We start from the raw sequence: 72,089 nt of genomic DNA on the forward strand, positions 1-72,089 counted from the left end.
CGAGAGGTGCACATCCGCAGGTCTGTGATAGGGAGGACGAAGAGCCACTGCCACAGGAAGTTGGGGAACTGTCTCCTCATAGAGGCGACAAAGGTTACCCATGCGTTAAGCCGGCAGGCTCCGGAGCCGGTCTAGGAGAGCGCACCAGACGGCCAGGAACTCTCATGGCAACTCCCGCGTCTGCCAGCGCACCACGCGTTTTCTTCTCTCTGGCCGATTAGGCATTCTCCGATTGGCTGCCTGATGCCCCGTGGTCTTTTCTAATTGGTTTGATTTTCTTCTTTTAGTTGTTTTTCTTGCGCCTCGCGTTCTCGTGCCGGAGGCTCTTCGGCGTCATTGTTTTCCTTCTTCCAGCACGGAATTTGCCTCGGCACGCGCACTCCTTGTCGTCTGCTCCTGACTGTCCCGATCACCGCACCATGTCGCGCACCACAGATCACAATGCTGTCCTTAATATCGGTCTTTGTTGCCTTCTTATGACATAACTTAATAAATTGGGGTCCTAGGTTTCACTTCGTCTCCTAAATCTGCGATGTATTTCAAGACGTTGTTTCCAAAGAGAACTTAAGCGTTTTTTTGTCGTCGTTTTCATATCATTCTTACCTAAGTGGTGTGGTTTGGACTTCAATATAGCCAGCCATGAAGAGGCCTACCTGGGAATTATGTAGCATTTGAAGGAGCGAAGCCTTCGCTAGGTCTTGTTACTTTCTCGCTGCAGTTTGTTCAGTAAGGAGAGTCAGTAAGAATACTGAAGAATATGTAAGGAAGAGGAATAATATTAATAGAATTTTCGATACAACTAGTACGTCAAAGTAACAAAAAGCCTTTGTGTAAAAGAATCGAAAAAAAATGAAAATCGGTGCCTGCAAAATAAAGTAACAATTCCGAAGTGCAAACGTTCTAGTGTATTTATTGTCTTTGAATACCACATAGAAAACGAAACTATCATTAACTGCCCGAGAAACAGCTTCACACAGTAGACACCCCCCACTGTCTCCTGAAAAAAATCACGCAGAAATTTACAAAAAAAAGAGATGACGAAGGAGCAAACTATGATGGGTGAGAAAGCGAAAGCAAAACAATAGAAACTATGATTTTCTGTTGTTAAAAAGAGCCTTTATGCGCAGGCAGCGTGGCAGAAATGGAAAGAGGATAAACAATAATTTGTCACTCAAATATTTATGATGTATACACAAATTATCATAGAAGCATCGGAATTGATATATTTCGAAGGTTGTGTCTTCCGTGCGATACTGTGCAGCAAGTTGGCCTTAATTTAGGTTATAGCGCTGGTCCTTGGCAGGATCGTTTTGAACATCAACGGCTACGAAATTCACATTCCGTAAGCCTAGCTACTGTAGCCAATGCTTGTGTGCTCTAATAATGTAGCAGGGGGAAATTGTAAACATCCAGCAGTATGACCACCATGATCATTGCTAGTGAGAGCAACCCTAAAGATAACTCTAGATGTTAGATAAGCTAGAAACCTGGAAAACTATTATAAGATTATTGTGTTTAAGTGAGCATTTACGAATACCAATCGAGTACGAAGTGTAGATATGAAATATTGTATTGGGTTTTGAATCAAACTCCGACGCATATATTAACAGAAGCAATGTTTATGTGGGTGTATTTAGGTAGCATGCTTGTACTTACAAGCTAAGAAAATGTAGCCAGCTATGACGGGTACCAGGAAAACATTTAAACGCAGCATCACTAATTGTAAATAATGGAAACGCATAAGTAGCCTCTCAATATTTTTACTGCCTAGTTCCAAGCAATCTTTCCAAGAATAAATAGATGTACATTTAAATTGGATACGTGAGATGTTTTATTCTTGAGGCAGAATTTCAAATAGAAAAAGACAGGATAAAGGGTTACTGTATGTATAGCTTGTCCTAAAGCGCTAAATAAATAGATTTTGAAAAGATCTCACAAGTTGAAGAAAAAGAAAAAAAGAACAGCTACTGAAGGACATCTGCAAAATAAACATGTATAAACACCCACTGCAAGGATAACATCGCAAGTCCTAGCGTAAAAATAAAAGAAAAAACGCTGCATCATCGATATTCAAGATACACTAAATTACGGACTACAGGGAAAAATCCGAGATCGCCGTGCAGGCTTTCGCCTCAAAACCGTAAAAAAGCTCGTGTTACTAACTTTGTTTATGCATTGCTTCAAAAACCTTTTGTTGTTGTTTAACTTCTGAGAATTTGGAATACATTACTTAAAGATATTCGGATAGTTTTGACATTCAAAAGTACCAGATGGTTCATTTTCACATACCAATACATGAATTATTCTTTAATATTCGACTTCTATTCGAAAGCTTGGATATTCGCCGAAACCATAGTTCTCACAATTCAATAACAGAGAGATAACAAAACACCTTATCCCGCACAAACGCCTAAATTTAGGTGCCAGTAACCCTCTGCGAAATGGTAAAACTGGAAATTCTATTTGTGCCGACCACAGCATCAGTTACCAAAATCTTTTCAGTATTTTCTTCACATTTGTGAAAAAAGCTACTAGTGGGTTATAGATATTGTGTTACAAGCAGAAAATAAAAATCATACCATTTTCATTTACTGGAATGTATAAGCAACATAGTTGGGCAGGTACGCTACATGATAGCAAGTTCTATTTAGTTGCATAGTACCAAGGCCGGATTGTTATAATTCTTACTCCAAAAGATTATTATGTTTGTATGCGTGATCAAGACAAGATAAAAAGAATCCGCGTGGTTATATGTTGCGTTAACTATGGCAAAATGTAAAAAGAAAAATCTTACGGCTCATCATTGTCTCTTTGAATATTTAGAAAGACTTAATTCAGAAACCCCTGAATAGTGTAAGATTTGCATAATAAAAATATTTGCTTTATTTCTCTCGTATTCCAAGCAGGTTAGGAAAAAGTAATGAGTTGATGGTGCGTTCATGTTCAAAGGTGTTGCATGATCAAGTCTGGTTAAGTTACCGAACGTTTTTACTGTTTGCTCTTTCATATGCGTGGATCGCCAATGTCTTCAGAAACTGTCGTCAGCATGAAAAAGAAAGAATGCTGTGGTGTGCAATGTAAAGCTGAGGAGGAAGATAATATGGCGTAACGGAAGTTCACGAACAACATCAATTTTCTTCAGCAGCGGACGAGAAACCGTCGGCCAAAGCATTAATGCGCTTCGGCTGTTGATTAAGCTTACAGTGCGTGCTAACAGAATTATAGGCTTGCATAGGAAGATATTCTTATGTGCAATTTCGAAGCCAATGTAATGTGGCGACAACTTGCTCTAAAATATTGCTTCTGGACTTCCAAAATGTTCAAGCGACCACATAGATCGCAATCGTTTAAAAAATGTAACTGATGAAACAGGAACATGTTGATTGTTACTTGTCTGTGAAAGGGGTAAGCGTCTCAGAGCTGCGTGTGTGCGAAGCCAGAGCAGTCCTGACGATGGCTTCCGCATATGTTAAAGGTGCGGGCACATATATAGTGTCTGTGAATTGTCACTTCACTGATTTAAATAGGAACACAAGAAAACAGCGCACGGTATGTATCAAAGCATGAGTATTTTGTACACCGCAAGGAGCCTGTGACATACCTTCAAATGTCTTTTAAAGCGAAGCTTGCTTCGCTTTTACCTTTGAGTTTCCCACTACTGTTACCGTTATGGCTGCAGACTGGCACACCACATCGAGGGGTGGTTTGGAGCGTGTATGTACATGAAAGGAGGGAGGCAGATAGGAAAGACGACGTGATAAACTCGTTTTGCCCTTTGCACCGCATCGACCGTGCATAATGACGAGCATGCACAATGCTCGTCATCATATTAGCCTCTTGACAGCTGGAATTATCCTCAACTCTGCACAAAAACATAGCAAAAATGGCAGCGCTTACGATTCTAATAACGTGGAAGTACTAAGGGAAGCTAGGTAGAGTGGTAGAGGAGAGGGAGAGAAGGCAGAGAATAGGTAGAATCGAAATAGTCGCGAAACCAGTGAATAAAGCCTTGGCAGTTTTTGCTCGCAGTTGCCGTAATAGGAGGGAGAGATGGTTGGGAGGCGATGTTGTCAAAAGGCAAGCAAACGATACTACTATACACCAGACAGCGGTTTACGCCAAACGGAATAAACTTAGGTTCAAAGTACGCTAGGTTTCTGGTATTTCTTCAAAAGAAACACCATGCAAATTTGTCAAGTGGATAATATTTACAGGGGGGTGTATAATTAGACCTGCTTTATTACGCCCCGTAGGCTCTAGTCGATACTATGGAAGTGGTCACACGGCAAATCAAAACTTCTGTGTTCGCCGAGGTAGCTTTGCGGTATGGCATTGCTCGAGGTCGCGGGTTCGATCCTGACCGCGGCTGCCTCAGTTTGAAGGCGACGAAAAAAGAAAACGCTTGTGCACTTAGATATTAGAAGACGTTAAAGAACACCACGATGTCAAAATAATTTGGAGTCCGCCTCTGCGGCGTGCATCATAATCCTACTGTGGTTTTGGCACATACAGGCTCATAATTCTACTAAATTGTAATAATTTTGTCATGATGCGATGTGTCATATGAAGGAATGAATATGCACAACGCTCTGAAATGTTATGAAGGGCTGCGCACAATAACACTTAAAGGATACACTTCCCCTGTATATTTTGTATACTACGCAGACAAACAGCAGCGGTACACGCAGGCTAACGTTTAACATCAGCTCAGTTGGCTAAACGTTGATCACCGCTAATTGTCGTTAGTCAAAGCAAACAACAGAAAAGCTTCTCTTACATTCATTCCCACAGTGCATGGGATCTGCATTACTTTTTAATGTACGACTTACTGTATTTACTTGACACTTGCAGCAAATGGTGGAATATTGTGTGATAGTACGAACAAAAAGAAATTGCTGGCGGCCTGTTGCAGAAAATGGCGACAAAGAAATATTGGGTTTCACTGTTCAGAATAAAACGACACCTGCGTTCCCCTCAGCCAGGAGGCCGCCCATGCGGGCTTCGGTCTCTGCCTTCTGAAAGAAAATGCAGAAGTATTGCTCCCGCACTGAGGTGTGGCTGCCTTAATTTTAATGCGATTATCCTTTGCCCACTTCAGGCGTCTTGAGCCTGCCGACGTGCCTGCCTGCCTGCCTGCCTGCCTACATATCTATCTATCTATCTATCTATCTATCTATCTATCTATCTATCTATCTATCTATCTATCTATCTATCTATCTATCTATCTATCTATCTATCTATCTATCTATCTATCTATCTATCTATCTATCCGTCCGTCCGTCCTTCCGTTTGTCCGTCCGTCCGCCCATCCATCCATCCATCCATCCATCCATCCACCCCATCCATCCATCCACCCCATCCATCCTGCCATCCATCCATCCATCCATCCATCCATCCATCCATCCATCCATCCATCCATCCATCCATCCTTCCATCCATCCATCCATCCATCCATCCATCCACCCGCTTACACCGACCCAGTGGCCCAAGTTGTCTTCCAGCACGGCGTGCTAGATATGTTCTCGTTGAATTTGTGCCGTCGTCCTTGTTCTATTGTCATTCTGTCTTATATAGTCGTCATGTATCAGATGTCACACAGTCGTCCTGAGGACGTCGTGTTCGTTCTATTGTTCTCTCTTCTGCTTCGTCATTTGTCTCTGATCATTCGTCGTCGTCACACCATCGTCGTCATACAGCCATCGCCATACACTAGTTTTTGCGCTATCGTCGTAATACACTCGTCGCCATGGTATTTCCCTCACGTCGTTGTCATCTCAGTCTTCATTGCCTCTTCGCCATACGTTTCGTCGTTCATTCGTTGTCATGCTGTTATCGTGATATCATCGTTGTCGGATCCATTGCCCCCAATCTAACTTCGCAATCCGACGGTCGCCTTACGACCATCGTCACGCCATCATTGTTGTCGCGCTTTCATGGTCAGTTTGTTTTTATTCCATTGAGATCACTGTAGAAATGCCCTGAATTTGCCGTCATACTATTTTGTAGTTTTATCACTATCATTGCTTCTTTGGTCTTAGATTGTAATATACTATCATCATTCAATCGTGACTGTACTAGCATTGTAACGCCGTCGTCGTCAGTCCAGCTTCGTCATGCGTTTGTCGTGAAATCATCGCTGTCGCGCCATCTTCGTCTTACACTCGCCGACATCTCGCTGTCCTCATGCCATCATCGTCACACTGTTATCGATCTGCATCGTCATCATTTCAGAATCGTCATCTTGTTATGATCATTCCGTCGTTGTCATACCACATGTTTTGTTGTATCGACGTCATCCGTTCGTCACGCCATTGTCGTCAATACGTCGCCGTCATACATTCGTAGGAATGCCCCCATACTTACGGAGGAGCTTCGCAAGCACGTGCCGTAGCATAGCGGTCCGATAACGGAGGCACATTGTGTGCTCTATGTAGCCCAAGCAAGTCCCTGGCTGCTTATCTGTGTCTGTTGAGCGAAGCGAGGCTGAAGAGCCTTGTGAGATCGGTGGCATTTCGGTCGATGAAGGAACGTCCTAGCACAAGGTGCATCCCGCGAACACAAATAATTATCGGCGATGTGGCGTGTTTGATCTTAAATTTGAATATGGCCTATATTCCCTCATCACAAGGACTTTCAAGAAAGCCTTCATAGAAAATGTTATTTTACCTTTGTTTTTTACCACGGGTGCAACGCATTCTTATGGCTCAGATAGGTTCACCTTCGGCCACCGTGTGTCTGTAGCCCAGTCGGTAAGGCACTGGGCTTCTTAGCGTAAGTCGTAGGTTCTACACTCACGACCAACGAAGTTTTTACTCTGGATGGAGAAGAAGCGCTCGTCCCTAGTCACAGATCGGCTCCGTGATTACTAGTCAATTGCGCAGTGCTAATTACCTCGAACAAAACTTTTGCTTCCTCGCTTGTCGACCACCAGAGGCACACGAAGGTAGCTAAACAATTACACGGTGGTAATGAGTCATTACTTTTGACTGAACACGTTTAACAACGAGGAAACACACCAGGCCAAAACGCGCCACCAGAATTCGTACAAACGGGGACAAGCAAAGCAGCACATGCGAGAGGGGCGTTTTGTGGCACGTTATCTGTACATGCGCGCCTCCAGGAGCTGCATTGCACTGTATTTGATAGCGGCGTGAAGTACGCCTTTATTAACCGGTGATGAAACATAAGCATTTATTTTAAAGATAAATTAGAATTTATTTGTATTTTCTATCCTCGCGACATGTATATAACATTATGAATGAATGTTTGGTGTTTAATGGGGTAAGGGCCATGTATGGCCAAAGAGCGCCACGCCGTTGGTAATTAGTTCGCAGTGTAGTTATGAGTTCTATGAAATTGGTGTGTCGTGTCTGTAAAGGGGCCTTAAATATAGTCGCTGTGAATTGCGTAAAATGTGTATAATAAGATTATGGCCGTGACATGTGGCGTGCACTATGAGGATTAGGATGTATTTGAAAAGAATTAAACGATGTATAGAATATATGTGGTTCTAAAATTTGCTAGAGCACTACTGCCTCCTTAGAGCCCTTGAAACACAAGGGCCTGGAGGCATGTGCTATGCAAAACAGTTATCGCAGCGGCATCCTCTGGAACGAGGATGCTCTACGAATTTAATAGACTTGTGACATGTAAGATAACATCATTTGAGAAACCAAGGACGGCTTTCTTGGTAAATAGCGGTTCCTATCCAAGAAACATTGTCGGGTGAAGGGGGATGTAATACCGGTATGCCAGAGGAAAATATTTCTTTCTTTCAGCTTCGGCCTCCCGAAACTCCAAGAGGACATGAAGCATGGGCAGCCTCTCACCACATCTACCACTGGTTGGAGGTTCATTTCCAGTGAGTAGAAATTGATGGGTCCCAAATGTGTGTCCTATTCTGAGTCGACAGAATAGGGCATCTGTTTGTCGTGATTTTGTTGCGGAGAGCCATGAACCGAACTGTGGCTTTATCACATGCAATTAGTTATTTATTTTTGCGCCCCACATGCGTTGCCAGTGTTGTCGCAGTTTCTTTCTTAAGAAAGGCTTCAGATCTGTTGCAGGGACAGCAGCCGTAGCAAAAGTGGTTAGTGGTGTGAGTGATGTGGCCATTTTGTCAGCTAGTACATTACCCTCGATGCCTCTATGGCCAGGTACCCAACATATTATTACATGTCTATATGATAAAGAAATGCTGTATAAGAATGAGTAAAGTTCAATAAAAAGTGGATTTGTAAACTTTTGTAAAGAGTTCAGCGCTTTTACAAGGCTCAACGAGTCTGTAAATACTATTGTTCTGTCGCGTTTTAATTTATTTATATGTTTTACTGCAAACAGTACAGCATAGGCTTCTCCAGTGAAGATACTCGTTAAGGGGTTCAATACATCAGATTTGGAAAAAGAGTGTCGAATAGCAGCATATGATACACCAAAATGTGATTTTGACGCATCTGTGTAGAATTCGGAACAGCAGTATTTCGATTGAAGTTCACGGAAATGCATAGCAATTTGGAGGTCAGGAGCGTGCTTTGTGACCTCCACAAATGATACATCACAGTCTATCCCCTGCCACTCTTAGGGCGGTACTAGCTTAGCTGGAGGCATTAAGCGATGTTCGAGAACTGGGACATTCATTTCCGTGCTAAGCTCTCTTGCACGCAGTGAGAAAGGAAGTCTATTCCGGAAAAGTGTTTTACATGTCAAGTCGTTAACTGTTGTGAAATACGGATGTTCCTTATTAGAGCAAACATTGAGAAAATACGTTAAGCTGATGTATGTTCTCTGATCATGGAGTGGCCACTCATCTGACTCTACATATAGACTTTCGACAGGGCTTGTCCTAAATGCGCCAGTGGCCAGACGGATACCCAGATGATGAGCGGGGTCTTACATCTTAAGCGTGCTCGGTGCGGCAGAGTGCTATACTACGGCACCATAATCTACCCCGATCGAACTAGGCTCTTTTAACTATTCAATAAACACTGTCTGTCGCTACCCCACGTTGTGTGGGATAGGATTTTAAGTAGGTTCATTGTTCTAAGACATTTTTCTTTAATATATTTTATGTGAGAAATGAAAGTAAGCCTGGAGTCAAATATAACACCAAGAAATGTGTGCTCTTTGTTTACAGGAATTTGTTGTCCGCCCAGTTCTACGCAAGGATCTGGGACCCGGCCTCTCTTTCTTATGAAGAGAACACAAGAACTTTTGAGGGCGTTTAGTTTAAATCCACTTTGGTCGGCCCATTTGGACACCTTGTTTAAGCCCTGCTGTAGCTGTCTTTCGCATACTGGGAGGTTGCAGGATTTGAAGCCTAATTGTATGTCGTCCACGTATACGGAATAAAAAATGGCCAGTGGTAGTGAAGCACGTAGTGTGTTTATCTTAACGATAAAGAGAGTGCAGTAGAGCACGCCTCCCTGGGGTACACCAGTTTCCTGCGTAAGAGGACGTGACAGTGCATTGCCGACTTTTACATGGAAGCCACGATTACACAAATAGCTTTCAATTATTTTCAACATATTTCCACAGATGCCCATTCCCGTCAAGTCTCGCAAGATTCCGTAATGCCATGTTGTATCATATGCCTTTTCCATATCGAGGAATATCGAGAAGAAATACTGTTTGTGTACAAAGGCATCGTGGATATATCCTTCAATGCGCACAAGATGGTCGGTTGTCGACCGCCCTTGTCTGAAGCGACACTGATAGGGATCGAGCATATGATTGAGTTCAAGGAAATGTATGAGTCTGTGATTAATCATTTTTCAAAAAGCTTGCACAGAGAATTTGTAAGAGCTATCGGACGATAACTACTGCCAAGGAGGGGTTTTTCCCTGCTTCAGGACAGGAACCACCATCGCTTCTTTCCATGTAGATGTGAGGTATCCCGCAGCCCAAATAGTGGTGAAAAGTGTGAGTAGTGTAACTTTTGTGTTATTATGTAGCTTTCTGATCATGTCATACATGACTCTGGCGGGGCTCGGTGCAGTGCTTTTGCATGTGTTCAAGGCAGCTCTCAACTCGGCAATACTGAAAGGCCGGTTATAGGGTTCATTCTGTCTGGATTTTATGATGAATGACTTGCTTTTTTCTATTTGTATTTCAGAAATGATTGTGAATAATTTGTTGAACTTGACACACTCTCAAAATGCTCCACAAGTGAGTCTGCCAGGTCTTGCAGCGTATGCATATGCACGCGAAAAACTTCCTTAATAAATTTAGAGACTTGAGAAAAAGTTTCGTTAACAACCGATAACATGGCAATCAGCACTCGAATCCGACAAGAGGAATTATTGAGACATGGAAAATATCCTTGAACTAAGTCTGGTTTGCGAGAGAAATGCTTCTAAGTATTGAACACTTTAAAATATGAGGGAATATAAGATATTCTCCGCGGTCACCGAGAGGATGGCGCCCGCACGAGACTACACCAGGCACCCTACTGAGGCATGGAGCTTTGTGGCCGGAACAAAGCCCCCTTTTTCAGCCAGCCAGGCGCAGATCACGTTCGTTCCGATCGCCCAAGGATGCGCAGACATTGTGTAGCTTGAATCGAGTGGACTCGAACGGCTCTGGAGACTAGGAAAAGGTTAAGCAGGCACGTGGCGAGTGCGGCACGCTTAGCGTGGGAAGCTATCCCGAGTAACTATCTCAAGTATTGCTGCTCACGAGAGCGAAATACCTTTACGTAATCATAATAACCCTAACATGACTTCTTTCGAAAGAGAATGGCGCAGGGGGCTGTGCAACGAGTGCTATGACTGATAATTTCTGTATATATATATATATATATATATATATATATATATATTCGCACAAATCGAACCACAATAAATATTTGCACGTAATCTGCCCTCTGTCTTTAATCAGATTCTTTTGTGTGAGTTATGCAGACATAAAGTGCAATCACAATTATCCCGTCTTCTAGCTTTCCCAGGAGAGCTCTGTCGCAGCAGTGTTGAGCTGGCTCTGGTCACACTTCCTATGCATTCTGTAGACTGCCCTAATCGATTGTACACACATGTCCTTGCCCTAGCCTGCCCCAACCACATTCAGACCCAGCTGTGCTGGCTGTGGCTAACTGCCGCTAACAAATTCCCGAGGACAAAAGGTGACACTGACAGGACTGTGTAAATAGCAGTGACCTGGTAGAGTGAGCACTGTAGTCAGTGCCAGGTGAAGCACCACGTCGGTCTGCATCCACCAGGAGCTTGTCAGCTGGCCCCAGGTGCTGCAGGGGTGTTAGGCTGCGGCCAGGGTGCAAACCCTGGTAAGGTGATGAACTGGCTGCCTCCTTGGTTGATTCCACCTGAGCCGTACTTTGTGCCTCTTTTTTCACGTGTATTCCAACTTATGTTTTGAATATGCCTAATTTTCTCTTTATATTTTGCGCAAGAAATGAGCAGAAGTTCTCTATCAGAGATTGTCTCTAAATGTGTGCAATGGGGCTACTTATCTCCGAGTGCGCGACCTGGAAGGTTCTGTAAAGCATTGACAGGAAAGGGCTATACTCTTATGAAACATTCGGAGGGAAGAAAAGTATGTGCTCCATGCATATCCTTACACATACACTAGCTATAGTATATATATGAGGATGTATGAAACAGCGGTTGGTTTCGTTCGATCGGAAAAACCTATTTTAGGCTTATACTTGTGCAAACAAATTTCGAGGGCGCTTAGGCTTCATCTTTAGGAGTGAAACGGGATAGCACTCAAAGCTCTCTGACTGCTTGTCACACTTTCCGGCAACCGCAGCTTTGTTGCGCATGCGCGGAAGCGAGCACCATCGGCGAGCACCACCATAGTGTGGTTGCAAAGAACCGAGGCGTCTACGCTCCTCTACGAATGGTAGAAATGCTGAATGAGGTTTGCGTTTCTGTTTCTGCGTGGGAAAATTATGTCTTCTGGTATATTCAAATTAGAATCCGACGCTATGCAGTCAGTGGGTTGTGCTTAGGTTTTGCTTTGCGATTTTCTTGAAGCATTTTACTTAGAAAATTCAGTAAGTTCAGCAACGCCTTTGCGCAACGCGGAGGGCCTGCGTTGTTGTGGTTCGGAATGATTTTTCGCGTAACATAGTCCTACGCCAAAACCAGATTTTAGGGCGCATGGGACCTTAGCGCGGTCGCGTTAACAACACACTCATCCCCTGTGTGTGTGCTGGTTACCTCTCCACTCTGACTCCAAACACTTCTTTACTAAAACCAAAAAAAAATGTTACAGTCGCTTCAGTGTCCTCACGTGATTCTAAAACATTACGAGTTCTTTCATGTGATTGGTTACGTACATGATACCTGACTTCATACATTGTCACGTGTCCTTTACAACTCTACCGTAGCCCACTTTAACCCCTCTTAATCCACCTTGCTCTAATTCTTACCAACCTTAATCCACCTTAATTCAATTTAGTGCACCATAATTCACCTCCATTAACCTTCATTTGCGTTACTACACCTCAATTGACTTTAGTCTACCCTAAGACACCTTGCTCTAACTTTTCCTAAATTCATTTCACTTTACTTCAGACTAATTCACCAGAATTCACTTCAATTACGGTAATTCATAGTATTTGCCCATGATTACCATGAATTCAGGTTATAACATTTACCTTGTTCTGTATTACTACTGATGTCAAACAAGACGCATACCATTTACTATCTTCTGTATTACTACTCACGCCATACAAGACGTTGATGACGTCACTGATGCTGATGATCTTTCATACCATCGGGTGATCACCCCAGATATTCTGCCTCATTGGACATAAAATTGTTTCAGCGAACGCTTTTAAAGTTATTTAAAGCTTGCCTGTGGCTGATAGCGGAAGTCTAGCACTTACTTGCAGAAAAATATTAAATACGTAATCGACTAATTAACACATATCCACTCAGTAACTTCCTAACTAATTACCGTATGACCGATATTGCAATTTACAAATACTAGCCGTGGAGTTCACAAGGCGGATTCATTTAGAACGAATAATCAATATCGCACCATTTTCGAGATAATAATTCCCAAAGTTTGCAGAGAATTGCAGTGTTGTTTCAGTTACTTTCTTAACAGAAATTCGTTACATACACTCTAGCGCAAAAGTAAATGGAACGCCAATGCATTTATCCACAAAATCCTGGAATTAATACCTCGAAACTAGTGTCTTCCTGATAAGTAGTTCCAAGTGGATCCACCTCGCGAACTCCACGGCTACAATTAGTAACTTACAATATGCGCGATGTGGAAATTAGTTAAACAGTTAATTAGTGAAAGTCTGTTAGTTATTCGATTATGCATTTCAATGTTTCACACAAGTAGTGTCCGTCGCTCTGTGTAGACAACCTCATTAACTAGAATTGTGCTATCTGCTAGAGACAAACTTTAAGAACTTTTGAAAGTGTTGGCATAAGCACCCTGTACAATACTTTCGCATGGAAGAAAGCGCTGATCCCCAAAGTACACTCAAATTTAATCTCCTAAATGGCAATTTTATGTAGCTAAGGCCGTGCAATACTTCTGTTTGTATATTTTTCAATAGTTCGCACAAGTTACTTCACTATTGCTTAACGTTGGATCAGAATAATTAATCTTTGATTACAGCGTAGCCTAACCACAGTAACTCACCCAATAAATACATTATTCCCCTTCAATATTTATTCCCTTTTGACCTTCAAATATGCGTTACTTACACCTCATTTCCTTTTTTGTCGAAACAAAAAGACATATTATTGACAGTAAATCTTGAATTCACAAAATGCCTGGAGAATGTATCACTAGAACTCTTGATCACAACAACGTGCAACAACGCGCACGAAACCTAAATTCTGCGCCCTGTTGCACTTTAGCTGCACTCGCTCCTCTTCCCCTTTCAGTGCTGAATACTCTTTTTTATTTTAATGCGTGCACACATTAGGGCGACTTCCGTCGGAAATCAGTCCTTGTGTCCTCAACGCGGTAGACGACTCACAAGATAAGCATACATGGGGTCTTGTGGCGGTATATATGAGAGTGCTTTATAGGTGCGTACGACAAGTGAGATTTATAGTTATGACTGTATATAGTCAGCACTGAGGATCTATTAAGAATAATGCCCGCTGAAAAAAGGCTAATAAGATGAATTATGCCTTCGTACAAAATTAAGAGTAACGAAGGATAAGGCCAATGGAAATAATTCTGCAAGTAATAATTTGTGGAAATACAATTTTTTAGTAAATCGTTAATTAGCCCAATCAAGCCTAACTAAGGTGACGTAAAAAAAATTTGAACCTAACGTGCGATTAACAATAAAGTGGTTAAGGCTGTTTATGATTAATGAAGTGTAACTAAGATGATTTAGGCATCACTTCCGCTGAATAACAATAAATAATTGATTAAGGTTCATCAAGAATAATTATCGGGAATTAGGATGGTCTACGCATAATTATGGTTATGAGGATTACACTATTAAGCCTTATGAGAATAAGAAGGGTGATAAAAATAATTCATATGACGTCACCTGGCCCAATTCACATTATTTACGTTTAGAGTAACTTAGCCTAATGAGACTAATTTCGCCTAGTCAGGTTTACCAATTAGGTAACTGCAACAAGTCATTGCAATACCTGCAGTACGTTGCGTCATCTTTGACACAAATGAGCCGCGGTGCGCGTACTTCAGCCACTGAATGAGCCATTCGTTGCAAGTGCACAATGAGCGACATTACATAATGCTAACGCATTATTTGACACGCCCTACTAGGCAGCTTCTGCAGTAATATTCCTCTCTGTGCGCTGCAGCGCCAGTGGAAAATACGGGAACAGGGGATGATAGCGGTGGCGACTTGACGGCCACCACGGCAGTGGCTACGATTGTGGTAAAAAGGGGGAGAAGAGGCGCTGGTGGTGGTGACGACAGTGCCCGTGAATGTAGCAGAAGAGGGGAAGAGAGAATCATGTCATGCGGTGACGAGCGTTATTGGCGCCATTTCAGACAGTGGTGCATGCATGCGGTTTCTTTGGCAGGAAGCTTTCCGTCAGCCAAGCGGGCCACTTAATGTTCGGTCGCGCTTACCGCCGCTTTGGAGGGCCGCCTATAAAGTTGCTACTCCGTTAAAGTTAGGAAGTGCACGTTATATGCAGGATTTTATACACGATTTGACTGAGGGTGTAGGGGCTGGTAATTCAGTTGTTTCGGCGTAGCCTGTGAGATGGTTAACAGCAACTATTATCCATTGATTTCCGTTCGGTGACATGGCAAGCGGGTCTTAGAAGATAACGCGGACACGGTCAAATGGTTTCGCAGTGCAGGGAAGCGGTTGTAAGCTACCCAGTGCGCTTAGAGGTGGTGATTTGCGGCGGTAGCAGTCAGACTAGCAGAAAACAATCTTCTGAATAAGTTTGCACGTATTGTACGAATGTAGTAGCAATGGCCAATTCGTTCGTTTGTCTCAGAAACTCTGGCCTGGACACATAGCGGATCGTTGTGAAAAGAGGCACAGATATGTGATAGTAAGGTGCTTGTAATCGCTAGCAACCATCAGCAATGTCGGAATTTAGAGGTCGTTGAGAGAGGCCTGCGGCCCGCAGTGGACATAAAAATACGCTGATGACATTCGACAATATGCAAAAACTTTTCCCGGAATTTCAACTCTCGCTTACGTTCGAGCAGCACTTGGTTCGTACTGCCAGGCCGCATTCGCATGTACGCAAAACGGCAACTTCTGCCGTTTAAAAGCCACTGACCCGCCTAACTTGGCCAAGTGCTATATGCGCAGTGACGGTTTCTAGCAAAGTGCGTCAGTGTAGCAAGATCAACGACTTGAACCGACTTGATCCGAAAGCAGGTGGGATGTTGACCTTTCGGGGCTTCGTGTGCATTGCCGCCGAGTATATTTTGCATGGCATACCTCCGATTCTCATGCACCTGGTAAATCTACGGCAACGCTTGCACTGACATATATAGTGATGTTAACTGATTACCCTTGATTTGCATGAGGTTCGGTAGGGGCTATGAGAGACAGTGTGGAGAGGGGCTCCAAGCATCGACGTCACAGTCCTACGATATATTCCTGGGACCCAAAAATGCTATGGGTTACCCTTCGGGCCCGCGACGAAGAAGAGAGGCTCAGAGAGGTTCAGGTTTCTGTACCGATGTGGGAGCGGCCAGCTACGTGCTGACGGGCGTTTCGAAAGACCGGAATAAAGTTTTACCATACCATACCGAAACTGAACGGTACGTGCCTTTGTCCAATTTTAGTAGGAGGGGATGCAGCCACTTGCACCCGCAAAAAACGAACTCTTGACTTGGTGCGAAGCACCATGGGGTTTCAATAGCTGAGGAGAAGCCAAGACAAAGTAATGAACGCTGATAGCAGATCAGTCTCAGATACAGCGAAATTTGCACGTGCGGACGTTACGTTACGAAATTTTTTTCGTCATTTTGGGAATGTCGGGACCCCGACTTCATTCTGCATTTGTCTTTCAGGACTCTTTTCATAGTTCTCTGTGCCCAAGAGAGGAATCCTATGGGAAGGGAGCCTACGTTTCTCCATCGGTTGGCGCTGAAAATGTCGTCGACAGCACCTTAGACAGTACCGTTTACCGAGGGATCTGCTATTGAGCCTGTTTGCGGCATTGGAATCTCACTTCGAGCAACCTGAAGCACTATCACATACCATCCCGGTGAACCTGAGAGTGATGCTGGCCTGGCCTTGAGGTCCTATGGGCTACGTATTATGCATTTATTTTTCTTTCACTAATAGATCAGCAAAGTCTGGTGGACCGGGCCCGGGCTGCAGCATTAGCCAACGGCTTTCTGGACTGAGAGAGCCGCCCACCTAGGGCGAAGAAAGGACACTTTCTCGCTGTTTCTTACAATAAACGTTCATTCCTCCTCCTCCTCCTAATTAAAATCGAAATATAGATATTTGGTAAGCTTGCAATATCGTCAACTGTTGCGGTGGTGGTGTGGGGGGTATGTTGCTTCAGGCGAGGCTTTAAAAGAGGCCACACACTTTAAGACTTTAACTGAAGACGTAAGAGTTCCTAAAGGACAACAGCGCGACGCGTTAGCAAGTTGTGCCGCAAATGCATCGACAATGTCCCGGTTTTAAATAACAACAGCGCGTTTTACTGGACCTGGCGATTTATTATTATATATTTGAAGGTTGATGATATTTATATCGGCGATATCATTAGAAACCAAGAAGCAGATATATAAAAGGCAGTATAAAGGAAATTTTCCTTATGCTGTCCTTGGTATCTTTATTTGTTGCCTTCTGATGACATAACCTAATAAATTGGGGTCCCAGGTTTCATTTCATCGCCTTCAATCTGCGATGTATTTCAAGACGTTGTTTCCAAAGTGAACTTAAGCGTTTTTTTTTTGTCGTTGTTTTCATATCATTTTTGCCTAAGTGGTGTGGTTTGGACTTCGAAATAGCCATCCATGAAGAGGCCTACCTGGGCATTATGTAGCATTTGAAGGAGCGAAGCCTTCGCTAGCTTTCGTTACTTTCTCGCTGCAGTTTGTTCAGTAAGGAGAGTCAGTAAGAATACTGAAGAATATGTAAGGAAGAGGAATAATAATAATAGAATTTTTGATACAACTAGTATGTCAAACAAACAAAAAGCCTTTATGTGAAAGAATCAGAAACAAATGAACATCAGAAAGAAATGAAAATTCCGAAGTGCAAACATTCTAGAGTATTTAATGTCCTTGAATACCACACAGAAAACGAAAATATCATTGACTGGCCGAGAAACAGCTTCACAAAGTAGACACACCCCACTGCCTGCTGAAAAAAATTTTTCTAGAATAAACTGAATAGGTTCCGTTGAGTGAAGCGCCATCAGAAAACACAAAGTAAAATGAAGTAGAACTTCATCTGAAGAGAGCGAAAAGGCAATAAAACAGAAAGAAAGATGCTCGGGTTGTCATGCACATTGAGTCACGTTATACCGCAGAATATCAGTAGGTAACAAGCAAAACTTGTGCAGGTGTTATGAACTGCGTAATTTATGCGGAGAGGAAAATCAACAAGGAAATTTACGAAAAGAAGAGATGACGAATGAGCAAACTATGATGGGTGAAAAAGCGAAAGCGAAAGAATCGACACTATGATTTTCTGTTGTTAAAAAAGAGCCTTTATGCGTAGGCAGCGTGGCAGAAATGGAAAGAGGATAAACAATAATTTGTCAGTCAAATATTTATGATGTATACACAAATTATCATAGAAGCATCGGAACTGATATATTTCGAAGGTTGTGTCTTCCGTGCGATACTGTGCAGCAAGTTGGCCTTAATTTAGGTTATAGCGCTGGTCCTTTGCAGGATCCTTTTGAACATCAACGGCTACGAAATTCACATTCCGCAAGTCTACCTACTGTAGCCAATGCTTGTGTGCTCTAATAATGTAGCAAGGGGAAATTGTAAACATCAGCCGGTATGACCACCATGATCATTGCTAGTGAGAGCAAACCTAAAGATAACTCTAGATGTTAGATAAGGTAGAAACCTGGAAAGTTATTATAAGATTATTGTGTTTAAGTGGGCATTTACGAATACCAATCGAGAACGAAGTGTAGATATGAAATATTGTATCGGGTTTTGAATCAAACTCCGACACATATATTAACAGAAGCAATGTTTATGTTGGTGTATTTAGGTAGCATGCTTGTACTTACAAGGTTAGAAAATCTAGCCAGCTATGACGGGAACCAGGAAAACATTTAAACGCAGCATCACTAATTGTAAATAATAGAAACGCATAAGTAGCCTCTCAATATTTTTACTGCCTAGTTCCAAGCAATCTTTCCAAGAATGAATAGATGTACATTTAAATTGGATACGTGAGATGTTTTATTCTTGAGGCAGAATTTCGAATAAAAAAAGACAGGACAAAGGGTTACTGTATGTCTAGCTTGTCCTAAAGCGCTAAATAAATGGTTTTTGAAAAGATCTCACAAGTTGGGGAAAAAGAAAAAAAATACAGCTACTGAATGACATCTGCAAAATAAACATGTACAAACACCCACTGCAAGGATAACATCGCAAGTCTTAGCGTAAAAATAAAAGAACGCTACATCATTGATATTGAAGATACACTAAATTACGCACGACAGGGAAAAATCTGAGACCGCCGTGCAGGCTTTCGCTTCAAAACCTTAAAGAAGCTCGTGTTAGTAAGTTTATTCATGCATTGCTTCAAAAACCTCTTGTTGTTTAACTTCTGGGAACTTGGAATAGAATGCTTAAAGATGAACCACAGTAACCCGAATTTACCAGTCGGTTGTTGGACAATATTCGGTTAGTTTTGACATTCAAAAGTACCGGATAGTTCATTTTCACATACCAATACATTAGTTATTCTTTAATATTCGATTTGTATTCGAAAGCTTGCATATTTGCCGAAACCATAGTTATCACAATTCAATAAAAAGAGATAACAAAGCACCTAATCCCGCACAAACGCCTAAATTTAGGTGCCAGTTAACCCCCTGCGACATGGTAAAACTGGAAATTATATTTGTGCCTATCACAGCATCAGTCAACAAAATCTTTTCAGTATTATTTTCAGATTTGTGAAAAAAGCTACTAGTGGGTTATAGATATTGTGTTACTAGCAGAAAATGAAAATAATACCATTTTCACTTACTGGAACGCATAAGTAACATATTTGGGCAGGTATGCTACATGAGAGTGAGTTCTATTTAGTTGCATAGTACCAAGGCCGGATTGTTATAATTGTTACTGCAAAAGATAATTATGTTTGTATGCCTGATCAAGACAAGAAAAAAAAAGAATCCGCGGGGTTATATGTTGCGTTAACTATGGCAAAATGTAAAAAGAAAAACCTTACCGCTCATCATTGTCTCTTTGAATGTTTAGGAGACCTAATCCAGAAACTCCTGAATAGCGTAAAATCCGCATAATAAAAATATTTGCTTTATTTCTCTCGTATTCCTAGCAGGTTAGCAAAAAGTAATGAGTTGATGGTGCGCTCATGTTTAAAGATGTTGCTTGATGAAGTCTAGTTAGGGAACCGAACGTATGTACTGTTTGCTCTTTCATAGGCGTGGATCTCCAATGTCTTCAGAAACTGTCGTCTGCAAGAAAAAGAAAGAATGCGGTGCTGCGCAATGTAAAGCTGAGGAGGAAGATAATATGGCGCAACGGAAGCTCACGAGCAACATCAATTTTCTTCAGGAGTGGACGAAAAACCGTCGGCCAAAGCATTAATGGGTTTCGGCTGTTCATTAAGCTTACAGTGCGTGCAAACAAAATTATAGGCTTGCATAGGAAGATATTCTTGTGTGAAATTTAGAAACCAAGGTAATGTGGCGACTACTTTCGCTACAATATCGCTTCTGGACTTGCAAAATGTTGAAGCGACCACATATATACCGGAGTGGTATCTTCTGCTGTCGTTTAATAAATGTAACAGATGAAACCGAAACATGTTGATTGTTACTTGCCTGTGAAAGGGGTAAGTGTCTTAGAGCTTCGTGTGTGCGAAGCCAGAGCAGTCCTGACGATGGCTTCCGCATATGTGAAAGGTGCAGGCACATATATAGTGTCTCTGAGTTGTCACTTGACTGATTTAAATAGCAACACAAGAAAACCACGCACGGTATGTATCAAAGCATGAGCATATTGTACATTACAAGGAGCCTGTGACCTACCTTGAAATGTCTTTTAAATGAAGCTCGCTTCGCTTTTACCTTTGACTTTCCGACTGCTGATACCGTTGTGGCTGCCGTCTGGCACACGACGTCCAGGAGTGGTTTGGAGCGTGTGTGTACATGACAGGAGGGAGGCAGATAGGAAAGACGACGTGATAAACTCGTTTTGACCTTTTCACCGCATTGACCGTGCATAATGACGAGCATGCACAATGCTCGTCATCATATTAGCCTCTTGACAGCTGCAATTATCTTCGACTCCGCACAAAAACATAGCAGAAATGCCAGCGCGCACCATTCTAATAACGTGCAAGTACTAAGGGAAGCTAGGTAGAGTGGTAGAGAGGAGAGGGAGAGAAGGCAGAGAATAGGTAGAACCGAAGCAGTCGCAAAACAAGTGAATAAAAGCCTTGGCAGTTTTTGCTCGAAGTGCCCGTAAAAGGAGGGAGAGATGGTTGGGAGGCGATGTCGTCAGAAGGCAAGGAAACGGTACAACTACAAACAGGACAGCGGTTTACGCCAAACGGGATAAAGTTAGGTTCAAAGTACGGTAGGTTTCTGGTATTTCTTTAAAACAAACACCATGCAAATTTGTCAAGTAGATAATATTTACAGGGGGGCGTGTAATTAGACCTGCTTGAAAACGCCCGTAGGCTCTAGGCGACACTATGGAAGTCGTCACACGTCTTCTGTGTTCGCCGCGGTAGCCTGCCTACGTGCCTGCCTGCCTGCCTGCCTGCCTGCCTGCCTGCCTGCCTATCTATCTATCTATCTATCTATCTATCTATCTATCTATCTATCTATCTATCTATCTATCTATCTATCTATCTATCTATCTATCTATCTATCTATCTATCTATCTATCTATCTATCTATCTATCTATCTATCTATCTATCTATTGATCCGTCCGTCCGTGCGTCCGTCCATCCATCCATCCATCCATCCATCCATCCATCCATCCATCCATCCATCCATCCGTCCATCCGCTTACACCGACCCAGTGGCCCAAGTTGTCTTCCAGCACGGCGCGCTTGATATGTTCTTGCTGTATTTGTGCCGTAGCCCTTGTTCTATTGTCATCCTTCCACCTTTGTCATCTGACTCTTGACATGATGCCGCTGTGGTTGTGCCATTTTGTCATTCGAGGTTTGTCATCCGACTTTGATCACTCCGCCATCGTCACGAAATCGTCTTATATAGTCATCATGTATCAGATGTCACACAGTCGTCGTGAGGCCGTCTTGTTCGTTCTATTGTTCTCTCTTCGGCTTCGTCATTTGTCTATGATCATTCGTCGTCGTCACACCATCGTCGTCATACAGTCGTCGTCATACACTCGTTTTTGCGCTATCGTCGTAATACACTCGTCGCCATGCTATTTACCTCACGTCGTTGTAATCTCAGTCTTCAATCCCTCGTCGTCATACGTTTGTCGTCGTTCATTCGTTGTCATGCCGTTATCGTGATGGCATCGTTGTCGGATCCATTGCCGCCAATCTAACTTCCCAATCCGACGGTCGCCATACCACCATCGTCACGCCATCATTGTTGTCACGCTTTCATGGTCAGTTTCTTTTTATTCCATTGAGATCACTGTAGAAACGCCCTCAATTTCTCGTCATACTATTTTGTAGTTTTATCACCATCATTGCTTCTTTGGTAGTAGATTGTAATATACTATCATCATTCAATCGTGACTGTACCAGCATTGTAACTCCATCGTCGTCAATCCAGCTTCTTCATGCGTTTGTCGTGAAATCATCGCTGTCGCGCCATCTTCGTCATACACTCGCCGACATCTCGCTGTCCTCATGCCATCATCGTCACGCTGTTTATGATCTGCATCGTCATCATTTCAGAATCGTCATCTTATTATTATCATTCCTTCGTTGTCATACCACATTTTTTGTTCTATCGACGTCATCCCTTCGTCATGCCATTGTCAATACGTCACCGTCATACATTCGTCAGCATGCCCCCATACTTACGGATGAGCTTCCCAAGCACGTGCCGTAGCATAGCGGTCCGATAACGGAGACACATTGTGTGCTCTATGTAGCCCAAGCAACTCCCTGGCTGCTTATCTGTGTCTGTTGAGCGAAGCGAGGCTCAAGAGCCTGTGAGATCGGTGGCATTTCGGTCGATGAAGGAACGTCCTAGCACAAGGTGCATCCCGCGAACACAAAGACTTATCGGCGATGTGGCGTGTTTGACCTTAAATTTGGATATGTCCTATATTCCCTCATCACAAGGACTTTCAAGAAAGCCTTCATAGAAAATGTTCTTTTACCTTTGTTTTGTACCACCGGTGCAACGCATTGCTATGGCTCAGATAGATTCACCTTCGGCCACCGTGTGTCTGTAGCCCAGTCGGTAAGACACTGGGTTCGTGAGCGTAAGTCGTAGGTTTTACACTCACGACCACCGAAGGTTTTACTGTGGACGAAGAAGAAGCGCTCGTCCCTAGTCACAGATGGACTCCGTGATTGCTAGCCAATTGCGCAGTGCTAATTACCTCGAACCAAAGTTTTGCTTGCACCAATGTGTCCGTGAAGGTGAGCGGTATCGACCGATACCAGCTGACCCCAGAGGTGCGTTTTTCTTTGCCACATTTCGTGACTACTTCTACTGCCGCCGCGCGAAGAATTGCTAGGCTTAGGCGTGTTCCGCGGACACTAGGCCCAACACCGTCGCACCGACAGCGGCCTGCCGTACATCCCGGCGGCTGCCGCTCGTCAGCTCCGAGATGGAGGCGCCCTTTCAAACAACAATGATCGTGGACAATCACATGTGCGCTCAAGTTCACTGAAAATATATGTCACCCGAGGAATACCACAGCGACGCTGGATGGACGCTCGCGGCGGAACGCATGTCGAGGCTGCGCCAGCGGACCCCCGCCAGCGGCAAGCCCGACGGACCCGGCAGGAGTCAAACAAGCACGAGGTTGAACTTCTACAAGAACGTCAGAGCCTCGGCCATCAAGGGAGCACGCATGCCAGCCATGTCACTAGAAGAAAGCAAGATAGTTGTCAGACCGCGAGGGGGACTGGACATCGTCAAGATCGTCACCACCACCGTCGCTGTGGCCATACTCGCTGCGGCGAAGATCAAGAGCGAGGAAAGCGCCGCGGACACCATATGCCCCAACATCATGGTCGTCAGTACACCCAACGAATACAACGCGGCAAGGTACGCTAAAATCCAGGAAATATCTATTCAAGGCAAACCCTACGAGGTCAGCGCATATCGCACGGCACCTCACGACATCTAGCTCGTCGACGCGAGCGCCGACGAGCTAGATAGAAACATCGTCAACGAGAGGAACCCGCTAGCAGTGGCCGCAAAAAAGATTGGAAGCACGACCACTGCGATTGTTGTGTTACAGGGACCCAAGGTACCGAACTTCGTCAGATACGGAGTCACCCTTTTACCGTGCCGCCTCTACAAGAAACAGATCGACGTCTGCCAGCAGTGCGGCCGAGTGGGACACCGCAAGGACGTGTGCCCGACCCCTACAATCAAGACGTGCCCGGCCTGCGGACTCGCGAACCCTACAGAAGACCATCGCTATTACCCCAAAATGTAAGTTGTGCGGAGATGAACACCCAACCGGAGACCGAACGTGCAAGGCGAAATACAAGATCCCCTACGTAGTGCGCAAGCGACAATGGGAGCGCCGACAGGCCGAACGCCAGCTGCTGTCGGAGAGCGATTTCCCGCCACTCGACAAGCCGCCAGATGCGCGAAAGTCAAGGACCCCATCGGAAAACCGCGCGCCCAAATCCAGAGACAGCAGCTGCTGCAAGAGAAGCCTCAGCAGGAAAACGTCACCATCACGTGAGCGAGTGAGCTGGGTCGACGCAGCGAAAGGAAACAATAAATAAAACGCGCAGAAAATCACCGAAGCCAAGAAAAAAGAAGATATGAACAAGGTGTGGGAGGCAAATGAGATCCTAAGACAAGAAAACGCGGCGTTGCGAGCGACCATCAACTACCTCACGAAAGAGATCGCCGAGACCCGTGAGTTGCTGCTATGGAACAATGAGCCTCTACAGAGACCCACGCCAAGCACAAGCAAGACCGAGGAAACGACAACGAACATCCAGGAGAAAGCCATAGAGGAACCGGCACCGACGAAGCGAGCTATCGAGGCCACGCGCACGCAAACAGAAAACGATCGCATCAACAGCCTCGAAGCGAAATTCGAAGCGACATTCACCAAACTTGAACAACTAATCACGACGAACATCGCATCAGTGACAGCATTGAAAACAACAATGGAGACCTACCAAGCCGCGAACACGAACAGATTCGCCTGCAACGGGTAACCTCCGGCCCATCTCGCTCACGTCCTGCGTGGGCAGGGTGCTGGAGCACGTCCTGCTCAACAGGTGGCAAGACTACCTGGAACGAGAAGGGCTGTACCCGGCCACTTTGATCGGCTTCAGAAAGCTCCTCAGCACGCAGGATGCGATGCTGCAGCTCAAATACCAAATCATCGATGATGGCGGCAGCGCCCGCGACAACAAAGCAATCCTAGGGCTGGACCTGCAGAGCGCCTTCGATAAGGTGAAACACTCGGTGATTCTGTCCCAAGTCTCCAAGCTCAACATGGGCGAAAGATCCTACAACTACATCAAGGACTTCCTCACAGACAGGACCGTCGAGCAACGAGCAGGCGACCTACAGACGCAAGAGAAGAAGCTCGGGAGCACCGGCACACCGCAGGGATCGGTCATTTCGCCGATGCTGTTCAACCTGGTAATGGTCGGAGTGGCCGAAAAGCTCGGGCACATCGAAGACGTCAGGCACACCATCTACGCGGACGATATCACGCTATGCGTGACCGGTGGCAACGGCGCCCTCATCGAGGGTGCGCTGCAAGCCGCCGTCGACGCAAGAGAAGACCAGCTGGAAGGCACCGGACTGAGATGTTCGCCGAGTGAATCGGAGCTTCTCATACTCCCACCTACCAAAAACAGCAGAGGCAAGACCAGACAACGCGAAAACGAAAAAATCAGAATCGTTACCAAATCCGGCAACGTGATCCCCGAGGTCGGCAAAATTAGGATCCTAGGCATGGTCATCGAAAAGCACGGAAGAAACGGCGAAACCATCACCCGTCTCAAGGCAAAAGCAGCCAACGCGATTCGACTCCTCAAACTAGTCACTTCCCGGAAGGCTGGCATGAGAGAGTAGAGCTTAATTAGGCTCGTCCAATCCTTCGCCATCAGCTGCGTCGCGTACGTTGCAGCCTACCACAGATGGCTGCAACACGAACAAAACAAAATCAACGGACTCATCAGAAGAGCGTACAACACGGCGCTGGGCCTGTTCGAGTCCACGAGCACGACCCACTTGTTAGAATTCGGGATACACAATACGCTCGAAGAAATAGCCGAAGCGCAACGGACCTCTCAACTGGAGCGGCTGTCCATGACCAAAGTCGGGAGGAAGATACTGGACCATCTGGGAATTAGATGCTCGAACGAGGTGGAGATGAAGCTCCCCGTTCCCGAAGAGGTCCCACGCCAGACCAGAATCGACCGCATACCGAAGAACGTGAATCCCGAGTTCAACAAGGGAAGAAGAGCGGCGAGGGCCAAGGCTCTCATCGACCAGCATGCCAACGACGAACACGCGCGGTACGTGGACGCGGCCGAATACCAACGGAACGCCTTCGCAGTGGTCTTCATAGAGGCGTCAACTGACGCCACGAGGACGGCAGCGAGCGTGAGAAGCGCTGGAGCGGAACAAGCGGAGGAGGTAGCCATCGCCCTGGCCATCGCCGACGCAGACTGTCACACGGTGCTGAGTGACTCAAGACAGGAGGTGCGAAACTTCGCCAAAGGCCAAATCTGCGGGGAGGTTAAGCGCGTACTGCGAGCGGTCAAACTAGAAGAACGAAAAGTACGACTCAAGTGGTTCCCGGCGCACGCGGGTGACGCGTCGGAACGCAATGAGAACCATAATAAGACGGCACACGCAGCGGTGCGAGCGCTAACCAACCGCGCCCCGGCGACAGACCGTCCGACGTGGTTCAGAACCAAGGACCGCATGACGGATTACAATGAAATCATGAAGGCCTACCGCCTGGCTCGTAGAATTCTCCAACCCCCGCACCCGAGGCTGAGTCTAGTGGAGGCGGTAGTACTGAGACAGTTCCAGACCAGATCGCTACCGAGCCCGAGACTGATAAATCGCATGCACCCCGAGACATATCTGACAGATATGTGCAGAGTCTTCCGGAGGGAGACCGCGGACTACACGCACATCTTGTGGGACTGCATTAAATGTCCAGAAGACACTGAATCAAGAACACTCCCACCGCGGCTCGAGGCAGCCGCGAAGAGCTACGACCAAGACGATCAGCTCTGGGCCGTCCAGCAGGTCCTCGAGGCGCTCGAAAGGCACGGACCCAGCGAGCCGGCAACGGCGAACGGAGACCCACACCGAGTAACGGCGACTTGGAGGATGAAGGCCCTCGTCGGGGCGCGCGAGCGCCCAACTGTAGGCATAAATAAAGTTGGCTGCAATCCAATCCAATTACTCTGGAATTGATTTTGTTGAAAATCTCAGAGCCCTTCCACTCTGTGAAGAAGGATGACTAGCGAAGCTGTGTATGTGGGCCCCTAATGGCGAACTGCACCTCCGCCTCCGCCACGGCGGTATGAAGTGGCGTCCATCTGAGCATTCGCTACTCCGGCTGTACCGGGCTCTCTATGTCGGACACATTCAGTATAGCCTGCCAGTTTTATCAAGTATGAGCGCGTCATGTTGGCATACGCTGGAAAGTGCCCAGGTACAGATGCTGAAAACATGTCTCGGTGTTCCACGTTGCACCTCAACCCACGGAACAATTGAAGAGGCGCGCGTCACCCCTTTACCTGTCTATCTACGATGCAATCCTCTTCGAGTATTCCTGCGGCTGCTGTGCCGTCATGGACGCCATCCCTTATCGACATTTCCCGATATATGGCCGGACTCCACTTTTTCAAGAGCCGTTAAATGCCAAGAATCTGCCATACCAGCATACTTTGACCCGGCTGGCCTTCCACGTATACCCCCATGGGTAATGTCCAAAATACCGGTACGTCTATCTATTCCCGGAATTTCTAAAAAATCGCGAATACCTACCGTCGGCGTCAGACATTTAACACTTGAATATATGTTGAAAGAATATGACTCCTCGGTGAGCGTGTATACAGACGGATCGGTCTTGTCGTATGCGTCTGGTGCGGCATTCGTTGTGCCTGCGCATTCGTTGTGCCTGCGCATCAAGTCATTCGACGGTTTCGTCTGTATAACAAGACGACTACAACATCTGCGGAACTAGTGGCAATCAGAGAGGCCGTTCAATATATTTCGCGACAGCCTCCTCAAATATGGACAGCCGTCAGTGACGCAAAATCGGCTCTGCAACTACTTAGAGTGGTGTTGAAAGAAATCGCTTACGGAGTGTTGGCTCTTCAAACTGCCGAGCTCTACACTTTAGCGCAAGAAAACGGCCACCACATCACATTTCAGTGGATTCCCAATCACTGTGGTATACAGGGCAACGAGCTGGCCGACGCCGAAGCGAAGAAAGCACTCGAAGAACGAGAGGCACTGCTTTCTATTCCTTTTTCAAGACCGGACGCCAACTGTCTCCTCTCCAGTGTCATCCGAAAATTGACAGCAAAATACTGGGACAATCCGGATAATCACCACAGCCGATCCTAAAGATTGAACCGTACCATGAATTTTAGGCTACCACCGAAAATTCAACGCAGCTGTGCCAGTCTTCTCCACAGACTAAGGCTGGGAGTAGCGTTTACGCGCGGATACGTGCACCTCATGCGACGCACCGAGTCTCCACACTATGAGGTGTGCAATGTGACTGAGACTATAGGTTATGTGCTTTGTGACTGCCCTAAGTACGTGGAAGAGCTTGAAAAGTTGGACAACGGCCTTACGCGTCTCGACAGCGCATCGTTGTCGGAGGACGTTACTTTAGGCCCTTAGCCAGACGTTCAATCGAGTTTCAAGGCCATCCAGGCATTACTCAACTTTTCAAAAATAACGGGCCTGGATTGCACGCTTTAAGCATGCCAAATTGCTTGCCATATGTTCTACATCTTCCTTCTATCGTCGTCGTCACCCATCATGCGCCTCTTACTTCCCTCTTTCTTTCCCTCTTTCCCTTCCCCCAACGCCGACTGGCTGGCTAGAGGAATATACCTCAGGCCGACCTCTCTGCATTTCGTATCAGTCAACTTCTCTCTCTCTCTCCGCCGCGTGTCGGCCCAGCATTACACTATCTTCGGTATCGGCCCACGTATGGGAAGTGCTTAACGCCTGATTCACCTCCGCCGCGGGTTGGGCCTGTATTGCAGCATCTTCGGGATCGGCCCACGTATGGGAAGTACTTAACGCCTGCTTCACCTCCCCCTCGAGTGGGCCCGGCATTTCGCTACCTCCACGATCAGCCCACGTATGCGGAGTATTTTGCTTACCACAACAACACGTAAATTTCTTTGGACGATTGAGGTGTACAGCTTCGCTGTAAAAAATATTCCTTTATAGCGATTCGGCTTATGTTGCAGACGGAAAGTCTTTCTCGTAGGGCTAAACATGCCTAAGCATTTAAAAAAAATTAAACCCCGAATAAGATCACGCATTACCATTGATACGAAAATCATGTGGACTTCTTGAACAAACCCGATGCGGTGAAGTAACATAGATGCCATGAACGGAGCAAACTGTTTTCGCATGACTCCTGTTTTAGCGAAGGAAAACACACGAATATATTTCTGTGTGGGTAACATTTGGGTCCGGTTGGCACACGCCTCCATGGAGCGTCGTGTAATAGTTTAGCAGGGAGTCGTCCGTACGTTACCTGCGATCCAACTTAACGAATGTTACGAGTCACCACTATTTCAATTCTTAGGTGAGTTTATAACAAAATGAAAAAAAAGAACCATAGAGAGCAGCACCTCATATCGCGGCCCTTACGCTACGTGTTGGTCGGAGTCCTATAAGATTTTCCTATTTCTCAATTAGTGTTTATTTAAGACTCTGAAGATGAACGTTTACACTGTTCACGAATATGGAGATAAGTCCTATGAATTTAGTGAGGTTTCGATTACGGCCAGTCCAGGGGCTCAAGCTAAACGTGCACACAAACACACACACACACGTTTATGTATGTATAACCACACTGACGCAAAACATGCAAGACACGTAGTTTAAAAGGGTGCACCATTTAGCTCTGCTGCACACGCCACTACGTTCCTGGTTTGCTTGCGCAAAGCGAGAAACAGGCAACAGATAATTGCAAAACCAGACGACATAGAAAATCGATCGTAGACGTCAGCAATCATCGTCTTATGATTGGTTTGAGAGGCTTCTTCTGAACTCCAGACTTCGATCAGTCCAGGGCGAAATGACGCGTCACCTCTTTCACTCGGTTCGTTCGACGTTCTATTTATCTTTTCCTCCTTGCACTTAAGAAAATCTTCATAAGCGTTTGTGAATTAAGCTCAAGAATTTTCTTCAAGCCCGCAAAGGCCTTACGGTGCTCCGCGCCTGCTGCGAAGTAGTCAAGTGAACATGACGGCTCACAACAGCCGGCCACAGTGGTTTGGTATCGCGAAGTGAACAATGTGAAGCGTGCAAAATGCGAAGTGCGGTGACTGAAACGCGTTGTATCCTCAGTTCAGCATTCGCCTAAATTATTCCCACCATTTGTGCTTCTTACAGAATAATAAAGATGGGCCGGAATGCAAACCGCCAGTATTACCAAGTCATGACCGGGAGCTCACCGCCGTAGTTGAAAAGAAATGGGTGCAATTATTTCATTCTATCTGTACTAACATATGGGGCATAAACTTGTAGGTCAGGAAAGGAGCTTGACAATAAATTGAGACCACGCAAAAACGATGGTACAGGAAATACCATGGGCGTAACTTTGGGAGGCAGATAGGGAGGGATGTAGATCAGAGAAGAAACGGGGGAAGCGGTAGTTTACATTGAGAGGAAGAATTATAGCTGCTGAGACTACATAGTTCGTGGAGCAGATAATCAGCTGTTCATTAGTATTACAGAGTGGTTGATAGCGAAAGGAAGCGCTTTCGAGGACGGGAGAAAATTAGGTGGGACTAGCCAGCGCAAGCCAGGGGTAATTAGAGGTCGTTAAGAGTCGCCTCCGACGCGCGGAGATAAAGAAACGCCGATGACGTTAGACAATGTGCAAATTTTTTCCGGAATTTGAACTCTAGCTTACTCTCAAGCAACAGTTGGCTTCGTACTGCCAGGCCGCATTCGCATGTATGCAAAACGGCCACTCTTGCCGTTTAAATGCCGCCAACCCTGCTAGCTTGGCCAAGTGCTATATGTGCAGTGACGTTTCCGAATAAAGTGCGTCAGTCTAGCAAGATTAATGACTTGAACCAACTTGGTCCGAAACCAGCTGGAATGTTGAACTTTTCTGCACTTCGTTTGCATTGCCACCACGGAGTATTCTGCATGACGTACATCTGATTCTGATGTAGCCGGTAAAAACATGGCAACGTTCGCGCTTATAAATATAGTGATGTTGGTTGATTACCCTTGATTTGTCACAAGGTTTCACGCGGGCTATGAGAGACACTGTAATTAGCAGCTCCAAGCATTGACGTCCCCAACCTATGATTTTTTACTGGGCTCCAAACAGCTTTGGGCTGTCCATCGGGCCCGCGACGCAGCGGAGAGCTCGGCATCTCTCTACCGACGTGGGAGCGTGCCCTCTACGTGCTGACGCGCGTTCTCAAGGACCACAATAATGTTTTACCACGCCATACCGAAACTGAAGTGTACGCATTCTTGTGCACTTTGACTCTGCACTGATGCGGCCACCTTACCTGAAAAAAAAAACGAACTCTTGACTTGGTGTGAGCCGCCATCGGGTTTTCCCAGCTGAGGAGAAGCCAGAAAAAAGTTATAAACGCTGATACGACGTCAGAGTTTCATAATGAGCGAAACTTGCACGTGCGAATGTTATGCTGAGTGCGTTTTGTCGATACCACGGGTTCATTCTGCATTTGTCTTTCAGGACTGTTCATTGGTCTCAGTGGCCAAGAGAGGAATCCTACGCGAGGGAGCGAACGTTTCTTCGTCAGTTGGTGCTCACGACATCGTCGACAAGACTTTATACCGCTGCTGGCTAGGCCTTGACGTCGTATGAGCTGTTTATTATGCATTGCATTTTTATTGTCCTAATTAGAATCTAAATGAGGACATTCGGCCACATTGTAATACCCTTCACAGTGGGGGTGGTGGTCGTGATGGGAATGTTGCTACAGGCGGGGTTAGCCTGGCAGACCTGGCTGGCAGTTGCCCCGCCTGAGCGTCTTAGTACGCCAAATATGTCACTGCGTGTCCATCAGTCTTGTCTTTCACCGACATTTGAGTAGAATGCGTCACAATTGCACTGCCATTCTCGGCGCTCTATTATGCGTCCGGAAACGGAAGCTATCAAAAAAGAGGTGTGCTATAATTTGCCTCGAGAATATAGCCTCAAATACAGATTCATGATGTGCCATCATGCTTTCAGGTAATAGCGCTTCTTTCACCCCTTGTCGTTTACTCGAAGCTTAGCTTCCTCCTCGTTCTCATACGATGCCGAAAGATAAATGTGCAGCCACTTCGGTTGCGTTCCTATCCTAGCGTGTGAAATTCTTGGCCAAAGAGTTGCGCGTGAAGGGCACTGCTTAGTGAATTCTTTGCTTGATTACCACTGTGCTTATGATCGACAGATTTCTTCTCACAATTGCTGTTCTTGTTATGTGGACTATGAGGAATACTACAATGTTCAAGATGGATAGCCTGTGTCCGAGATACACAACCTCTTGCTGAATGAAATTAGGACAAAAACATATCCGCTGCCCCTAAAGATGTGCCGGTGACCGCCGGCGTTCTCTACAGAAATTAAACATCGATGCAGCGAATGGTACCTAATTGTCATTAGTGCAAGAAATGTTCAGATTATAATAGATATGGTTTTACTTGGCAAATCCATGTACGGGCAGCTGCTTCTTCACAATGCAAGGCTCAAGGCCGTTCTTCCATACCAACTCCCTCGGATCGCTGCCGGCATGGAACCCGTGACCTCGAGCTTAGCAGCCCTCTTCCGTAGCTGCTTAGGCACTGCAGCGTTGTAAACATGTGACTTCAAGCTTATAAATGCTTTATGAAAGCTAAGGTTTCTTTTGCAAACGTAATTGGGTTCAGGCACATCTGCTCGGCCAGTTTCTCGCCGGTAGAAGTGGGACCCCACCAAGCCAAGCACGTAGTAGCAGACTGGGTAAATCCAACTGTTGGTGTAATAAAACCTGGGTCGGATGCCAGGTAGACGAATGAGAGGGAGTAAAGTGAGGGGGAAGTGGCGAAGAGGCCAAATGGCATGCTGTAGATAAAATTTGACAAAACTTCAATTTTTATGAAGCTAACACTCGATTCGGCAATTCATTCCATCATATATATATATATATATCGATACGTAAAGTGCGCTCGAATTTTGTCGAATGGCAAGAAGGGCAAAAGGAAGCAAGAAAGGATGGCGGCGAGCGACAAGCTTAGACGGCGTGAAAAGAACTGTGGATTCGGAAAACCCAATGCAGGCAACGGGTACAAGTGCGGCAGAGTATGGAGGAATCTCGGTGTCGGCGGTGACGAACACACGGCCGGAAGTGTCATCAGTATCTTCAAAAACGTTGGTGCCGAATGGCGACAGCGCGAGTTCAGCACGGGCACAATCTATAACGGCATGGTGAGAGGACAGAAAGTCCCATCCTAAAATCATGGCATGGGAGCAGCGAGGCAGAACAACGAACTCAATATGGTATAAAGCGCCGCTTATAACAACACGCACGGTACACTTCCCTAAGGGTTCGATCGGCGCAGCGCTTGCTGTACGTAATGAAATGGCTGAGTATGCCGTCGCGACTTTTCTAAGGGTAAGATGAAGCTGGTCCGAAATCACTGATATTACTGCTCCCGTGTCTACAAGCGAATGAACGGCAATGTCTTCTGCATAAACTTCAAGGACGTTCGCAGGAAATAAATGAGGTCTTGAGGAGTTCGCTGAGATCGCAGTTCTTGCCTCCGGAACTGCGGTCCTTAGTTTTCCTCTCGGATAGCTTCAGGACGACGGATAAGCGGCGACAGAGAACGCCGACGGGCAGACGGAGACCGACGGGTATTGAAGGGTCGGGAAAGAGGAGACGAGGCTTCGAAGGGCTGAGCGGCAGTAGCAGAACGGGACGGAGAGTCGAAACCGTTACTTTGTGCCCTCGGAGAATCCGAAGGATACCATCCACGCCGGCGGCAAAGCCGTCCTACGTGCCCAGGTAGGCCGCACGAATAACAGATAGGCCGATTGTCATGGGTGCGCCATGGATTGAGAACAGCGGGCGGAGACTGTTGGAAATATTGGCGAGGTGGGCGCACGGGCTGCTGTGGCGGCCAGTAGCTGCTTGGGGGGCCAGGAGAATATGTTGCAGCTGCTTGCGAAGGTGAGGGAAAGGCGCTGGTAAGTCTGGATTGATTACCTACAGAAGGAGGCCTTGGATTAGCGACAACGGCAGCGTACGTAAGTGGAACAGGTGTAGGAGGTGGTTGATGAGCAAGTGGTACTGCGTTAGCGACTTGTTCTTGTATCATGTGACGGAGATCTGGAGACAAGCGCGGCTCCGAGGCTGGAGCGACTGGCAGAAGAGAGAGTTGGCGCGCCACTTCTCGTACAAATTGCTTGATTCTGTCGAAAATTTCTGAACTGCAAGGAGTAGAAGTGACACCATCACTCAGAGCTGAAAGCGCGACGTCCGGAGCGAGCGCTTGGCGCGTAGAAAACCGTTGTTTGCGCAGTTCCTCATAGCTCTGGCAAAGCGATATGATGTCGTTGACCATCTGAGGATTCCTTGCCAAGAGCATTTGGAAGGCGTCATCTTCTATGCCTTTCAAGATGTTCCTGACCTTGTCATCTTCGGTCATATCTGGGTCTATACGCCGGCAGATGTCAACTACATCTTCAATGTAGCTCGTAAATGTTTCGCCCTTTTGTTGGGCACGACAGCGAAGCTGTTGTTCAGCCCGAAGTTTGCGCACAGCAGGGTGACCGAATACTTCTTGAAGTGCCGTTCGGAATGCTGGCCAGGTGGAAAGGTCAGCCTCATGGTTGCGGAACCAAAGATGGGCGACCCCGGAAAGGTAGAATGGTACGTAGCCAAGCTTGTCAGCTTCAGACCATTTGTTGTGGGCACTCACTCGGTTGTATGATGACAGCCAGTCCTCTACGTCATGATCGTCAGTGCCATTGAATATGGGAGGATCCCGTTGGCGTGGCGCACCAGGACAGACGACTGGAGGCGGTGCCATGGGTGGCGCGGGAGGACTAGTCCCCTCAGGCATGGGAGATGTGACAGGGATAGTCCGGCTTCGGAGTTCCAGGTTTGCAATAAGTCCAGCACCTTCCACCAAATGTCGCGAAGCACTTTGGGCAGTAAGCGTGCGCGACTAGAACGTTGGAGCAGCGAGAGGTAGTGTAGCCGACCGAGCACCGAGACAAGGTTGTTCTTTCTCGTCGTCGTTGTCTCTCTCCTAGCCACAGCCCCACTGCTCCCTATTTTACAGTACAATATATATATAGTGTGTGTGAAGCGAAGCAGGTGCATTTGGACACGGGCGCTCTAACGGCGAGCGCGAGACAAGAGGAAGAGGCAGACGTAAACAGGCGTTCTGGCGGACGCTTGTTGGGACATGGACGCTTGTTGCGTCCATGTCGGACGCGACATGGACGCTCTTCCATGTCGGACTTGAAGGAAGAGAGAGAGAGAAACTTTTATTGACAAACGATTTACGTGCAGTGGTCGGAGACCCTTTAGTACAAGGCCCCGCTGGCCTCGGCCGCCAGCTTGACCTGTCTTATGAAGGACTGTTGTCCCGCCAGGTCTGAGCTGGTTAGCTCTGCCTCCCATTGCTCCATTGTGTGGTGTGTTTTATCAAACGGGTGTGATTCACAATCCCAAGTAATGTGTTGTAGTGTTGGTATGCCTCCGCACCACGGGCAGTCGGGCCCGTAGCGAGTGGGGAACATGGCATTCTGTAATTTAAGGTGGGGGAATACCCCAGTCTGAATTTTGCGCCAGCTGGCGGCTTCCTCTCCACTGAGTTGTGGGTGAGGAGGAGGGTACTTTTTTCTGGTTGCACGCTGATGAGCAAGAATCTCCCGGGCATTCATTGGATTGGGGTCATTACAGTGGCTACCTGGGACCGTCCCAGTCGAGTCGGCCCGGTTAATAATACCTCGGGCTAGCGAACCGGCCAGTTCGTTCCCCTCAAGGCCTGTATGACCTGGACACCACAGGATCCGGTGATGATGGGCGAATTTCGTCGGTATTATTGAGTGACATGTTTTGGTCACGTGGCCCTTGAGAAAAAGGCGACATGCTTCTTGTGAATCTGTTATTATGGTGACGCTCTTTTGCGTGCGTTCCGCGTGAGCGAGGGCCATTGCCACGGCGAAAGTTTCGGCAGCCGCGGGAGTACCTGCCCTAACGGAAGCCGTAAATTGTTGCTGTGCTTTCGTGTCGACGATTGCCACTGCGTATCTCCTGATGTTCATTTGGGCATCACTGGCGTTCGAGTGCACGTTCGAATACGCGGCTGCGTCTGTGTATAATGTGTTGTACGTGGGATTATTTTCATACATTGTTCTAATATGTTGTACACGTGCTTTTCGCCTTGCTTTATTGTATTCAGGGTGCATGTTTTTGGGTATGGGTGACACTGTTATTCGAGCTCGTGTTGAGGTTCGTAGTGGTAATAACCGTTCGCTGATAAATTGTGGGTGTGGGGAAATACGTACCCTTGTCAGTAGGGCCCGTCCTGCGTGAGTATAGCTCAAGCGTTCCCTCTGGGCGATTAGTGTGGCTTGTTTTAGTTCTTCGAATGTGTTGTGTACTCCTAAGGCTAGCAGGCGATCTGTGGGCGTCCCCTTGGGTAGTCCGAGGGCCGCTTTATATGCTGATCTTATTATGATGTCGACCTGCCTTTCCTCCTCGCGACTAAGGAAGTGGTAGGGCAGGCCGTACGTAACTCGGCTTATTACTAGTGCTTGGACGAGCCTCAGTGTGTCGTGTTCTTGCATTCCCACTTTCCTATAAGTTACACGACGGATCATTTGCGCAATGTTATTTGCGGTGGTTTTCAATGTTTTGATGGTGTGGGATGCGTTTCCGCTACTTTGGAGCCAGAAACCCATGATACGCATCGCCTTAACTTCTTGGACCGTGTGGCCTTCCACAACGATGTTGGATATGTAGCCCCTCGAGTGTACCCGAATGACCTGCGATTTTTCGGGGGCACATTTGAGGCCACTACTCCTCGAGAATTTGTCTACTTCCTCGGCTGCTTGTTGTAGCACTTGTTCTTTGTGTCCCAGAGAGCCCCCTGCTGCCCATAGCGTTATGTCGTCTGCGTACAGTGTGTAACCCAAATCGGGGATTTGGTCCAGCTGTCGCGCCAGGCGACACATCGCTATATTGAACAGTAAAGGTGAGATTATTGCCCCTTGGGGTGTTCCTCTACTGGGCATATTGAACTTTTGGGAAGTGAGTTGACCGATTCCTATCGTGGCGGTGCGGTTGGCGAGAAAAACCCGCACGTAGTTGTACGTTCGTTCTCCACACCCCGTCAATCCGAGTTTCTCCAATATTGTTTTGTGCGAAACGTTATCAAATGCTCCCTTGAGGTCTAGTGGCAGCACTAGTCTTTCCTCTCCGCGGGCGATGTTAGCTATAACTTCTTCTCTGATCAGTAAGAATGCGTCTTGACAGGATAGCCCCGTACGGAACCCTATCATGGTGTTTGGAAACCATCTTATTTCTTCGAGGTACCGTTGCAGTCTTGTTTGTACTACTCGTTCGTACAGTTTACCCAGGCAGGACGTGAGAGAAATGGGCCTCAGAGCGCCTATTGAGGGGGCCTTTTTAGGTTTGGGGATCATGATAATTTTAGCGTGTTTCCATTCCGGGGGAAATTGGCCTTTGAGCCAGCTGTCGCCGTTGAACACTTCTGTGATTTTAGTCAGGACTCTAGCGTCCAGGTTCCGAAGCATCGCGTTCGTGATGGCATCAGGGCCAGGAGCCGAGTTTTTGGTGGCTGCTTGAGCTGCCTCAAAGACTTCTGCATATGTGAAAGGTTCATCTAATTTGGAATTCGCCTTTCCAAGGTATGGTCGCGTCTCGTTTGGGGCGTCTGTGTTTAGTGGTGGTCCTATGTATCGTTGTTTCAGTTTCTCTAGTAGTTCCGCGTCTGTGCCTGGAAAACTGTCCGATATGATTTGGAGTCGTCTGTTGTTTTCCGTGCGTGTGCTATCCGGGTCAAGCATTCCACGAAGGATGCGCCAGGTGCCAGCCGTTCCCAAGGTCCCCGAGAGGGACCCGCAGAACGTAGCCCACTCGTTTTTCGCTAATTCGTCAGCGTGTCGTTGCGCCTCCTCCGCCAGAAGTGTTATGCGGGCACGTAGCTGTTTGTTAAGGCGTTGCTTTTTCCAACGCTTAACTAATCTGTGTCTTTCGTCCCACAAGTTTACTAGGTGGGAATCTACCATGGGGGCGTCCGACGTACGCTCTATGATTTTGGTAGTGTCCTTGTGTGTTGACTGGATGAGTTTTGTCCATTCTTGTATGTTGTCGGGAGTCGTTGCTGTGTCCAGGTTCCGTTGGAGCTCCCTGTATTTTGACTTGTCGGTTAATTTCGTTGTGCCAATCGTTCTACGTAATTTGGGGGTCGAAAGCGAAATACGAATCAGATCATGATCACTTCCCAAGTTTTCGTTTAGCGATGCCCACTGTGCGTCTTTGATGTTTAGCGTGTACGCGCGATCGGGTGTTGTGTCCCTGCTCACGCTGTTACCTGTGCTTGTGGGCGTGCCTATGTGGTTTGCTGTCTGCATGCCGAGGTTCTCAACCGATTGCTCAAGTATGGCTCCTTTAGGGGATGTGGACGCGTAGCCCCACATTGTATGTGGCGCGTTGAAATCGCCCAATATCACCATCCTGTCTTTGGTTCCCGCTATGGTCTTAGTGTCCGATAAAATTTGGGGTAGGTCCGGACCTTTGCTTTTAGGAGGGCTGTAAATGTTTGTTATGATGCTGTGTGCTTTGCCTCTTTTCCGCGGTAGCACGCTGATAGTTACGGAATTTGTTTCCCCGGTACGTTGGGGGAGGAATATCATTTGTGCCGTGATTGTCTTGCTCACCAGCGTGGCAACTTTAGGATTTTGGGAGTCGCTCAGAACATAATAGCCCTGTAGTCGGGCCGGTTTGGGCCCAACCTCCTGAAGGCATATTATGTCCGGAGCTACCTGAGAGCTTTTAATAAATTGCTGGAGGGCTGCCGCCTTTCTAGCGAAGGATCGGCAGTTCCATTGCCAGATCTCTAATTGTTCCGGGTTGTTTGGTTTTGTTTTATCTTTAAGTGTAGTAGCCATGGTTCCCACTCGTTATTTATGCTTTTGACATCTCGGTGTCCGAGCCGTCCGTATCAATTATGTGGTGGGCCGTCTTGGTCTTGGCCGATCCGGCGCCGACTGCTATGGCGCGTTTCTTAGTGGTTGTGGTTTTGGCTGCGGTCTTTAGCTGCTCCGTCACTTGTTGTTTGTGCTTCTCGAATTCTACCAGCATTTGTGATTGGAAATCGAGGAGTTTCTGATTCACAAGGGTTATCATCTCGTGCATTAGTGATTTAGAGGTTTCTGCCAATAATAGTTGGATTTGGGCCATTGCGGATGGCGCTTCGGTATTCGGTGTTTGTGGTGTTGGTGATTTTGGTTCACTACGTGCGAGAGTGTTCGTATTTGAGGTGATTTGCGTCGGTTCTGTGGCCGATTGTCTACGATCTGATTTTAGCTGTTGTATTTTTCGTGTGAGGCGTTCCTCTAGCTCCTTAATTTTCTCGTCAGATCGCTGTCGTTTGCGTTCCTCGTCTCGAAGTTGTGCGCGTAGCTGAGCGTTTTCCTGTTTAAGTATTTCATAACCGGGATCTCGCTGTGTGTTTGGTGTGTGTTGCGGAGCATTGGGAGATACAACCGTCGCCCAGCTCACCTCAGGCTTTTGTGACTGCTGGTGCTGCGGGGGCACTGGCGCTTGTGCGGCCCTGGTCAGCTCCCTGGATGGGCTCCTACTTCTTTTGCCGTTAGGAGATGTGGATTTGTGGCGATGGCTCTCTTCCTCGTCCTCTGAGCTGAACCATCGCAGTTTCTTCTGGCCCACTCACTCTCGTGAGCGGGACTGACGATTGGTGTTCTTGGAACGAATGTTCTTTAGTTTCTGTGGACACTGGTTGCTGCCAGTCTCGTGGCCTGCCGCCCCGCACACGGCGCATTTGATCACACACTCGTGTCCAAGGGCGGGGGGATCCTTCAGGCCGCATTTTTTGCAGATGTTGATAGGGTGGGGGCGCACATCCGGTCGGTGACCCGCTTGGAAACATTCCGTGCATATTTGAACAGTGGGCTTGTATGGATGGAGTCGCATCTCTCCTCCCATGTAATAAATACATTTGGGAAGGGAGCCACCGGTGAACGTGATGAGCGCCGTGGACGACTTGCCTAGCATCCGAGCTCGTTCGATTTGAACTCCGTGTGTCCGTACTCGCATGTTGGCGACTAAATGTTCCATGGGTGTGTCCGCTGGAATGCCATGAACCACACCTCGATAGCAGTTGTCGGGGTCAGCTACGTATGTGTTGAATTGGTGCACGCGTCCGCTCAATTCGAGTAGCGTGATGCGGCGGAGTACGTTGGCCACTTCCATGCTGCTCACCGATAGAATTATAATGTTCGATCCGGGGCGAGTGCGGAGGATGAAATCCATGCCTGTGATTCTCTCTCGCTTCACGGGTCCATCTTGAATTCGACAGAGATGGTCTTGGATTGGTTGGCTTGCCTTGAGAATGGCACTCGCCAAGGTTGGTATTAGTATGTATTTGATAGTTAATCCCTTTGTGGGACGCATGATGATTTTTACATCATCCTTTGGTAGTGCTGGCAGAGGTTTGCGCTTTGGATGGTGGAAGCGATTTCCTTGGTTGTCAGCCACACCATATGGATGGTCGTCGCGTTCCCCTCTCGCGAAGTTTGCCTGACTAGGTGAGCCGCGTTGCTTCGGAGATGGGGCTTCCTTGCCTTTTTCGTTCTTCTTACGTTGTTTCTTAGCTCTTTGTGATTCCACAATGTGCCAACTACCGCCAGTGCGGTCGGCCTTTGTCTGGTCGGTTTCGGTGAGGTCCTTGTCGAACTCGTGTTCCATCTCGGTGGATGAAGATTGTTCGTTATAATCATTCAGTGAGTGCCCTGAGGCGGAGCACATTGGTGCCGGTGTTGCGCCGGTAGCCGTCGTTGGCTCTTGAGATGCCTTCTCGGGCATTTTCTCTATCGTTGAGGTGGCAGCGGTCTCATAGACCACGCCTAGGCGTAGCGAACGCCGTGCGTTTCTGTGAGCGTTCTTGCCGCGTTTGTTACCCGACGCAGCTGCGCCCGCTTCGGATCTTCAAACTTCGATATTGAGGTAAAAAATTCACCTACCGGTTTGAAAATGATGTCTGGGTGTAGATCTCGTCGAGTATAGTCCAATCGATATCTTGGCTGTTGTCCTACGGTCATTAGAACGGGCGTAAATCGGGTTTCGGTGGAGCCGATGTGACGCACGTCTGCTCCGTCTGGCCCCCTCTGGCGTTCCTCTTGAAGGAAGAAGACCGTGCGATGGTGCTGAATCGCGACAGAGCAAGAAGCTGAGGAAGGCTGTTGCTTGATCTGGGCAAGCTTGTCTGCCTCGCTTCCTCTTGTCTCTAGTACGAGATGGGATTGGCCACATTTCCACTGATTGTAGTGCTTTGTTCTTGTTATAGGTTTTTTTCTTCCTTTTCTTTCCAGGGACCGAGAATGCCGGTCGCCGGTCCCGGTCAGGGCTTGCCCGGGTCGGCTAGTTGACCCACTGAGTCGGTCTCTTCGGGGTGTTTCTTTCAGAATTGAGTGGATACCTTGCCCGTGGCGCTCGTTTCTACAGATGGTGGGTCCATTCGATTGACATAATCGGAGAGTTTCCAGGAGAAGTTGTGTGCTATAACGTAGCATATCATTGATACCTCGGAGGTGAGGCGTTTTGGCAAGACGGGCATTTTGTGTAAGTCGTCTAATGTTCAGTGCCTGAATGATTTGCTGAACTGCACGAGATTCGCTAGCATCGCGGCCCGTCCTTTCGTGCCACCTCACCTCGAATACGTGAAGGACATTGTTCATGGGGTACCCACCAATATCACTCCTGAGGCTTTCCTTAAGGTGCTCTGTCCGGCTGGTGTTGTTTCTGTCGATTTGTCTATAGATTCAATAGGTTAGTGGGTGATAACAGAGCTCCAACCTAATGCGCTTTTATATCGTTCACCGGTTGAGCGCACCCGTCTGGGGTGAAGGCGTTGCCGAATTTATTCATCGTGGAGGCGTTCACACATATACCACCGCACTGCCGAAACTGCTTGAGATGTGGACACATTACGAATGTCTACAGATCTCCAGTGATATGCTGCAGCTGTGACGGCTCTCACTCCGCATCAGCCTGTGGCGTAGATGCACCAAGGTATTTATTGCTTGTACGAAGGAATACATAGTGCTACGGATAATAACTGTGGTGCACGAGGCCGTGAGTTTCAGGTCCTTGAGATTGCAGAGCAACGCCATTGTTCCCATGCGGAAGAAATAGCAGAAATTAAAGATCGTGATGTTAGTTATGCAGCCCCTGCATCACGTCAATTCGCATCCCTAGAAGTCACCGTTTTGGCCTTGATATTGCTAAAGCAATGCCAATAGTTACGGAGCGTCTCTTCAATACGTTTGCCGCAGGTATTGCGGAATTGCTAACTGCCAAATTCAGCCGCCTCATACAAGCGCACTCTCCTGCTGCTGCCCCCCCCCCCCTTTAATTAGTATTTCTGCTCAACATTCCAAAGAAACCAACTTTAACAGTCCTATAGAAATTGAGTTTGATACGTCCGTGCGTACTCCGGTATTTGCAACAGTGGGACCCAGCCAATCATTGGGACACATGGAGCTTGGAACCATTAACAATAGACGCAAGAGTTCCCCACTGTCTCCGACCGATTTTCCTAAATCTAAGACGGGAAAAGGGAAAAGCAGTTACCACCACGAGCAGGATGCAGTCAATGCTGCCGTGGAATCATCCATACTAGGATCACCATTGTATCAGTAAAACTTCTTCAATTGAATTGCCACTCTATCTCCTCTGGTTACGTTGACCTTGTTTATCTTGTTCATAACCTTATTCCAGATGTTATTTTACTTCCAGAATCATGGCTTTCTTCGCATCAACGATTTACAATTAATTTTCGAACATTTAGTCTACATCGCCCTGGTAGAGGCGGAGGGGTGTTAGCATTCGTTTCGTCAAAAGATGTATCATAAGGTGTTTCATAAGCTGTTTCTTTTGAGCGTGTGTGTTCAGACTGCGAACGTTTAGGATTAGATATTTTACTGCCTGATTGCACTGCGTTTACAGTGATTAATGCCTATTTCCTGAACGGAGTCAAGCGCACTGATCACCAGGACTCACTGTACCGAACTAGTTCAAAAGTAATGCTCCTGGCAGAGATTTTAATTCTCACCATAATTCTTGGGGAACGAAAACGGATGTCTGTTGGACAAGGTTGTGGAATTGAGTGAATGATAACAATTTTCAATGATTAAATTCGCGTTGAATTACTTTTCTACGTGGGCGATTCTCAGCTGCATTAGACCTGACTTTCTCGTCCGATCTGATGTCTCTTTCATCGTGGGATACCTTTGACAATGGAACAAGTAGCGATCATTTACCAATTACATTTGAAATTATGCTTTCACGTCAGACTCCTATTGTATGGCAAAGATGGCTCAATAATTATAAAGCTTATAAGTCAGTTATAAGTTCAGGGGTATCATCGTTACCCCTCATGAAGACCAGCGGAGTCTAATATTGGTGAAATGAAGCGTGTACACGGACTTACAGGCGAAGAAAGACAGCATGGAAAAGGGTCGAACATAATCATCCACCAAAAAATTGGAATGACTCTAAATTCTATGCAGCTCTGTTTAAAAGAAGATTGGCAATAGCAAAAGATTAACCAAAAAATCTGCATTCATGTTTGTCAAAACCAGAAAGAATATTGGCACCCTTAAGTTTTTACGGGGCACAAAGTCTCTCCAACAGTCCGGATGGTGATATTCGGCTGTTTTATCGCCCAAAGAAAGTGGTGGATTCACTAGATGATATGGCTATAGGGCTTGAAGCACGCTTTTCTTCGCATTGTCATAGACCTAGGAGGTTTAATACTTCGACATATGAATTGGTAGAAGTAACGATGACGGAATTGTCCGACGTCATTTTAACTGCACAGTAATCAGCTCCTGGAACAGACCGTATCACAATAGCCATTATTAAACTGTTATTTAACTCTTTGCCTAATCAGCTTTTGAATATAGTCAACTGTTCACTTCAATATACATGGATCCCGGACTCTTCGAAAATTGCAAAAGAATGTGCTTTTGCTTAACTATCAAAACCTGAGATACGCCTTGGACAACATTCGACCCATTGTCCTTACTTAGAATCTAGTCAAAATAACAGAAAAAGTAATTCACACCCTGATCAATGAATTCACTTATTCGTAGGCTATTCTGTGCTTAAGACAAATATGATTTAGGACTCCTTGTTCCATATCGTCACCTCACGTTGCCTTAGAAAGCCACATTCGACTCACGTAACTATCAGGAGAAGTTGCAGCTTTGGTAACGTTAGACATTCGGATAGCATATGACAAAGTTGGGCATGCAATTTTAATTTCTGGATTAGCGAACTGTGCTGTGCCAGACTATCTAGTGGCCTCGATAGAAGAGTTCATTCCGAGACACAATTATTTTGCTTCAAAGATTGGGTTACATCAAGCGCCTATAAACGGGCGAGATGCATACCACAGAGATGTGTTCTTTCTCCGCTTTTATTTAATATTTTGGTATCGTCTATCCCAGTTCGTCAGGATGTACAACTTTATCTCTATGCTGATGATATTGCATTTTTCTACTCATCACGGGATATAAATATCTTGCACCATATTTTGCAATCTTATTCGTCTGCATTCGAGTCGCGGTTGGACGGACTGTCTTTCTCCCTTAGCGTCAAAAAGTGATCGTTGCTTGTGTTTCCATTGCCAAATCTCATTTTTATTTTTCTTCATTACCGAAATGAGCTTATACCGCAACTTTCAGCGTTTAAGTACATAGGGATCAGATATGATGGTAACGCTAAACTGGCAGCAGCAATCAAAACAAAAGCGAGTAAAGGACAACGTGTGATGCGTTTGTTGCCCCTTTCAGTAATAAAAAGACGGGTATGCTAGGGCTACGTTGTTGGTGATTTAGCAGCTTTGCGTCCGCCCCATTCTCGAATTCGGCTATATTCTTTTTTCATGATGTGCTTCATACAAGCTAAGATTAATACTAATAGGAAGGCAAGCGCTAGGTCTATGTCTTGGGTTGCCAGGTATTGTAGCTAAGGACGCGCTTTATCTAGAGGCAGGAATTCTTCCCCGTGAGTCCGAATACCAGCATCTTACAGTCCTGACTTTTCTGAAGCTATACAATGACCCCTCTTCCCTTTGCAATCCATCTCCATCAATTCCCCCGATTGGTTTTTCAAAACACATTGGCGACGTAATCGACAACCACAAGTTATTTTTGTTAAGATGCTGTTATCAAAGCTTGATCTTCGGCTACCGTGCCTGATTTCTACCAAATATAATTCCTTAACGGCGAACCTAAGCTTTTAGGACATTTTTCCAAAACAAGCAACACTTCTTCCAGTGCGCATACTTGAAGGTCTCCTTCAAGATCATCTTAGTAACTTTCCGTCTCGCTTGGTTATTTCTACGGACGCAACATAAAATTCGGAGAAGGCCGCAGTTGGCACCTCTGCATATCAGCTTAATTGATCTTTTGCTCTCCATCTCGCTCATTATACCCCAGTATTTCTTGCAGAATTTCTAGCAATTATTCTAGCTGTGACAAATTGGGCCCACAGGATTCTAAAGTATTAGCTGTTACTGATGCGCTTTCGGTTTGTACTCAACGACCTTCTAGCAATCTGTTACACCTTCCGAATATATTTTCGACGCTTGGCCCGAACAATTTGTCTGAAGTCCACTTTGTCTGAGACCCCAGTCACAGTGAAATATTTTTAAATGAATAAGCTGACTCGCTCGCATGCTCATCACTAAATGACCCAGTCTTAAATATTCTTCCTGATTTCGCTTTCAACATAGGAGCTAGATTTAAACGTCTTTTATTTTTAAATCTAAATGTTGTCCTTGGACACCGGCCCTGGTTCCTCGCGTCGCTGTATAGGTAGCCTGACGGAAATGAGGTGCTACGACTTCTAGCAGCTGGCTTTGTGGAAAATACTCGCGTTTCGTGGCTTTCAAAAAGACGCCTTCGGTTGGGTTCACGCTTTTAAAGCCTTGGGTGATAGTCATACTTTAACAGACCAAAAAATATGGCTGGTTGCAGCAAAACGACTTTGCAGTTCCGCCAAGGCATGGGGCAACTACGAAGGCATCAAACAGGGGTCCTGGCCTCAATGGAGTGCAACTCTAATAGCTGCTTTTGGCCAGCTTTCTTATGCCTACGAGTGCCCTACATTCCCTAGCATCGCTGCCGCTCGTCGTCATCAAAGGTCGCGGCCGCGAACCAGTGGCTCAGCAACACCGGCAGCAAATCAAGACCTGAGCCGCCACCGCACCAGTCACAGGCCTCGGTTTCGAGCTCCACGTCAGGGTCCTCCGCGATTTATAGCGAAACCGTCAGGAAGGCCTCCAAGGCAGCGGAAGAAGCTGCATCAGCAGCAGCATATGCATCAGCAGCGGGCCCAGCCACCGTGGCTCTGCGGCTGCTGAAGGTCGAGGAGCAGCCCAACAAGATCCCCACTCTAGCACACGCCACCCATGCCTCAGGGGGATGGCGCCGTCCGCCGACGAAATGGCCCGCTAGTGGCACATCTAGGAGACGGTGCTTGACTCACGTGTCAGCCAGTGAGATTGGACCAGGACTTGGACGTAATGGCCCAGAGCCCTGTACTCCTCGTTGCACTGCAGCAGCGGCCACGTGCGGGCCTCCTCTACCCGGTGCCCCTGTCCTCTTCTTCTGCCGGAGTGTCAGTTATGCCAGGTCGCAAGGGAGGCATCACAAGGGAGCCTTAACTGCAGGATGCTTGTTGCGCTCAGCCACCACCACACCAGGGGAGCAGTAGCAGCGCATCAGCAACTTCTTCAGTGAAGCAGCAACCAGCACCAAGAGGTCGTGATTCCAGCAGCAGTAGCAGTGATAATCGTTAATTTCCGATTCACGGTACCAGAGGGCAGGGTTTGGCCACCAAGCAAGCGTCAACGGCCGACAGGGCCATTTACCAGAACCATCTATTACCACAGTCCCCTATTTCCGAAGCCGCCCCCTGCTGCACCTCTCGGTGCTGTCTTCGTTAAGCGCAGGATCCACACAAGTGCCAAGGTCAGAATCAGTGCGGCGCCCAAGGCATGCTGGCCACCGCAAGGAAAGGGAGCCGATGACCCTAGCGCCATGCTCGATAGGTTTCAGTCTACATCTTCAGACGATGCGTCGTCATCCTCTTCTTTAGACAACAGTTCCCGCAGGCGAGACGAGAAGCGAAGTGAGCATCGTACGCTACAGCCAGTTGCTACTAATTCCAGCCATAGGCGGAATTAGTAGCAAACCACGGCAGCGTCGCTTCGAAATGGCTCCAACTGCACCCTGCAGTAAATCACTACATTACCATCTGTGGACACCCTCTCCAACTCTTCTTGTGACAGCCTTCGAAAACCCGAGGAGAAGTGAGGAAGACAGATAGCAGCCGCACCACCCACAGCAATCAACGGCGCAACCTTTTGAGGGAGTCTCCTCAACTTTGGATGAAATCAACAATGCTCAGCGGCTGTTCTCTGACAACAGCAAGAGGTATCCGGCTGCAAAACCAGTGCTTACACAATCGAGACCAGAGGGCAACTGCGACCAGCCGAGGGACATTCCGAGGAACAAGCGCAGCCCTGATGATTCGCCTCCACAAGTCCTCGACTATAGGCCTAGTGCACCGCCTATATAGGCGCCACTGATAGCCACCTAGCGGGCGCTTCCAACAGTACGCGTGGAAGCAGTAGCAGACAACACTTTGCAGCAAGGATAGCTGAAGTTCGCGGCTGCGATTTCTCCTTTGTTCGGGCGCCAGACTGCTTCTTCTGTGGTGACAGCAGTAGGGAAGATGCTGACCTCTGTGAGAGCGGGTATGAACACGATGGTACTGATGTTTGGGACAACATGGTACACATACGTGCCATGTGCGTCCCGCAGACAAACGCCATGAACCGCATTTACATGAAGTGGAGCTCATGTGAACTAGCGGATGAATTTTGTTGACTAATGCGATGTCTCGATCGTGTTTTGTTTTTAATTCTACCCTTACCGTAATGCTGCTTCTGTACCTCAATAATAAGCACGCGTCGTTAGTGTAGACTTATATCCAACAAATCCGCACGGTGCGATGTCTGCGTATGCTGTTGTGATTTTTTCGTGGATGAATACATGTGACATCGCCGAATAAGTGCAGTCAAAGTCGCCTTAAGAAGAGTAATTGCGAATTTATTGATGGAAACGCGTGCACTAGTCAACGAAGTCACCAAACGCACGGGTTCATAAAAGCGCCTGGTAGCGCTGCACCACCAATGCAATTCTGCTGCATACGCCGACGAATTGCCGTTCCCGCTGCGGCTTTTGCAATGTTAAATTCCCTGAGGGAGCTGCTTGGAAACGTACGAAGCTAAAGTCTGACTAAATTTTCAGTACTTTTTTTTAAATGTTACTAGAGAGAGGTGCCACATGATATATTTAAAGGCAGAGAAACGCCAGTCTGAGTAGATGAGCGCTGGTGGCAAGGCCGGGTTTAGTCATCTGTGGCGTAAGCATAATAAGAAATAATTCAGTTGGTTACAAAATTCACATGCAAGAAGCGACTACGTTGTTAAACAAACAAATCAATCGGCGTGTTAAGTATGCTCAGACAGCATCGAGGTGTGATGACTTCCCAAACGTCACGCGAACCTTTCAGCGAAAAATGGAACAAAAATACCATATGCAGCAACTATTAGCAATTCTCGCCCCGAACTACCTGTTTTCTAAACACATTTCCCAAAAAAACCACAATATCTAAGATGCCCTCGGGCGAAAAGAAAAAAGCTGTTAAAGAAGCACTTGCTTGGTATCATTCCAATAAGACACAGCGCGATTTATACCCTTTACAAACGAGGCAGGGTGAAAACCTCAAAGCTCAAAATAATCAACAACAGTTATGCATTAAGCAACTAGCAACAGTTAAACATGTGCGAAGCCATGACGCACAAGATATATGTAAAAACATGAAGTGTGCGACAGCTGGTGCGAGGAATTACCGAGCGACATAAAACTAACAATTCACAGCAACAATTTCACGGTAGTGTCACGTCGTCGCGTGCGGCCGAGCAAGTGGCCATTGCCTTGGCCCTCCTGGACGACGGACATGCCAATATCTTTAGCGACTCCAGGGCAGCCATCCGCGCCTTCAGCGTTGGCGCCGTGTGTAAGGAAGCCTGTCGCATCCTCGACGGCAAAAGCATCGCCACCCACACTCTCACGGGGTTCCCCGCTCACATGGGATCCATCATGGCAGGCCCCACAAACCTCAACGAGCTGGCCCACTCCAAGGTGCGAGGTCTCGCTTTCCGCGACCATGGAGAACTCCAACGCCGGCCCGCAGTGGTGGAGAACAGAAATCAACCGACCACATAAAACGAAATTGCGCAGCACTTTTATCTCGGCAGGAGCGACTTTCCCCTTCCACACAAGAAGTTAAATAGAGCTCAGGCACTGACCTTCAGATTATTGCAAACAGGCTCATATCCCAACCCGGCTTTATTCCACAAAATTTATCCCGACACCTATGTCATTAGTTCTTGCAGGCACTGCAATGACATCGCTAGCCTAGACAAAATGCTCTAGCGTTGCCCCTCGTTACGAGGCACAGAACAAATCAATGAGGACAAGTGGCTCTCCGCTATCAAGAGCCCCGATGCCGGGGCGCAACTGTGTGCTGTCCAGAGGGCCCACGATGCGGCGGTCGGGCAAGGCCAGACTGTCCCAACGTGGGAGCGGCCCGCAGCGCGCTGAGTCGCGTACCTTAGGACCTCATTAAAGTTTTGCGTTCATCCATCCATCCAATTCTTCCAAACTTCTGTAGCTTTAACATACGACACACTCCGCTCGTGCAGTCGTGCTGCCTAGCTAGCCCAACGCAGTAAAGAAGCGGAAAACAATATAAGCTGCAAACGGCATTCCGAACTTTAGCGTAATGCCTTTAAACCGCATGCTGCACTGCAGACGAACTTCGTCGCTTATGCGTCTAACTACAATCGAGTGGAAAAAGCCCCGAAGCGACAAAGGAAAGGATGAGAACAAGAAATTTCCCGCCAAAGCGACGATCCATTGCTGCCGTTGCTCCCGCTGATGAGGCTTTGCGGGGAATGATTACAACCGTATCGCCGGCACGTTTTCAAGGGTATTCGAGCCCCCCACCCTGCAACACTTCGTCTTCGACATTCCTTGAAGCATTGGCCGCCACACATGCGAAGGGTGTTGCCTATTTTTCTTGGAAAACGTGAATAAGGCAGAGAAGCGCTGTCAACGACACAACAAACTACGGCGCACGGCTGGCTCCTCTCCCGTGTGTTCTGCGCAAGGCCGCCACCAGTGGCGCATCCATCGGCACGCACTATGCGTATAGGTCCCGAACGGCAGTGCAGTCGTCCATGCAACACAGTCCAGCGGTGCTTGTAGATCGTCGGCGAGTCCTGTGAGCAGCGCACAACAGCCAGTGTCACCCGCAAGAGGAAGTGGCTGCACCCTGGACGGCTCAGCAACGAAGACTTCACGCCCTCGCAATTTGTCAGCATGTTTATTGTTGTGTTTGCAAGCCATGGCGGAAACTTGCAGCGTGGCGGAGTGTGAGCACAAATAGATACACTTGTACACGGGCACTCGGACGGTGAGCACGAGAAAAGAGGAAGAGACAGAAGTAAACAGGCGTTCTGGCGCACGGCCTATGGTCTGCTTCTCAGTACTTTACAATATTGTCGCGTATTAGTGACGGGAAAGAAAACAGCAGAACTGAAAATTACGAAACTAGCTTTTTATTGGGCGAACTTGTGGCCCTCAAAAACAGGCTACACTCAAGCAGCGGCGACAGCGGTGAACACAGTCGGCGATCGTCGAAAATCAGATCAGTGGCTCTAGCGCGTCAGCATTTATACATGAGCCATCGAACGTTCCAGAGTAGTTGCTGGTGCCCGTGTGTCTTCCAGAAAGTTCTAGACCATTCGCATCGCGCATACATGCAATCAGATTAGACGAGGTTCAGCGACAACAGAAAGCGGGAAACCCATCGATAACATTCCAGAAACTTCCGATATACGCAGACGCATCCTGCGCTCAGCGATAACATTCGTTTGATGGTGAAAAGCGCTCATCGGTTAAAGATCCGTGTGAATATATGTATATATATATATCGCACGGGTAATGTGAACACGTGAGATCGTTCCCCTCATGTGGCAAGTTTTTTCAGTCATTTTCATTTCCATTATTTTTCATAATTTGTTTATTTCAATTAGCAAGTACAAGTAACTTCCCCTGTGTTGCCCTTGGTGTCGTTGTTTGTTGGTTTCTTGGGATATATATATATATATATATATATATATATATATATATATATAGAACTTCAGCTGTGCTACGAGGTAAACAGAACACGTATTCAATTTCAACAGGTTCGACCGGGAGACCGATCCTTCTCAGAGTTTAGAAGAAAACGGCAGTGCGGCACTCATAATGAAGACACCAGATTGGGTGCCCGGTCATTCTCAGATACATCAAACCGAAAGGGACAGTTGTGACAGGGATTGTCTTTCTCTCAGCGCTTTGGCAGATGTACAGCGGCCTTATTGACAACGATGCAGGGCAAAAGGAAGGCGGAATTCCATGTATCTAGGGCAAGGAGGTCAGTGAAAAAGACGAAGAAAGAAAAAAAAAAAACAGCAGGAAGGAGACATAAGTCAGAGAATGGAAGGGGCCGGAGAGCAGCGGCAGCCAGTTTTCAGTTGACATGGGGCAAGGAGGGAGAAAACGGTCGCAGCTCAACACCAGTGCGCGTGCTGCCGTTGCAGCGGGAGAGAGGGCAAGTTGAATAGGGCGATGGGGGGCGAAAAGGAGAAGGGGCCCGGAAGGAAGACAGAAAGACGGCCGTGGCTTAGCTTGGTTAAGCCTGGTGATTGCGAAGCAATAGTGTGTTATTCTCGGATCAGCTGGTAGTAATTGAGTAAATATACTCAGTAATGCCTGAGAGGAGCGGGAGTTAGGTCGCCGTTGGTGGCTACCGCCTCGCCTCGCGACGGCGTGAGATGGGGCCCCGTTTTTACACAGCTGGTGTGACGTCACACCAACCGTAGCGCCCCTGGTGAGAGGAGCGGGAGTTAGGCCGCCGTTGGTGGCTACCGCCTCGCCTCGCGACGGCGTGAGATGGGGCCCCATTTTTACACAGCTGGCGTGACGTCACTATAGGTCACGTGGTGTGACGTCACGCAGCGAGGTCACGCTAAAGGTCAATGGTGCCTACCACCGCCTCGCCACGGAACGGGCTGAAGTGCGACCTAAAGTAGTATTGCTTCGCAATAAAAAGCGGCAACTTGTGGAAAGCAACGCAGCGTCACAGTGCACATATACAAGGCACGGCCCGTTCCGGCGACCTTGTGGTCCAGCTGCGGTGCGGAGGAAAAAATGTTTCTAAAAAGAATATATACGCGGGGTTCGAAAAGCAAGAACAACGATCCCTTTCGGTTTGATGTATCTGAGAACGACTGGGCACTCGGTTTGGTGTCTTCGCTATCAGCACCGAAGCGTCATTTTCTTGCAAAACCTGATGAAGGTCGGTCCACCGGTCGAAACTGTTGAAATTAGATACATGTTCTCTTTACCTCGTAGCACGCTCAACTTCTTCAGGCTTGAAAAGTAGCGTGACCAATTTCTCATATATATATATATATATATATATATATATATTGTATATCATATATATGGTGTATATATGTGGTGTATTCTGACGAAGGCCGTGCCACGGCCGAAACATTACAACATTAAAAATGGAATTTTCGTAAGTGTGCTCCTTCGTTTATTCAACTACCTATGCACCGGACCTACAGAACTTTTCCTTGAAATATATATATATATATATATATATATATATATACACAAGAGAAGACGAGGGTTTACCGAGGGGCCTGATTTTAGCAATCATATCAGAAGCCAAGAAACAATGACACCAAGCACAACATAGAGGAAATTACTTGGGCTTACTACTTGAAATAAGGCAATGATAATGGAAGTGAAAGTGCATGGAAAAACAACTTGCCGCAGGTCGGGAACGATCCCACGTCTTCGCATTATGAGTGCGATGCTCTACCAATTGAGCTATTGCGGCGCCGTTTTCCCATTCACTTTTTGGGGTGTTTACGTTTCACTACAAAAACTAACCTGGGAGTGTTAGCCAGCGCGACCACTCACAATCCTTGGCGCCGGGTGTGCAACATCCTTTCTGCCTCAGGCGCCAGGACTTCACTCCTCTTTCTGAGTGAAGGAAACTGGTCAATAAAGCAGCACTTGCACGTGAAGGCATCAATGTTGTCGAATCGGAGACCTTTGTTACTTAATAAACGAGAAGAAAGGATGTTAACTGAGAGGCCCGATTTTTATTATTCAAATCGTAAGCAGCTAGCAAATATTGGCACCATGGACAACACAGAGGAAATTACTTGTGCTTACCACACCAGTTTCAGGGGTCTATAGGGGTCACACCCAGTGGACCCGTAGTACCTCCATCCAGAGTGCTGTGTCGCCGGGCCCAAGTCTTAATCGAAATTTGAGGCCCGATACGCGCGCCTCATGGCCTCAGAGACTTGTTCGATCCTCCAGCGCCTCGGAGAAGGCTATGGAGGTCTACCCAAAAACGACGACGTCGTCGACGACAAAGGACCAGCACTCTCTGGAACGCACTAAAAAAGGCAAACATCTCCTAACTGCGCCACCAAAGCGCCAGGTAACCTGAACGGTTACCGCCCTCTTTTATACTAGCTATCTTATCGTACATGTCACCTATAACCTTCTAAATCGCACACATATAAGTGAAGAGTTCTAACTGCTTGACAATGGCTTTTATGATCCATTGGAACTGTGGAAGTCTGATACTTGATTTAGGTGACATAAAAGACCTAATAAATTACTTTTCACCGGTGGCATTCTGCTTTCAAGAAACAAACCTAGGGCCCAAGCACAGGCAAATCCTTAAAAGTTTTACCTTTGTCCGAATGGGCCGCGAACACTCTAGCCGTCTGTCCGGAGGAGTCGCCATAGTCATTCAGGGCGGCACCCCTACACGAAATGTTCACTTGAATACTTTTTTCGAGGCTATCGCCATCACCGTTCTATCGCATAAAACCATCACCATCTGTTCACTTTACATCCCACCCCAAACACATTTTACTACTAGACAACTGTAGAATCGAATACACCAGTTGCCGGAGCCTTTTGCTTTAGTATGAGATTTTAATGCACATTGTACCCTCTGGGGCAGCGATAGAACTGACCAAAGAGAGCAAGTAGTCGAAGATTTTATTTTGTCTAACAGCATATGTCTTTTAAGCTTGGTTTCACCAACGTTTTTTTCACCAAGCGCACTCAAATTTAGCTGTCTCGATTTAGCCTTCTGCTCACCGTCTGTCTTTAGTGCTTTTAAGCGGGAAGTCTTCCACACTTCATATGGAAGTTATCATTTGCCGGCATATATCAAGCTATCATCCACATTACCACGTCCACATCACATCCACATCAGCCACGTCGCTGGAAAATACATCTTGCGGACAGCCCGCTTTTTGTAAAACACGCAAAACTCGGAGAAGTATTTTTAAATGAACTCCGCGTAAATGTAAAATGAAAAGTTCACTGCGGTTTTAATTCAGCAGCAGAAAAGGCAATACCTCCAATATCTAGCCTTGTGCGCAAAAAAAAAATTACTACTATTGGACTCCTGAGTGCACAGAAGCAAAAAAGCTTCAAAATAGGGCCTGGGGCATGTTACGAAGACACCCCACCTATGCCAACCTCTTACATTTTAAACAGGCCAAAGCCAATACACTAGTTATCAGAATGCAGGCAGAAAAATCATCGTGGAAGAAATTCGTATGTTCAATAAACAGTTCAGTCACATCTAACCGAATGTGGGAACAGGTTAGAAAGTTTCGGGGAGATTACTCATCTTACACAATCCCGTTACTTACAAGTCCAGGCACACATAACAATACAAGAACAGGCAGATATACTTGGCGAACATTTTTGTGATGTATCCAGTTCAGCGAATTATACAAAGAAATTTTTACACTACAAACAGTCTGCTCAAAAACAGAAGCTGCCCACTACTGGCGCGTCAAATGAACCGTACATTTCCCCCCTCACACAACATGAAATAAACAAACTCGTTTTTGCAGCGAAAAACACAGCGCCAGGTCACGACCGTATACTCACTACGCCATGCTGGCTCATCTATCTCAAGCATCTGTAGACGCTCTCCTTAAAATTTTCAACATAATCTGGGAATTTGGTACAATGCCGGAAGAGTGGAAAAAGGCAATAGCTGTTCCATTTCTAAAAGCCGGTAAATCCCCAATATCCGCAGGCAGCTACAGACCCATTGCCCGCAAAAGCTGTTTGGCAAAATCATATGAAAGCATTATCAATATAAGAGTCACATTTATTTTAGAATCGAGCGACCTTATTCACCCCCACTAGTGTGGATATAAAAAGGGTTGTTCAACTACTTACCATCTTGTCCGTCTATAGAACATGAAATTCGATATGCATTTTTACACAAAAAACACTCTCCTGCGGTTTTCTTCGATTTAGAAAAAGCCTATTATACCACATAGAGATACAGAATTGTAAGAGACCTGGCTGACCTCGGCATCCATGGTAAAATGCTGAACTGGCTAGCTGATTTGATGTTTAATAGAACATTTCAGGTACGTCTGGGCTGATTACATTCTTATACATTTACACAGGAAAATGGCGTTCCACAAGGCTGCGTTCTCAGCACGACACTCTTTATAGTAAAAATGAACTCAGTTAATAAGATTATACCATCGTCTCTTATGCACTCTGTATACGCAGGCCATATCCAAATGGCTTGAGGCGCCTCAAATCTGCCAACCTGGCAGAGGCAGCTTCCAATGACAATAAATAAACTTTCACAATGGAGTAACAAAAATGGTTTCTGTTTCTCCTCACAGAAAACAGTTACTGCTTTGTTCTCTCAGAAACGAGGGTTCCACAGCGATCCAGTCCTAAAATATAATGACGCCATACTGCCGGTGAAGAAGACCATACGTTTTTATGAGTAATCTTTGACACCAAACTTAACTTCCTAGCTCAGATAAAAGCACTAAAGATTAAACCAAATAAAGAGCTAAATATCTTTAAAAGCATCAGGGTTCCGACCTAACGTGTCTTTTACGTATCTACCCGTCTCTTGTGGGCAGCATTCTAGACTACAGCTGCATGGTCTATGGCTCAGCCAGACAGTCTTACATTCGGCGACTTGATCCAGTACATAACCTGGGACTGCGACTGGCAAGGGTCGCATACCAAACATCGCCTATCCAGAGTTTATATGTTGACTGTAATGAACCTCCTTTACAGCAGCGCAGAGTGCTACTAACTTTTTCTTACGCGCTCAGAATTCAGTGCTCACCACAACGTATATGCTTCAACATTATCACATGGTGCAACTCCCGCTTACACTATACGAACAAACCGAACATGATTAAGCCGCTTGTCCTGCGATATGAGGAATATATTCGGGATTATGACATTATGATTAAGACTACGAAGTGCGGACGTGCTTCGTGCCGGCTCTGCTATATTCCTGTGCATTGGCGGACTATCGAACTTTTCCTGGAAATTCTTCATACAAGCGATCGACGGAAGCTACAAGAAACATGGGGATACCGGATTTCTGGCGGTAGGCCCCTTTTTCGACTTTTACGGACATTTGAAATTCGAACTCGGCCAGCTGAGCGCTAGGCCTAACCGAGCTCCACGCGCGAAGGGGCCGAGCCGAATCCTAGGCGAGGCCGTGCGGCGCTCGCAAGCTAAGAGGAGCCTGGAAATGGAGACCGTGGACGATGCCGCTCCCCCGGACGAGCTCTCAAGCGGGGGAACGTGGTTTATTCGGAGAAAAGGCCGTTTCACGCCCGAGCAAAGCGACGCATCCGCCGTGCGCAAGCCGACGGGGAGCGGCACGAGGCCCAACCCCCGGCTGGGGAAGAAGCTGGCAGCAAGATCGGTCGAGAAGCAGCACGCGGAGGTTCCGGAAGGTGCTGAGAAAATTATTATTCGCCAGTAAGGAGGTATCAATCGCAACCTGGAGGAAGTTGGAATATTTCGCATGCACGTCTACCTGGCCCAGGCAGCCGGGGTCGACCCGGAGGCTGCAGACGAAGACGTAGCGTCACCAAACCTGACGCAGCAGTCGATCATGATAGCTACGCCAGATGCGGCACGGGCAAGCAATCACGGCCCTTCGCGTCGGTGGATCGATGGTCGAGACGAAGGCGTATATTGCCATGCCTGAAAGCGGAGGGAAAGGAGTGATCCACGACATCCCGCTGAATGCAACTCACGAGGAAATCCTCGATGCACTTAGAAGAAATAAGAAAACCCATCGATCATTGGAGTCAGAAGACTCGGGGCGAAATCCAAATCTGTATTGATCCTGTTTGAAGACTGGAAAGTGCCGATGCAAGTTTACCTCCGATGCTTCCCCACACGCTGCTATCTATACACGAAAAAATATGAAGTATGCGTCACCTGCGGAAAACTTGGACATCGGGCGGATGTTTGCCCGAATCCCAACGACGTCAGATGTCGGGGGTGCGGAGCCGAAAACCCCGAACCAAATCACAGCTGCGAGCCTCGATGCTTGCTATGAAAGAAAGCCCACCTCCTAGGTGACAAGTGCCGGGAGATATATCGCATGCCGTACATCATCAAGAAAAAATTATGGGAGAAGAAAATAGAACAAGAGAAGCTCCAGGTGGAAGCCCCGACTCAAGGCAAGGTAAAATGAATATGACTGCGAGCGATCTTCAAAAGCCTTCATCGAATATGTCTTTCACTGAGCATGTAATTTCATAAAGCAGATGCAAGATTCCTTGTGAAATAAAGAAATGTTTATTTTGTAACATGCGAATGCTCGCTCCGTGCTTTTGGTGCGTTTATCCACTGTTGAAGAACCAAGTAAAGAGCTGTAGTTACCGTAGAGAAGGTCACCTGGACGGCATCAGCAAGAAAAAAGTTAATTATAACCATGTGTCATTCTGGTATTTAGATCCTATAGGAAAACTGCGTATAGACATGAAACATGCCAAAGTGGTGAACGGGCGTCATTGCAAACAAAAGCAATTCTCCTTTACTAACATGGCATATAAAATACTCGACTTATACCAAACAATGCCATACATAAAATATGACGAAAAGACCGGATTTTCAAGCATTTCTCCACTCACGGACCTTATTTCCAGCACTTTAACTCTTTCCCTGCAGTAGGAAAAATAGGTGCTTTTTGTTCGTTGCGCCAGATATATTTTTATCACGGAACTACTGCACTCAATATTTTACGTAATGCATAAACATCCATCCACAAGGCCCCTTACAGAGATGTGGAGAGCTTCGCGGCCGGAACGAAGCCTCCCTTCTCCGCCGGCCAAGAGGGGGAAACGCGCTTTCCGATCGCTCAAGGTTGCGCGGACAAAGCATAACTCTAGTGTCTAGGAAAAGCTTAACCAGGTGCGATGGCGGCACGCATAGCGTGGGAAGCTAGCCGCCAGAATAACTATACCAAGGACTGCTGCTGATGAGGGCGAAATACCTTCGTGTAATTATAATAACCCTAATAGGACTACTTTCGAAAAAAAAAAAAGGAAACGGCCCAGAGGGCTATACTACGAGAGCTATGACTGATAGTTTTCTATATATATATATATATATATATATATATATATATATATATATATATATATATATATTCATCTCATCTATGGGATCGCATGCGCGCGCTGTTGCTTTGTTCTGTGTGTAGTAGTTGAGAGAGCCAGTTTAAGGGCGGAGAAGTGGGAAGGAAAGGATAGTCTCTGAAGCAAACTTGCAGCGTCGTGGTTTTAAAGCGCAAACGTGGTAGAGAAACGGAAGGCGATATAAGCGTGCGTGGCCATGATACGCCCTCGACAAACTGCCTTAAAATATTTAGACTTGAGGGGAAAGCTTCGTTAACAAACCATAACACGGCAATCAGCACTCGAATACGACGAGAGAAATTACTGAGACGTGGAAAATTCCCTTGAAAAAAAAATCTGGTTTGCGAGACAAATGCTTGTATGTATTGAACCTCTTAAAAGATTAGGGGGGGAAATATGCGCTCACCGAGAGGGCATCGTCAGCACGAGACATCCACAAGGCCCCTTACAGAGATGTGGAGAGCTTCGCGGCCGGAACGAAGCCTCCCTTCTCCGCCGGCCAAGAGGGGGAAACGCGCTTTCCGATCGCTCAAGGTTGCGCGGACAAAGCATAACTCTAGTGTCTAGGAAAAGCTTAACCAGGTGCGATGGCGGCACGCATAGCGTGGGAAGCTAGCCGCCAGAATAACTATACCAAGGACTGCTGCTGATGAGGGCGAAATACCTTCGTGTAATTATAATAACCCTAATAGGACTACTTTCGAAAAAAAAAGGAAACGGCCCAGAGGGCTATACTACGAGAGCTATGACTGGTAGTTTTCTATATATATATATATATATATATATATATATATATATATATATAGAAAACTATCAGTCAACTATCAGTCAACTATCAGAAAACTATGAGGGCATCGTCAGCACGAGACATCCCTCTCGGTGAGCGCATATTTCCCCTCCTCATCTTTTAAGAGGTTCAATACATACAAGCATTTGTCTCGCAAACCAGATTTTTTTTCAAGGGAATTTTCCACGTCTCAGTAATTTCTCTCGTCGTATTCGAGTGCTGATTGCCGTGTTATAGTTTGTTAACGAAGCTTTCCCCTCAAGTCTAAATATTTTAAGGCAGTTTGTCGTGTGCGTATCATGGCCACGCACGCTTATATCGCCTTCCGTTTCTCTACCACGTTTGCGCTTTAAAACCACGACGCTGCAAGTTTGCTTCAGAGACTATCCTTTCCTTCCCACTTCTCCGCCCTTAAACTGGCTCTCTCAACTACTACACGCAGCGACAAAGCAACAGCGCGCGCATTAGATCCCATAGATGAGATGAATATTTACAATTATTATTAGGGTTATAATTATATTCGAGTGCTGATTGCCGTGCTATCGTTTGCTAACGAAGCTTTCCCTCAAGTCTAAATATTTTAAGGCAGTTTGTCGTGTGCGTATCATGGCCACGCACGCTTATATCGCCTTCCGTTTCTCTACCACGGGATGCGCTTTAAAACCACGGCGCTGTAATTTTGCTTCAGAGACTTTCCTTCCCTCCCTTCTTCTCCGCCCTTAAACTGGCTCTCTTAACTACTACACACAGAACAAAGCAACAGCGCGCGCATTAGATCCCATAGATGAGATGAATATTTACAATTAGTATTAGGGTTATAATTATATTCGAGTGCTGATTGCTGTGCTATCGTTTGTTACCGAAGCTTTCCCTCAAGTCTAAATATTTTAAGGCAGTTTGTCGTGTGCGTATCATGGCTACGCACGCTTATATCGCATTCCGTTTCTCTACCACGGGTGCGCTTTAAAACCACGGCGCTGCAGTTTTTGCTTTTCTTTTCTTTCTTCTTCTCCGCCCTTAAACTGGCTCTCTTAACTATACTACACGCAGAGACAAAGCAACAGCGCGTGCATGCAATCCCATAGATGAGATGAATATATATATATAGATATATATATATATATAAATATAGAAAACTACCAGTCATAGCTCTCGTAGTATAGCCCTCTGGGCCGTTTCCTTTTTTTTTTCGAAAGTAGTCCTATTAGGGTTATTATAATTACACGAAGGTATTTCGCCCTCATCAGCAGCAGTCCTTGGTATAGTTATTCTGGCGGCTAGCTTCCCACGCTATGCGTGCCGCCATCGCACCTGGTTAAGTTTTTCCTAGACACTAGAGTTATGCTTTGTCCGCGCAACCTTGAGCGATCGGAAAGCGCGTTTCCCCCTCTTGGCCGGCGGAGAAGGGAGGCTTCGTTCCGGCCGCGAAGCTCTCCACATCTCTGTAAGGGGCCTTGTGGATGTCTCGTGCTGACGATGCCCTCTCGGTGAGCGCATATTTCCCCCCCTCATCTTTTAAGAGGTTCAATACATACAAGCATTTGTCTCGCAAACCAGATTTTTTTTTCAAGGGAATTTTCCACGTCTCAGTAATTTCTCTCGTCGTATTCGAGTGCTGATTGCCGTGTTATAGTTTGTTAACGAAGCTTTCCCCTCAAGTCTAAATATTTTACGGCAGTTTGTCGTGGGCGTATCATGGCCACGCACGCTTATATCGCCTTCCGTTTCTCTACCACGTTTGCGCTTTAAAACCACGACGCTGCAAGTTTGCTTCAGAGACTATCCTTTCCTTCCCACTTCTCCGCCCTTAAACTGGCTCTCTCAACTACTACACACAGAACAAAGCAACAGCGCGCGCATTAGATCCCATAGATGAGATGAATATTTACAATTAGTATTAGGGTTATAATTATATTCGAGTGCTGATTGCTGTGCTATCGTTTGTTACCGAAGCTTTCCCTCAAGTCTAAATATTTTAAGGCAGTTTGTCTTGTGCGTATCATGGCTACGCACGCTTATATCGCATTCCGTTTCTCTACCACGGGTGCGCTTTAAAACCACGGCGCTGCAGTTTTTGCTTTTCTTTTCTTTCTTCTTCTCCGCCCTTAAACTGGCTCTCCTAACTATACTACACGCAGAGACAAAGCAACAGCGCGCGCATGCGATCCCATAGATGAGATGAATATATATATATAGATATATATATATATATATATATATATAGAAAACTATCAGTCATAGCTCTCGTAGTATAGCCCTCTGGGCCGTTTCCTTCTTTTTTTTTGAAAGTAGTCCTATTAGGGTTATTATAATTACACGAAGGTATTTCGCCCTCATCAGCAGCAGTCCTTGGTATAGTTATTCTGGCGGCTAGCTTCCCACGCTATGCGTGCCGCCATCGCACCTGGTTAAGCTTTTCCTAGACACTAGAGTTATGCTTTGTCCGCGCAACCTTGAGCGATCGGAAAGCGCGTTTCCCCCTCTTGGCCGGCGGAGAGGGGAGGCTTCGTTCCGGCCGCGAAGCTCTCCACATCTCTGTAAGGGGCCTTGTGGATGTCTCGTGCTGACGATGCCCTCTCGGTGAGCGCATATTTCCCCCCCTCATCTTTTAAGAGGTTCAATACATACAAGCATTTGTCTCGCAAACCAGATTTTTTTTCAAGGGAATTTTCCACGTCTCAGTAATTTCTCTCGTCGTATTCGAGTGCTGATTGCCGTGTTATAGTTTGTTAACGAAGCTTTCCCTCAAGTCTAAATATTTTAAGGCAGTTTTCCTAGCCTGTAAAGCCGCTCGAGTTCGCTCTTCTCCTCGAGCGGCCATTTTTCCTAGAAAGTATGCCTTCCAACCACTATCGACTATCGCGGACAACATGAGTCTCTCTCCAAGTAAGTGTGAGGCTCGGAGCAGGAGCTGTGGCGCTTGAAAATAGCCTGGGGCCTGACGAACCAACCGACTGAGCTATCTTTCTTTTTTTTCTTTCTTTTAATGTCTTTTCCTTTATTTTATCACTGTACGGGAACCCTCCTAAAAAGAAAGAAAGAAAAAAAAAAAGATATATATCTTCAAATATGTATGGCCTCACACTCACATGTGCAGGTCATAAATACCAGGTTCTCTAGCCGAGTGCCATCCATGCGGTATAACCGAGCTCAGATTGGTCCACCTTGACTGACCAAATAGGGCACCACTGTAGGTTAAATGAGGCGTACAACTCCTGCGGGACCCGCCGTGGTTGCTCAGTGGTTATGGTGTTGGACTGCTGAGCACGAGGTCGCGGGATCGGACCCCGACCACGGCGGCCGCATTTCGATGGGGGCGAAATGCGAAAACACCCGTGTACTTAGAATTAGGTGCACGTTAAAGAACCCCAGGTGGTCGAAATTTTCGGAGTCCTCCACTACGGCGTGCATAATCAGAAAGTGGTTTTGTCACGTACAACCCCATAAATTAATTTTTAATTTAACTCCTACGGGGACGGTAGAGTATCCGTCTCCAGTGCAAGAGGACCGTGATTCAAATCCCGGTGCCGCGCTATTCTCCACCGGAAAATACAAAAAAAAAACCGTGTGTTGACAAACTTGCACAAACAGGCCTGGATAGCGGCCTGATCCCGGTGACAAGAACCGGTAACGCACTCTCTCACCAGAGCAGGATTGGCCACCCTGGTGCAGTACTTGGCCACAACCTCCTATATGAATACAACAATCGAACCCCGGCCCTCAGTCCCCAGCAGCCGCGAAGCAACTGACCACGGCGGCGGTCAGATCTGTGACGCTGCAGAGGGTGCTAAGAATACCTGGCTCCGGACAGGCCGCCATTGCAATCTGAACCTGGCAACGTTTAACGTTAGAACGCTATCTAGTGAGGCGATTCTAGCAGTGTTATTGGAGGAATTAGAGGGTAGTAAATGGGATATAATAGGGCTCAGTGAGGTTAGGAGGACAAAAGAAGCATATACAGTGCTAAAAAGCGGGCATGTACTGTGTTACCGGGGCTTAGCGGAGAGACGAGAACTAGGAGTCGGATTCCTGATTAATAAGGAAATAGCTGGTAACATACAGGAATTCTATAGCATTAACGAGAGGGTGGCATGTCTTGTTGTGAAACTTAATAAGAGGTACAAAATGAAGGTTGTACAGGTCTACGCTCCTACATCTAGTCATGATGACCAGGAAGTCGAAAGCTTTTATGAAGACGTAGAATCGGCGATGAGTAAAGTCAAATCAAAATACACTATACTGATGGGCGACTTCAATGCCAGGGTAGGCAAGAAGCAGGCTGGAGACAAGTCAGTGGGGGAATATGGCATAGGCTCTAGGAATAGCAGAGGAGAATTATTAGTAGAGTTTGCAGAACAGAATAATATGCGGATAATGAATACCTTTTTCCGCAAGCGGGTTAGCCGAAAGTGGACGTGGAGGAGCCCGAATGGTGAGACTAGAAATTAAATCGACTTCATACTCTGCGCGAACCCTGGCATCATTCAAGATGTAGACGTGCTCGGCAAGGTACGCTGCATTGACCACAGGATGGTAAGAACTCGAATTAGCCTAGACTTGAGGAGGGAACGAAAGAAACTGGTACACAAGAAGCCAATCAATAAGTTAGCGGTAAGAGGGAAACTAGAGGAATTCCGGATCAAACTACAGAACAGGTATTCGGCTTTAACTCAGGAAGAGGACCTTAGTGTTGAAGCAATGAACGACAACCTCATGGGCATCATTAAGGAGTGCGCAATAGAAGTCGGTGGTAACGCCGTTAGACAGGAAACCAGTAAGCTATCGCAGGAGACGAAAGATCTGATCAAGAAACGCCAATGTATGAAAGCCTCTAATCCTACAGCTAGAATAGAACTGGCAGAACTTTCTAAATTAATCAACAAGCGTAAGACAGCGGACATCAGGAACTATAATATGGATAGAATTGAACAGGCTCTCAGGAACGGAGGAAGCCTAAAAACAGTGAAGAAGAAACTAGGAATAGGCAAGAATCAGATGTGTGCGTTAAGAGACAAAGCCGGCAATATCGTTACTAATATGGATGAGATAGTTCAAGTGGCTGAGGAGTTCTATAGAGATTTATACAGTACCAGTGGCACCTACGACGATAGTGGAAGAGAGAATAGCCTAGAGGAATTCGAAATCCCACAGGTAACGCCAGAAGAAGTAAAGAAAGCCTTAGGAGCTATGCAAAGGGGGAAGGCAGCTGGGGAGGATCAGGTAACAGCAGATTTGTTGAAGAATGGTGGTCAGATTGTTCTAGAGAAACTGGCCACCCTGTATACGCAATGCCTCATAACCTCGAGCGTACCGGAATCTTGGAAGAACGCTAACATAATCCTAATCCATAAGAAAGGGGACGCGAAAGACTTGAAAAATTATAGACCGATCAGCTTACTGTCCGTTGCCTACAAAGTATTTACTAAGGTAATCGCAAATAGAATCAGGAACACCTTAGACTTCTGTCAACCAAAGGACCAGGCAGGATTCCGTAAAGGCTACTCAACAATAGACCATATTCACACTATCAATCAAGTGATAGAGAAATGTGCAGAATATAACCAACCCTTATATATAGCTTTCATTGATTACGAGAAAGCGTTTGATTCAGTCGAAACCTCAGCAGTCATGGAGGCATTACGGAATCAGGGTGTAGATGAGCCATATGTAAAAATACTGGAAGATATCTATAGCGGCTCCACAGCCACCGTAGTCCCCCACAAAGAAAGCAACAAAATCCCTATAAAGAAAGGCGTCAGACAGGGAGATACGATATCTCCAATGCTATTCACAGCATGTTTACAGGAGGTATTCAGAGGCCTGGAGTGGGAAGAATTGGGGATAAAAGTTGATGGAGAATACCTTAGCAACTTGCGATTCGCTGATGATATTGCCTTGCTTAGTAACTCAGGAGACCAATTGCAATGCATGCTCACTGACCTGGAGAGGCAAAGCAGAAGGGTGGGTCTGAAAATTAATCTGCAGAAAACTAAAGTACTGTTTAACAGTCTCGGAAGAGAACAGCAGTTTACGATAGGTAGCGAAACACTGGAAGTGGTAAGGGAATACATCTACTTAGGGCAGGTAGTGACCACGGATCCGGATCATGAGACTGAAATAACCAGAAGAATAAGAATGGGTTGGGGTGCGTTTGGCAGGCATTCTCAAATCATGAACAGTAGGTTGCCACTATCCCTCAAAAGGAAAGTGTACAACAGCTGTGTGTTACCAGTACTCACATATGGGGCAGAAACCTGGAGGCTTACGAAAAGGGTTCTGCTGAAATTGAGGACGACGCAACGAGCTATGGAAAGAAGAATGATGGGTGTAACGCTAAGGGATAAGAAAAGAGCAGATTGGGTGAGGCAACAAACGCGCGTAAACGACATCTTAGTTGAAATCAAGAAAAAGAAATGGGCATGGGCCGGACATGTAATGAGGAGGGAAGATAACCGATGGTCACTAAGAGCTACGGACTGGATTCCAAGGGAAGGGAAGCGTAGCAGGGGGCGGCAGAAAGTTAGGTGGGCAGATGACATTAAGACGTTTGCAAGGACAACATGGCCACAATTAGTACATGACCGGGGTAGTTGGAGAAGCATGGGAGAGGCCTTTGCCCTGCAGTGGGCGTAACTAGGCTGATGATGATGATGATGATGATAAACAAAAAGCAGATTGAATGCACTTTTCACGCAATATATTTTGATTAAACAGATGTACGTAAAGAATATATATATTGCCAAAATCGGGATTCTGGGATAAAACTGAACAAAGTTTGGAAAGATAAGCATGTATCTACTAAGAAAAAATGTAACAGAAATCATGATATATACAAAATATATTGTCGTCTAATAAATACTGTCTCCGAAATAAGCAATATTTTTCGTTGAACAGGTATTGCACTAGAAAAATTTAATTGCACGTAATATAGTTGGGCCTGCCGGGCTGCCGCCGCCGCTGTTCAGGGCTGGTTTGGGTCGTCGTCGTTCTCAGAGTCAAATCCTGACAAGAGGGCAGCATCCTAAGACTCGCTGCTGCTCATAACATTTGATAAAGTGAAATGTTATTGATAATGTCAAAGTAGATCATATAATCATGGGTACGACGCCAAGTCGTGAACATTTTTTTAACGCGAGAGCATTAAATGGCTCATGAGGTGGAAAGTCCGGCATTGTCCACGCGAGTGCACGGTGGTACAAAAAGGTTACAAACCCTCGACCTTTCGTGGAAGTCGAACCCAATAGCTGTGGAGTTAATTAAGGCTACTAATCCATGACCATTGGTGTTAATTAAGGCACTGGTAATATAGAGTTAAGGCACTCGAACCCACGACCTTTGGTGGCGGTCGAATCCACGACCTCTGGTCCGTTAATGAAGGTGATGTTAATTAAGGCGCAGTGAATTAAGATATAGCTAATTACGGTACTCGAATCCCCGACCGTCTTTGTTAATAAAGGCAGTGTTAATTAAGGAACAGTTAATTAGGATACACATAATTAGGGCACTCGAACCCGCGACTCTTGGTAGAAGTCGGAGCCTTGACCTTAAGGCGCGGTTAATTATTATAGGGTTAATTAATTCACTCCAACCCTCGACCTTGGGTGGGAGTCAAACCCACAGCCTTTGGTGTTAAAGAAAGTGATGTTAATTATGCCACAGTTAAGCTATAGTTAATTAAGGCAGTCGAACCCGCGACCTTGGATGGCAGTCGAACCGATAACCTTTGTAATTAATCAAGGCGATGTTAAGGTACATTTAATTAAGATATAGGTAGTTAGGGCACTCGAGCCGACGACCTTGGGTAGGAGTCATACCTATCACCTTTGTGGTAAAGAACAGAAGTTAATTAAGGACCATTAATTAATATAAAGAAAGGCACTCGAACCCACTACCTTTGCTGGGAGTCGAATCCACGACCCATGGTCTTAATGAATGTGATGGTAATTCAGGCGCAGTTAGTTAATATTGTTACGTTTCGGGCGAGCAGGGCTCCGAGCCGAGGCAGGAACACGACGCCGAACGACGAACGACGTTACTTTATTCCGGCATTGCTGCTGCCGGTTGGTACAAAAAGCACTACGGCGTGGCTGCGCTGACCTTTTTACCAGCCTCGCCTTCACAAAGGGCGAGGGAAACACAACCCTCCTCAGGAGCAGAACGATGCGCGACAGCACCTTATCTCGCTGACAGGCTCGCCGGGCTTCGGCACTTGGTGTAGGCAGACGCATGCGCGTGAGCGCAACAGCTCCTCCCCAAGGAAGAAGATTGGGGGGGGGAACGGGGTTCTCAGAAGGTCCACACTGCAACACAAATGCACTTCTGAACGTTCGGCGAAGTTTGACAGAAGAACATATTCGGTTTTCCATTGAAGCAGTTGAAGCGGGCGAAGGGCCGGACGCCACTTCGCCCGGGCGCCAGGACCCCTGGTGACCCCAAAGTTGCCCTTTTGCCAAATTGAGCACATTCTTGACAAATGAGCCCTTGGTGACGTGGTTCTGGAGTCTTGTTCTGCAGTCTTGTTCTTGTTCTGGTTCTGGAACCGGTTCTCAGGTGACCGCAGACGTGAAAGGGTTGCACGCGGCGGCGTCCATGGACAAGCTCCTGGGCATAGGCAAGAAGGCAAGCCCCCGCAAGCACCACAACAACCGCCGGGTGTGGCCCGGCCCGACCCCGATACGCAGAGGGTTTTGGAACCTTTCTAAAAGGAACAGAACTGACGACCAGCGAGGACCCTCGGCAGAACCAGGCCGGATAATGAATTCAAAATGAATGCTTTGCTGCATTACTGCCGAGTGACGCCGAGTGAGAGAAGGCCCTGCTCAGGCCATCTGCATTTGCATGCAGAGATCCCTTCTTGTGTTTAACCGTGAACGCGTACGGTTGCAAACTTAGGCTCCAACGTAGTAATCTACCGTTTTTGTTCGACATTTGTTGAAGCCATGTGAGCGGCCTCTGATCTGTAATAAAAATGAATTCTGAACCTGACAAGTAACACGAGAGCTTCTCTAAAGCTCACACTAGGCACGCGCATTCTTTTTCTATGGTACTGTAGGCTTGTTCGCGAGCGGTCAACTTTCGGCTCACGTACAGAAGCGGATGTTCGTGTCCGTGCTCGTTTTCCTGGCTTAATACTACACCCACCCCTTTTTCGCTGGCGTCACATTGCACAAGAAAGGGCCTTGAGTAGTCCGGGCTTGCGAGGATTGGCTTTTCTGCAAGTGCAGCTTTCAAAGAAGCAAATGCAGTCTGTTTGGCTTCGTCCCATTCTACCCGAGTAGGGGCGTCTTTCTTTAGTGCGTCTGTAAGTGAGCTAGCAACCTCCGAGAAGCCCTTGATGTAGTGTTGGTAATAACCTACCATTCCTAGGAATGTGCGGATTTCTGTTTTCGTTTCCGGCCGGAGAAACTCTCCGATTGCGAGAATCGTCAACTCAAGTGGGCTTCGATGCCCCTGGCCTAATCTGTGTCCAAGGTAGTCAACTTCGGAGCACCCTAACCTACATTTCTGAGCCTTTAAAGTTAAGCCAGACTTTAGGAGCCTATCTAGCACTTCGCGCAATTGGTTCACGTGCTGAGGCCAAGAATCTGAAAATATGGCGATGTCGTCTAGGTAGGGTAGGGCGAATGCCTCAGCTCCAGATAGGATTTGGTTCATTAGCCTTGAAAATGCAAAGGGGGCATTTTTGAGCCCAAAGGGTAGAACCAAAGGTCGGAAGGTGCCGAAAGCAGTCACGAAAGCAGCTAAGTGGCTCGCTCGTTCACTCAGTGGCACTTGCCAGTACCCACGCACTAAGTCGAGCGTGGAAATAAACTTCGCTCTGCTCACTTTTTCAAGACAATCTTCTACGTGAGGTATGGGGTACACTTTGGTAGCAGTCACCGCGTTAAGCTTACGGTAATCGATACACGGGCGAGGCTCTTTACCGCTAGTTTCCACAATTATCATTGGAGACATGAAATCTCCTTCACCTGGTTCGGCAATTTTAAGCGTCAACATCTGTTCGACGGCCTCCCTCATCAGTCTTTCTTGCCGAGGTGAACATCGGTAAGCTTTACATCTCGTGCTGCCAGGAGAGGTTAACTCAATATCATGAGTCATCAGAGTGGTTCGACCGGGAACCTTTGAAAATACTTGTTGGTACTCAGTTATCAATTCTGTCCGACCTGCAAGCTGGCTTTCGCTGAGAACCGCTCTGTTGACTGTCAAAGCAAGGATATCATCAACAGAAAAACAAGCTAGGTTGCGTGGGATATCTGGAAGTTCGGCTATTACTTCTTCCGGTTCATTTAGCAACAAGTTCACGATCTGCACTCGCTCTACGTATGGCTTCATGAAGTTACAGTGATAGATACGCACTTCCTTCTTACGACCCGGCAGTTTGATGACGTAGTTAGTGTCTGAAAGCTTTTGTTGTACCGTCCCGGGACCTTCCCAGTGTACTTCCAACTTGTTCGCTTTCGAGGTGCGTAGCATAAGCACTTTTTGCCCTTCATTGAAATGGCGTATGCTGCTGTTTCTATCATAACGTTTTTTTTTTTTTTTTGCTTTTGCCTGTGCTGCGAGCATGTTAGCCTCCACCAGAATCTGCGTATCGTACAAGCGCTGCAGCAGGCTACAAACGTACTCGACCACCGTTGGATCGCTTCCCTTATCTTCCCACTTCTCACGAACTAGCTTAAGCGGTGAGCGCAATGCCCTCCCATACACGAGTTCTGCTGGACTGAAACCCGTAGACTCATGGGCCACAGAACGTAAGGAAAACAGCATAGCTGGCAACGCAGTGTCCCACTCCTTTTTCTGTTCGTAGCACAAGGCCCGTAATACGCGCTTCATTACTGAATGAACTTTCTCTACACTGTTGCTTTGTGGATGGTGAACAGAACTGTGGTGTATCTTGATGCCACACTTGTTAAGGAACGTGGTGGTCACCTCGCTCGTAAAGACGCTGCCAAGATCCGACTGGATTTCACTCTGAAAACCAACGCGGGAAAGGATGTAGAGGAGTGCATCCACTACGTCTGTTGACGTCTGGGCACGCAATGGCACTGCCTCAGGAAATTTAGTTGCAGGGTACACCACGGTCAAGAGATATTTAAACCCCGACTTTGTTACTGGCAAGGGCCCTACGATGTCTACCACGACTCGGCGGAACGGCTCCGTAATAATGGGTACGGTGGCCATGGGCGCCTTACGTTTCTCGTTCGGTGTACCTGTGCGCTGACAAACGTCACAACTACGAACAAACTGTTCCACATCTTTAAAGCAGCCGGGCCAGTAATATTCGCATAGCAAGCTTGCTTTTGTTTTGTTAATGCCGAGATGACCGGACCAGCCTGCCCGATGGGAAAGCTCCAGAATGTTCTCGCGGTACTTCCGAGGAACCACAAGTTGGTCAACGCTTGTACCTTTCTTTCCGTGAAACAAACGGTACATTATGCCACTTCTTTCATAGAATGAGCCGCTGCCTGTTTCTTGCTTAGAAACGCTTTCACGGCATTTTGCGAGAGTTGAATCTTTGTTTTGTTCCTCGATCAACGTGTCCTTATTAACGGAAGACAACGCCTGAAAATCGCGGCTCGTGGGGGGGATGCAACTGGTTTCAAGTTCGCTTTCTTCGTCGACGGATTCCTGCGAGCCTAAACTTGGGCCGCCGTTGTTATCGGCCAGACCGTGATGATGGTCCGCAGCGCTGCGAGTGATAGCGCGTGCGAGAAGCTGCGGTTGAGTTTCAGCTTTTTTCGCCATCGACCTAGTAACAATCATTACAGGGTTCATGTCGAGCGTGATTCCAGACTTCAGCAGCTCTTTTGCCGTTCTGTTTGATAACAAATATGGACACCTTGGCAATACATCATCCGAGACGGCTGCTTCGGTCTCAATTTCACCGAATGAACCTTTCAAAGTTACTTTGGCTGCTGGTAGGCTCAGCGTACTTTTTTCCAAGGCCTGCCGTAAGCACACGCAATCCCCCGTGAAATCTCCCGCCTTTACGAAGGACGAGTGCACCACGTCATACGTTGCACCTGTATCGCGCAATACTTTGCATTCCTTTCCGTTAACTTCCATGTCATGAAGGTACGGACGCAGTAGGTCTTCGTTTGGCTCGTGATCGAACTGGACCGGGGACACTCTCGGAACCCGGCATCCCGCGGCCACGTGTCCGGATTTCTGGCAGTTAAAGCAGACAATCTGTTTAGGCGCTTCAAACGACTTGTGCCGTAAATTGAAGGATTCCTTTAGTTCATTCTCATCTTTCTTCTCTGGCTTACGAAATAATCTCGGCTGTGCTGTGGGGACCCCTGCTACTCGTCCGTTTTTTCCG

Source organism: Dermacentor andersoni, chromosome 6 (assembly GCF_023375885.2).
Source record: "Dermacentor andersoni chromosome 6, qqDerAnde1_hic_scaffold, whole genome shotgun sequence".
Classification (NCBI taxonomy): domain Eukaryota; kingdom Metazoa; phylum Arthropoda; class Arachnida; order Ixodida; family Ixodidae; genus Dermacentor; species Dermacentor andersoni.